Raw genomic sequence first — 72089 nt, 5'->3', positions numbered from 1 at the left:
TAAACAGTCGATATGTACGCAACTTGTTGCAACCACGACCAGAAGGACCTGTGACACTATTCAAAGATTCGAGCCAGTTTAAAACAAATTTTTCTTGCAATTTAGTTGTAACAATATTCACTATAGTATGTTTTGGAATGGAAATTCTTTTATCATGTTGTTTATTATACAATAATTGTAATATCTATTTTATTATAAAAAATACAGATTTTATGAATATTGTTTTCCTCCCTTTTTTGTGTGTTAGGTGCTTTTTTAATACCACGGATTTATATTACATAAATCCGTGTTTAATACTGAGTTTTTTACGTTTACTACTCTTTTTTATTAAAATTGTAAAATAAATTTTAAGAATTCAATTGTCATATTGACCGACGATTGTAAGTCAAAACTTAACTGGAAAAAGTCAGCAAATTTTGGTTAATATTTCAATATATAATATTGTTTATTTTTAAACCATGTACATGTATATTTGTACTTTTCTTTATCATTTTTAAAATATCAATCTATTGTAAAATTCATAAAATCTCATTTGTAACTTTGAAAAGTTCTTCGGAATCTTTACTAAACACGAATAACAAATTAAATAAAATGTTTCAAAGTTGAAAGTGTCATATTAATACCATAAAAATGTACCTTTTTGCTCAATTATTGTACATATTTATTGTTTTTAACTCATATAGAGTTACAAACTAAGTGACAAACATTTATTTTGGAAAAAAGCTTATTTATCTGTAAAAATATTTTCCTTTCTGAAACGATATCAAACATCTGGTGACGGCCTGGTGAATTTTCGTGTTCTTTGTTCTATAGTAAATCAGTCACATTTGAGGCTTAATTCTGTTCCACTGTTCTTGATTAATTATAAACTGTCTTCAACTTTAAACATCAACACTATTTAAGTCAAATGAGGCCCAAAATATAATAGGTTAGCCATCTACTTTTTTCAGAAATCTTCACTCTGTTGTAACACAGTTTAAATTCACCACTTTGAAAACTCCTGACTGCTGGTGGGTGGTACATCTTTAATCCTTCCGCCAACAAATGAGTTCCTGGAGAATACACAAAAAACAACTTTTAAACACATCATATAACACACAAAAACTACACACATGCAATAAATACACTTTAATTATGACCAATCTAACTGGAGATGACTTAAATTGGGCCACTTCAAAATTTTAAAGAACTGCTTTCTAGACTACAACGGGTTGGGTCTCATTCCGTACCGGGTCGAGACCTAAATGAATCCAAAATTTAAGTTAAGCCAAAATTTATACTCATTTTTTAGTAATTTAGTGTTATACAAGTACATTCATATAGGTTTGACATGTCTCTAACAAATTACATTAATGCAGTACAATTTCTTAAATATAAAAATTCATGCAAAAAATCAGCCTCGGCCAATAGAATTTTACGCAAAAATTTATATCACAAATTCTGTCATATCTTTTGATTTTGCCAATGGATTTTCTTCAAATAAAGTTTGATGTTACCGGCTAATGTCATTTAGTTATTTTTATGAAAGAATAAGCCCTTATTGCTTTAAAATTGTAATATTAACTCCATTTATTTTAATGAGAGCATGAAATTTTGGTTTAAAATACAAGGCATCACAATTAAATGTGCTTTTTTCATAACTTTTTCCTTCAACATTGCAATAAAACTTACTGATTATGATTTTTACCTATATACTATGGTAAATAAAGTAAAGTACCAAGATATATACCCTATATTGTTTGCTTAAGATATCAATAAAGACAAACAGAGGTAATCTTAAGTTTAGCAAAGAGGTTACTATATCGCCATGGGCTATGTCTTCTGACAAAGTAAGATTAGCCAACTCTCACACAAATAAGGCTAAAAAATGATGGCACATACTGTCTCCCACTTTAAATCATTGAGAAGTGTTAAAATAGTCAAAATTAGAGAAATTTTCTCCTGATATACATCAAAATATCTACCAAATATTGCCCGAGCATTGGGAGTCGTTGCCGTCAATAGCTGAAGTTTCAAACTAGACATAAGTTATTACCTTCTCAACTTGTCCTGACAAATCTGCTGCCAAACTGAGCTGAAAGAGTTCTTCCATAGATCTTAACCAGTATAAGGTAAGGTCCTGTACTCAAACCCCGGCTTTGGTAACTGCATGGTCTGAAAAAATATGCAACACTAGTACATGTCGAAGGAAATTATAAGAGGCATTTATGCTGTTATTCTAATATCCAAAAAAGAAAGAAAATAATTTCTTAATTAATCAATGGCTTGATTTGCTAATTCACACAGGAAGGCTTAAATATTGTGTGCTTAAAAATGCATGCCTGCGTGGAAATAACAGTTTAGACATTATAAACCTAACCTAGTTTAACTGATGTAGCAGCTACAACAACAACAACAACAATCACATCAACTGTGTTATTCTAAATGAGCCAATTATCCATAAACTCACTGTTAAATGACTAGAAAATCTTTTGTGTGTATATATATTAGTAAATACATTCTGCAGCACAGCAAAACATCAAGTTTCACTACAATAAAAATGCCTTTATTTCCAACATGTTAATCACATTTGTCCTGTTCAATTGTCAGTTCTGCTTCATTGAAATACAAGACAATAGTGAATATTTACAATCTGATTACTACAGCATCAATACTTTGCTGAAACATCAGTGCATATAATGCGTGGTCCATATGAGCAATAGGCTACTATGGTGCTTGTTCGAATCCCATGGCCGGTGCTTCTTGGGCCCCTAAGACCTCTGGAATGAGCTTGCCAATCACTTTTTTTTGCCAATGTAACCAGCCTGAAAACATGCACTCCCCAATTTCTTGCAATGCATGGTTTATCCATAATTTAAGATGCATTTCTCTAAAAATTATCATTTTCCATATAAATCTTATAAAAAATAAGCTATAGATCTAGTAAATTGCTAAATACAGGGTGCAAAAATAAAATTTATCAATTTATTAACTGCTTTAAACAAAATTTAAATTTCATTTTTTAATTTTAAATGTATATTTACAGTTTTAATTCAATAAAATGTGGTTAATCCTTCATGCAAAAGCTCTGTACCCTTCCTCTGCACCTACTGACACAGTAGCAGACATCTACATTTGAAGTGGAGATAACAATAACAACATCTGTCCCAATTTAAAATGTCAAAATCAAAAATTTGAAATAAAATTTAAAATTTTCAAACCTATCAGTTATCCTTTATTTTCCTGATTTCTATGCATAAACACAACACTGATGCAAAGATTCATCCATATCCATCAACCAGTTCCCATTTTTCAAATTTCTCCTCTTGGTGACGGCTTGGTGAATTTTCGTGTTCTTTGTTCTATAGTAAATCAGTCACATTTGAGGCTTAATTTTGGATTCCACTGTTCTTGATTAATTATATACTGTCTTCAACTTTAAAAATCAACACTATTTAAGTCAAATGAGGCCCAAAATACACTTTAATTATGACCAATCTAACTAGAGATGACTTAAATTGGGCCACTTCAAAATTTTAAAGAATTACTTTATAGACTACAACGGGTTGGGTCTCATTCCGTACCGGGTTGAGACCATCTACTCCAAAACCGGGAGAGACCGGACAATAAACGTGTGATTTTATTCGCCGGTCACTAGTAAATACCGGTCAAAATAGACCGGAAGAGACATTTATTTATCATTGGTCTTTAATATAATATGATTTTTCGGTCACTGTGGACAGCGCAGCTATATTCCAGCTGTCCACCAAGCGTATCGATGCGTAAGACTGGTCAATATATAAGGTGTATGTACACGGGTATTTGACCATTCGAGGTACTATAGGTTCACTACACACAGACGTAATTACACGATAGTAATGGAAGATAATGAGCAACGTGGCAATGAACACGTTGAATTTAGATCCAGAGAAAGTTTAACTCGGGACAGAGAACAGTATTCGCCTTCGAGAACTTCAAGAAGCAGACGAAGTATTTCACCAGAAGTTAGAAGAAACTCGCCAAGCAGGCAAAGTGAGTTTCCATCGAGAGATAGTCGAGAAGAACAGGAGCGTTCCAGAGATAGACGAGGTAAGTCCCCGGGGGGAAGGGAACGAAGTTTTTCAAGCCTTTGATTTATTTAGAAGTTATTTTGATTCTCGTTTGTCTGACTTGAAGAGTGATATAACTTCTCAAAGTTTGAAGTCTAAAGTTAAAAAGTAACTTTGAATAAAAAGTCGCATAGAATTCAACACGAATTTAACCTTGAAATTCTTGACGGTTTGGAGTCGATTTTGAAGGAGTTGTCTAAATCAGATTTGAAGGCTGATGTTAAAGGTTTGATAAGTAAGATTAAACACAGGAATAAATTGATACAAATAGCAGATAGTTCCCCGGGGGCTGGTCTACAGTCCGAGAATATGAGAAGCCTTCTCTCGCTAGCGATAGCGATGATGAACGGAAACTCAAGCAGGCCGAATCTAGAGCCCATTAAAAAAGGTTAAGACAACTTCTTCAAAACAAGCTCGTTTTCATCCTTATAAGAGTGATTCTCTTTCTTTCATGGGTTACAAATCAACCACACCAAGGGCAGATGATTCAAGATATTGGTTACCACCACGTCCCAACTTCAATCAGCTTTTTTCGTGGCCAAAGACGAGCAACACCAAATGACGTCTGCTAAGCATGTGGGTACAGAGGGCACTTCCGGCGTCAATTCAACCGTTTCTTGTCTGGAAAACAGGTACCGACGGAATCGACATACGTAAGACAACCGGAACCAGTACAAGTACAGCCACCAGTTAATGATAAGTATTTAGATATGTATCTATGTTCAAAAGAATTTTTTGAGATGCAGGAATTAGATTTTGAAAAAAGCAAGGTTTTAAATGGAAATGTAAAGGGTCGTCTCAAGAAAAATGTATCATTTTGGAAAAAATTGGAGCTAATGAATATATTTTAGATACATTGAGAAATGGATACAAATTAACTTTATTTTCTGTACCTCAAAGGTCAATTTCTAAAAAATAACAAGTCTGCTTTAGATAATATGGATTTTGTAGAAAAAGCTGTTTCAGAACTTTTAAAGAATCATTGTGTTGTTGAGGTTCCATTTACACCACATATTATCAATCCATTGACTGTTTCCATCAACAATTTAGGAAAAAAGAGATTGATTTTAGATTTGAGAAAAGTTAATGAACATATTTGGAAAGAAAAAATATCTTTTGAGGACTGGAAAGTTGGACTTGAGTATTTTACACATGATGGGTATATGTTTAAGTTATATTTAAGTAAGGGCTACCATCATTTAGACATTCTCCAAGCCATCAAACGTTTTTAGGTTTTTCAGTAAAGGGGAAAAACTACTGTTTTACTGTTTTACCTTTTGGCATCAGTAGCGCCCCTTACATTTTTACAAAAGTGTTGAGGGAAATGGTTTAAATACTGGAGATTGAACGGAATAAAAATTGTAATGTTTTTAGATGATGGTTGGGGTAGCAACAAAACTTTTGAACAGACTAAAGCCGATTCTTATTTTGTTAAGAACAGTCTTGAGATGGCAGGTTTTTTTATTAATCAAGAAAAATCAATATGGTTCCCAGTTCAAGAATTGGAGTGGATTGGTATTTTCTGGAACAGTGAAAAATTTTGCATATCCATTCCTCAAAGAAGAATTGATGATTTTAACATAACTCTCAAGTAATTGTTGGGTTCTCTCCCTTATGTCTCTGCTAGACATTTAGCGAAATTTACAGGAAAAGTCATTTTTATGATGCCCGTTATTGGGAATATAGCAAGACTGATGACTAGGTATTTGTATAAAGAGATAGAGACTAGTAAGTCGTGGGATTTTTGTTATAAATTGCCATTAAATCATCCTTGCCTTACTGAAGTAAATTTTTGGGTTGAAAATTTAGAGAAGTTAAATGTCAGAAAATTGTCGGCGTACAATCAGGTACAGACTTTGATATATTCTAATGCAAGTCATCTGTCATGTGGTTCTTATATCGTTGACTGCAAAAACAGTGTGTTCCATAGCGTTTGGAATAGTGAAGAACAGGTTAAGAGTTCAACTTTTAGAGAGTTAAGAGCAGTTTATCTTGCTTTACGAGCTTATGGAAGTTTGTTAGAAAATTCTAAAGTAAAGTGGTTTTCTGATTCTCAGTCATGTGTGAAAATTGTTCAGTCGGGTAGCACGAAATTAGATTTGCAACTTGAGTCGCTTAATATCTTTAAATTATGTTTAAAATGGAACATAGATTTAAGCATTCAGTGGGTACCACGTGAGCATAATCAGATAGCAGACGACATAAGTAAAATATATAGTTCAGATGAGTGGGAGGTTACTACGAATTTTTCAATTTTATTGATCAAATGTGGGGTCCTCATGAAGTAGATAGGTTTGCCAGCTTCAAAAATCGCAAATTAAATCGGTTCAACTCTTTGTTTTATGAATATAAGTCTGAGGCAATCGATGCTTTTACACAGTCTTGGTCAGACTGCAATAACTGGCGTGTGCCACCTATATACACTTAACAAATCTTATAAGTGTGCACCAGTTATGTCCTTATAACTTTTTCGTTTATTAATATATTTTTACAAAATTTTGTGTTCTGACTATTGGCTGCATTTCCACATTTTCCCTGTGCTCAAGCATGCCAATTTCAATTATAAGGTGGTTCAACCATGAACGAACAAGATTCACACAATGCACGAAATAATTGTGACAATTGGTGAAATAAAATTGCAAGTGATATTCTCGGATACGATAGAGATCCACATATCAGAAAAACACCACATGGGTAGAATATCCAACAACAGCGGGACCCAGCCCTAGGATTGGTCAACACAGGGGTACACAAAATAGAGGTTGGTAACAAAATTTATTTGTTCGAATGACTTTTTAATTCCTTTGCATTATAAAAGCCGAATATCATTCAAATTCAGTTTCTACCTAAGACTAACATAAATGCATGTTTATTTATTTACTCATTACATGTCTATATCATTTGTAGGTTGCGCTTCGCATGGGTGTTCACCGAAATATTATAAAAAGGCTAATCATTGAGTACAGAGCAACTGGCATCGTTGGTAACCTTCCTCACCGACACCCAAATTATCTACAACGTTTTGTAAGACACTGTCAGGCTGTAATACACAGTAAGTGTGGGTACAAACGGTATTATGACATCCTTTTGCAACATCGACTTTCGACACGCAATTACATTTTTGAGAAATACATCTTAAATTTGTATCTTGAATGAAAAATAAATAAATAAAAATGATACCGTGTCTCTGTTCTGTATTTATTGAAAATTTCAGCATGATTGGGCAAATATTGACACACCTATGAAACCATTTATACATGCACACTTATAAGATTTGTTAAGTGTATCTTGCTTCTAGAACTATATTTCACCTTTTAGCATGTAAAGGGAAAGGCACTCTGATAGTTCCTAAATGGCCCAGTTCGTCATTTTGGCCAATTTTGTTTAAAAACAATGGCGTCAAGCAAGATTTTATCAAAGATATTCTAGAGTTTAAAGCAGGTCAAAATATTTTCATGAACAAAAATTGCATTAACTGTATTTTTGATTCTAGAAGATTTAATAGTAAAGTTTTAGCTATTCGCTTAGAATAAGAAAACACGAAAGTTTGTTAGTTGTTGATCTATTTGCAAGTTAAACTGAATAAATCTATTTTGAACGAAGTTTTATTTTTGTAATAAGTATTTCAGATTAACAGCATTACATTTTTTCTCGTTTACTTATCATCATGTCCCCCTCCTTTAATACATGCATATATACTGGTGTACATTGGTGTACATAAATTCGATCTGTACATGTCTGTCTTGCGTCGTAGACAGACAACATCGTACTTGAATGATAGCAGCGGGGTTTTTATTCTTCTTACACGACTGTTTTTGTTTTAATTAATACGTAGACGAAATTGTATTGTGTAAGTTGTTTAGTATGAATTGATGTACACTATTCTGTACATATCTGTCTGGCATCCTATGTAGACGAAGTATCGATCCGATCGATAAGAATGAGGTTTATGTACATGAATTCTGTACATGTCCGTCTAGCATCCTATGCAGACGAAGTATCGATCCGATCGATAAGAATGATGTTGGTGTACACAAATTCTGTACATGTCCGTCTAGCATCCTATGCAGACGAAGTATCGAGAGGTTTATGTACATAAATTCTGTACATGTCCGTCTAGCATCCTATGCAGACGAAGTATCGATCCGATCGATAAGAATGATGTTAATGTACACAAATTCTGTACATGTCTGTATTTATATCTATTTATGTAGCAGAAGTCTCGGTCTGCATGATTTGTTGTTTGAGATTGCCGTAAAGTGGGCTGGGTTTTTATTATTGTTATGTTGCTTTAAATAGAAGTTTATTTTATACATTTCACAGACGTGTTAAAAGTTGGAGTATGGCGAAAGCTGGACCAGTTAAGATTACCACAACAATTACATGAAGAATATGTAAAGCTTAAAAAGTTCACATTAAAATCTAAAGCGGAAAATACGTTAAAGAAATATAAATGCTATTTTAAGTTGTTTTGTACATGGTGTAAGAAATACAATTTCAGCTCTTTACCTGCGCTTGATGTACATGTAGCTTTATATTTGTCATCAGTTTTCACCTATGGTTCGTCAGAGTCAAAAATAAACAGTATTTTGTATTCAATCTCTTGTGCTCATAAAATGGCCGGGTTAGAAGATCTGTGTTCTTCTGAATTTGTGAAAAATATTAAATGTGGCATTTTAAGGGAGTGTGGTAAGCCGTCTAAGCCTAAAGAGCCTCTTCTGGCCGAAGATTTAGCTAAATTAGTTTTTACATTTTAATTCAAATGTAAACTTAATGGATATGAGATTTATTACAATGTCTCTTCTTAGTTTTTCTGGATTCTTACGGTTTGCGGAAGTAATACATTAAAACGATCTGATTTAGAAATTTGATGATAGTCAGGTCAAAATAATGTTAGGATCTTCTAAAACAGATCAATTAAGGAAGGGAGCTACAGTAGTTATAGCAAGAACTAATAAGTTTACCTGTCCTGTTACTGCCTTGGAGAAGTATTTAAAAATGGGAAAAATTAATATAGATTCGGGGGAATACTTATTTAGGAAAGTCAGCTTTTGCAAGAAAAAAGGTAAATATGTTTTGAGAGGGGGTTCTCCTATTTCTTATACGCGTGCTAGAGAAATTCTCATAAAGAATTTAGCATCTATCGGGTTGAATACTAGAAATTTTGGTTTGCATTCATTTAGATCAGGAGGTGCTACTTCGGCTAGTAATCAAGGAGTTTGTGAAAGATTGTTGAAAAAACATGGAAGATGGCAGTCTGAGACATCTAAAAATTTATACATAGAGAAAGTGACGAAATTAAACGAAGTGTGTCTTTAAATCTGGGCATTTAGATCAATTATTCATCGACTTATGAAACGTATCCCGCTCTTTTTCTGTCGATAAAATTAAAGTGAACCTGTAGTAGCCACTCCTACATTGCCTTTCTTATTTATATTTTATCCTTGTAGGATATTAATTATGGAGTTAAATGATAAATTATTTATGTTTGGCTGAATGAAATGAAAGAAAACATAAATTTATTTATCATTGGTCTTTAATATAATATGATTTTTCGGTCACTGTGGACAGCGCAGCTGTATTTCAGCTGTCCACCAAGCGTATCGATGCGTAAGACTGGTCAATATATAAGGTGTATGCACACGGGTATTTGACCATTCGAGGTACTATAGGTTCACTACACACAGACGCCCACTCACCCCGCCCTCGTTTTGAGATTACACTTAAGATTGTATATGTCATGCTGGACTTTGTAATGTCACAATAATGTTAAAAAAAAAAATGTATACTTTAAGGTTAATCAACGGTATTGATTAATGTTTATTTAATATGGAAATTATCTTTGTTTTGTCTTTTTCAGAGTAGACAATTTTTTTGTTGTCTTTTGATAACGTTGCAAGGATGGATGCTAAGTTTGAGTGAGTTTTTGTGGTTCTGACTTTGAGGTAACACATTTGTGTGTATTAAGACATACTATTCCTTACAGTGCACTGGAATGACACGGAACCACAATTTTTGGAATGTTCGGATCGACGACATGGGACTTTTATATGAGCATATGTTATTATTGTTAAGTGCAGAGACACTCCTCACTAGTTTAAAGTGATTTTTTTTTCAAGTGTCGTCGATGTGTATGAATGTATATTTATTTATTCGATAAAATTAAAGTGAACCTGTAGTAGCCACTCCTACATTGCCTTTCTTATTTATATTTTATCCTTGTAGGATATTAATTATGGAGTTAAATGATAAATTATTTATGTTTGGCTGAATGAAATGAAAGAAAACATAACGGGAATTAACGATAGGAGTACATCCTTCTATAAATAGATTTTCGGAATGTTTAGGTAGACAGTAGACATTTAGGTCATCAACTTATCATTCTATGTACTACAAAATGATAAATAAAAAAAACTGAAGAGACGGAAAAGGTTATATGAAAATGTTTGCATTGCGAAATTCTCCAATTCACTATTCATTGTACATATCGCGACATTTCATTTTTAATTAATAATAATCAAGCACCCTCATACCGATCGGAATGATCGGCTTTTATTATTACCGACTAAAAGGCTCGAGAAGTTGCTGTCGCCCTTTCACAAAATCTGATTTCATTCCATAAAGGCGCGGACGCCAATAAATGTAAAATCATGGGAATCGTTTGTTAGTTTGTTTACGCCGATATTAACAGATTTTTTGGTTGAATCTTTGCTGTCCTTGACCGAATTTCCTGTATAACTTACCAATAACAATCATTTTCTTCGCGAATGACCGACTTCTTAGTCCACATTATTTCTAAATCAGCGATGAGAGACATATTTGTTAAAGATTTTAAAATGTCTGCGAAAAAACCATTTCAAAGGGAAAATTTTTTTGGGGCTCGGCCAATTCCCGGGGAGCAAAATGGAACCCCCAGGGATTATAATGAAATAACCTCCTTATTGAGCATTAAGCTTAAAGCTACAGTCCTCCAGATGGGTCACAATATCTCAATAAAATCAAACTTGAGAAAATGTACTAAGGTGTAAGAAAAAGTAAAAGGTTCGAGATATAAGTAATAGTTTACATATTATGTGCGATTAATGACCGATTTTTTCAATATTTACAACTATATTTCTACTGCGTTACTAACGCAGTAAAGGGTATTTATGCATATTTTGACCACTTTTTGGTAATTCACTCGGTTTGTAAGTGTCATTAATAATGTGTAAATCGCTTCCTTTTGGTTACTTCACAATATTACACATTTAAATACGTTTTCAAAATTTTCATGAAAATTAGCATAATTTTGGAGGCGTCCTGCTTTAATGTGCATTAATATGTCCCAACTAATTTGCAAAAAAATGGGTTTAAAAAATTTAAAGAAAACTTTTTGAAAAAAAAAGGGGGAAAAATTGTAATGGGACAGGGGAATTAACTTCCAAAACACAAAAAGCCATAAAAATATTTTTGTTTGATTTTTATAAACATATATCTCAATTCCCCCTAAAGAAATCAAAAGCACGGGAAGGCGCTTGAAATTTGTTTGGGTCTCAGAATGTCAGAAAGATGAAGGTTGTGAGATTAATAAACCAATTTGTTTTTGTATAGTGCCACCCCAATGCTTTTCCAGTGTTTTAACTATAAAATTGGCTATAAGAACTAAATTGCAACACTGATATTCAATTCAATGTTTATTTGACTTAAACAATTTAAAACAAATGAGCTGACTTTAATTGGATTTTGAACTCCAGACCTCTCGATTCCTATGCGAGCGTGCAAATCCCTCGGCCACGGTGAAGTTATATGTTAACGGCCTGAAGAAAACCATATTATTCTAAATTAGGGTTTATAACTCTTATTATTTCGACGCTTAACCTGTTGTGTAACACAGATGTAAATAATCATGGGGCTTACTATAAGCATGTATATATATAAAGAATAAAACAATATTAGAAATTTTCGACCATTCGGGAACTATTTTGCTTGAAAATTAACTCGCTTGTCATTTGACAATCTTTACTCAGTGATCTCCCCTGAATTTTTCGGCGTTAGTGTACGAATAAACAGAAGTCACCGCTTCAAAAAAGTGGACTACTTTCGGCATATGCAATTGACAGCATCAGGGTCTGAAATTTCGCTACCATTATTTGTTTGGTCTGACGACCCAAACAAATAAAAATGAAAGTGAAAGAAATATGTCGCAATGTTCAACGACTGTTCAAGTTTTAAGGTCATTATTTTGATATTCCATCATAAAGATTTATATGCCAGATGAATATTTGAAAACAAAATTGATCGTTCGATCAGTAGTCATTTTAAGTTTTCTTTATGAAATGTTTGTATAGTAAAACACCTAGTTAAAGAAATATAACAGAGTATACATGTATATTTTATGAAATGTGTGATGCATTCAATTAGAAGACATGTTCAATAATGACAAAATTAACAAATGAAAATATGTTTCTTTATGTACAAGTATATATTCCTTGTTAATGAACCTTTTATAGTCAGTGTTCTACTCCAATATCTTCAATTGAGAATTTATATAATGTAATATAAGAATTCCGATTTTCACTAGTCTTCTGCGGTGAGGGGGCACAGTATGAATTTCCGACATAAACGTAAATTACACACAGGAAAATAACATATATACAAAATAAATTCAGAGGAATGTTTTTGAATGGAGGTTTGTTGTTTTTAAATATTAACAATTTATTGCAAATGATTTTGCCATTAAAGTACATATAGATATATTCTACACTACATGTATTTTATATGCAGCGAAAAGTAAAACAAGTTCTTGTAGAAAGAAAAATGTTTCTTTTGCATGTATAACAATATCTGCACATTGAAGCTGATCATTCAATTTTGATCGAAAAACAAGATCTATATCTTTATGTTCTACGATTCCTTCTAAACCCTTTGAGCAAAAACATACGAAGTTATTAAGAATAATCAGTCATATTCAGAGTATCATTAATTCTCTTTAAAGTCTCTTTTAGTTAGATCTTTCAATAGCTGCAGCTAAACGTTTATGCCAACGATGTGTGCTAAATGCTAATTATTTTTTACTAAATATGATTCTGTTTTATGTTGCTATAAATTGCTTCGGGCTGTGTTTCCTTATTCAACATTTCGTAAAGCCCATCTTGGTTTATCGTGTTGTTTGACCTTGCAGTATCCGCATCAAGTGTTGTATAATCGCCGTCAGCATCTACTTTATGCTGCAACATTTCATAGAAACCGTCATCTGTTTGTGCTGCTATTTCATTATTTGCGCCTGTATCACCAGATTATACCATCATTAATATAATTGTGCGAATTGTCTTCAATTGTAGAAATTTTCTCAGTAGGTTCATGATATTCATGTAGCATTTCATGGCCATTATTTTGCTTCCTGAATAAGATGAAGAAAAATTTAGGAATAAAGACAATTCATTTTTGTTATGCATTAGGATTACCAAGAGAAATTACGAAATCTTATGCTAGGTAGTAGGCACATATACAAATAGAATTTCACATGAGCTATCATATCAAATAGAAAATATTTAACGAATTCAAAAACGAGTTATAAAGGGAGCTTCTTGCGAACTATATAACATTCAATAAAGAAAGGTATTTCACACCTTTTAAATTGTAACCAATGATATTCAAGCGTTTGCATCCCTTGATTTCCAAATATTATTTTATTATAGGATAGTTTTTCAACATTTTTTCTTCATCGACAATACAATTTATATATAAAAACTAATGTGAATATCTGACTAAACGTATATAAAAAAAACGTTTCGCGCTTAATGTGCGTTATTAATTAGGACAATGTTATATTACTACTACATGTATACATATATGGTTTTATTTCATTGAAACATGTTGTGCTGTGTAACCAAAAGGTTTAAAATCTCTAAACAAACTCTTTGTTACTTCTTTTCCTGAATTTGATTTTATTTAGCCGTAGTTTATTGCAAAATTACAAAAACATCGCAATAAAATAACTAATATAATGATAGTCTATATGTAAATTGAAGCAAAAAGTCTTACCGAACTTTAACAACAATCACCGTAATAACTGTAGCTATAACTGCCATCAAGATCACTAACACTGGTACAATAATGATGGTTGACCCGCTGGACTTACCTTAAAAAAGTGTTGTACGGTGCAACATAAATAAAATAGGATAATTCAAAGTCTTGTCTAAAGTATCAACTCTTAAGACGAATATTTATTGTTACTTCGACATATATTTTGATATGATAAAATAAGAAATATTCATCACACACCGATTTTGTGACTCCGTAAACATGGTATTGCACGGTCGTGCAAATATTTTGACGTGATGTCATTTGCGTTATACAAACAGCGTTAAGACCCGCTAAATGTTAGCGTTACACTACTGGCATGCGAGCAGTTCCCGTACAAAAATCACAGTTACTTAATCATTATTTTTATTACGCTCACTCACCAATATTTGAATGTTACACATCAATATTCGGCTCGTCACACAAATCATGGAAATTCCATCATGTTCTAAACATAGAATAACCCTTACTTATGAGGCCTCATATGGGGTACCGAAATTATCCATTATTTTGTATGAAGAGAAGTAGTTCCCGTACGTAAAATCTAACCCATTATAATTATACAATTTTATTATATCGGACCTATTTTTCATTTACAATTGTTGAACAGACCATTATCTAAGAGATAAATAGATGTAATTCAGGAAATAGAGCGTAGACTAAACGCGGGTATCTATTACCCGGTACCGTTACCCCAACGCATTCATATGCAGTAACATGCTTGTATGCATGATATTTTACGCATCAAAGCCATCAAATTATTATTTATAGTAATATTGGTCAACATTCTGATAATTAAACAATTTTTCATCTCATTGCCTACTTATTTGTAAACAGGTGGTATTAGTGGAAAACCCTTTAACAAGCCTCACGTGTAAGTATTTTTGCGCATGCGCGCAAGGGCGGAATCCCCCAGAGAAAACAAGGTCACGTTTTGACGACGCACAGGTGAAAGTGAGTTAAAATGAGACTTTATATACGTACTGCCGAACTGACAATTAGATTTTGTCTCGTTTATGTATCTGCTTGATTTGATATGAATTTTTGAAGAAGGCAAGTAAAAATCAAGAGTTTAAATGAAAAATACGGGTACTGCTTCTGTACGGGAACTGCTCGCATGCCAGTATAGGCACGTTGAGTAAATAAAGTAATATTATGTTTGCCAGGGGCTCGCATAATGTATTTTTTTTATTCAACTCGTTCAATAAATTCAGTATTGAAGTTTCATTCAATTTCATCTATTTAATACCTATAGCGGTAGATCTTAATCTAAGAAATTATTGTGAAAAACCCAAATACATTCAAATGGTCAGTCTAACTAAAGTTTATGGTTATGATAATATATTTAGCCGTGCTTGATAAAGAAGAGCGAATTTGCGCTCTCACAGTCATGATCACGCATATGGTATTGTTTGGCAGTATTAACCTGAGACTGTTTTGTTTTGGGGGCGGCTTTTCGGTAGTTTCTTTCTTTTACGATTTATGCATGTTTTCTTTATTCAATTTATAGTAGTTTTCTCGATACTTAAATCCATAATCATGACCGGCTGTCCTTATTGTAAGTACAGCGTTGTTAAAAGATCGAGTCCAGAACAAACCATATTTTAAATTGCTTCCAATTTAGCACTTTAGATGTATGACAGGGAAAAAATATTTCTTTTAATTTTCATAATTTTATTAATATGTATTTTTCATTAATTACGATATGTAAAATCGTTCAATGAATGATCGACAAACATTCAGTGAGATCAAATAAGTACTGTTCAAATCCCCACAGGGACTTTTGATTCTTTCATGTGATGAAGCGATCCAGCTAGCTTACAACACGCCGGTGGTTCTACTCAGGTGCCGGTTCGTGCCTGAAATAATACACGGAAGGCCACCTGAGGTCTTCCTTCACGAGTAAAGAACGTTGCCATATGACCTATGCTATGTTAATGTGACGAAAACCCAATCAATCAACCAAACAAACAAATAGGCAAACAAAGTATCTGATTAACATATGGGGCAGTCAAACAGATAAATATGTCATTATATCCTAACTATATCACATAATGTAAACATTTTTTAAATAGTTATACAAAGTAACATACAACATTTCCTGTTTGAAGAATCAAATCATAATTAAATAACATCAATGGAGGACAATTTCTTAGATTTAAATGTAAATTTGTGATACCAACTTATACAAATGTTTTATCTCACAAAAGCAAGTTATTGTACCTAAAATCTTATTAAATATAAGTTTGTGAAAAATGATTAAAGTTTTTGGTATATAAAAATTGTCTTATTAATATTTAAGCAGATGTCCATACCCTTTTTTATAACGTAGTCTGGCGAAACAGATGAACAGCTTATTTAATTTCAATAAATTATTTACCTTCTGTTTTTTAATGTGTGTTTGGCGTTGTTTTAAATGGACTGTTAGTTATAATTGTACTACTTGTAGGTGCATATGTAGAGCTGTTTGATGATGATGTTACCTCCCTTTGATATGTTGAAGTTATTGTTATTGTCTTCGTAGTTTTCGCTTCCCAGTTTGTTGTTGTTGACGTGAATTTTGTCGTACTTGTGTTTATCTGGTCAACTGGTGAACAAAAAAATTAATTCCAAGAGTTTTATCATGGTAACAGAAATGTTTTATTTTCATTTGTTAGTTATTTGTTATCCTTAAAACGACTACTACTTTTGCAATGAACTAAATGTGTATTCAAGTATAGTCATAAATTCGAATTTCTTAATTCTAAAAGGCACTAAGCAGATGCAATTTATTAGGAAGAATTTAGTGTTCAAGGTTGCTCCTGTATGCACAGTTTAGGGAAACGCAACTGCTGAGCAACATATATTCACGGTAGAACTCAAAATAAATTTAAAATGGATATAGCGATAGCCCTAGCACCGGCTTGAGTGGTACTCAAACTTAACAAAACGACTACCGAGTCATGAAAACTTATAACGCCCGCACGTATTTCATCAAAGTAAGTTTGTTTGTATGCTATTTTGAATATTTCGAATATGCCCATTCATTAAAGTAATGTTTTTGACAGAGTCGGTTTTAGGTTTCAGCTTCTTCAAAAAATGACGAAGTATCTAGAATACTTTACCATGTAAGTTTAAGAATTTTGAAAATATATGATGAATTAAAGCCAACAGTCATCTGGCCATTAAGTAGAACACCTTCCTATTTTAATAGGCGTTTCCACGCTATTCGAATATCTGAAGGAGAACAAGGAATTCGCTTCACGGAAATCACAGGCAACACAATCACAAAGTATATCTTTATAAATGGTTATATAGTATCCCAGTAAACTTGCCAGATAACAGGACGTAAGTAAAAAATTATTTCACTCTAAAAGTAAAATGTATTGTTTACATGTCAAAATGAAGGAATTCTATCGCACATAAGTGACAAACATACATACAGACAGACAAACATACAAAAATAGTTTCTGTCAGAAGGGTCAATGTATGTTAAATATACAAAACATTATTAAAGCCACAAAAATTGATTCAAATACATAAAAAATGGTTATTCTCTGATAGTTTAGACTATCATTTGAAAAAGACATTTCGTAATTTAACTATAAGTTAAACTTTTGTGGCACCAAATATCGTACGGAGAAATTCTCTAGACAAACATGTCCAGTTAAGTCGTGAAAACAATTAGTTACAGAAAAAAATAAAGAAATGTTGTGTAAACAGTGTTAGATGTAGATAAAATTATGCAAACATTAAATTACACAGTTATCAATTAGATTAGCTTTTATGCACAATAAACAATTAAAAATCCTGTATGTTGTAGTTAAGGATGTAACCACACTTAAGTGAACTTTAATATATGTACTCGTATATAATTACTCTTGTAAAAAAGTTTTCAAACATCCAGGAATATTTTAGATATGTACTGCAAACGTTTATGCGCATTTTAAATTATCATTGAAATATATGTGAAAAAGTTGGCTAAGACTTTATCGAAAATATATTTCTAATTACCTCCCTTTATTTGCATGAAAATGTGAAATCGGTAAAATCTTTACAAATAATGTTTATTGGAACTTACACCATTGATAAAAGTTCTTATCATATTTATGATATTAGAACATTATTACTTTGAGTAACAGGATCTTTAACGGTGGAACAAGCGTGGATATGCCGGGCGTTACATTATGCTACGTAAATATATTTGTAAGCGTACCTGTTATATAATACACTGATATTACCCAATGTCCTCCACAAGTTTCATTTGTGTTGCCTTCACAAGGGTAGACACAACCATCAGCTTGCCTTGCAAAGCTCATAAAATGTCCACAATGACACTCATCTCCACTCTGTAAGTAACACAAAGCTTGTACTTTTAATTATTTTCCCTTGCAAAAATGATTGTTATAGAAAACCTTAAAGGATTATTTGTAAGCATTTTATCTATCTGGATTATTGTTCAGATCAATTGAAATGCAATGAATTTACAATCAACTGTTTTTCCAAAGTTGCAAAAAACAGCTCAGAAACGGACGAATCCAGGAAAGATACAATAGTCAAAGTGTTACATGAAGATATGCTGGTACTGAATGCAAAATAAATCTTTTACCAGTGTTGAACGAATAGGAAAACCAAACACCTAAAAATCACACGTCCAATACTTGTTTGTAAATTTGTGAATTTCGCAGTTGAGCCAAAATTATTTATACCTACATTGTAAATGTACCAATTTTGTAAATATTTTACGATTATGTACCAAAATTATGTACCTTTAGTACAAATCGTATGGAATATATGTACTGTAATATTCTATATAATATAATTTGTTCTTGTCATTATTTATAATTTATACAATGCATAATTATAAATGAAATGTTATTTTAATGTTAATTCATTGACCATTCAGCATCAAATATTGATAACAATGAAATAAGATGAACGTTTTAGGAAATGACACAAATGTATAATTAGGATCCTTTTTTAATATAAGTATATTAAACATTTCCTTCTATTTTTATCACCTCAGTTCCTGCATATCTGTATCCGCCGATTTTACAATATTGAATGCATTCTTCCCCACTGTTTGTCTTTGAAGTGCGGCTTTTCCCTTTCAGAATTCTTTCTGGCCCATCCAAAAAGCAGCCAATATAATTTACCTCTGTGACAGCTGTAGTGTGACAAGATATTGTTATAAGACAAGTTGTTACAAATGTTATAATATTAACCTGTTTCGGCAAATACTCTTTAGGCTGCATTTGATATTGTCATAGTTTCTGAATATTCAATGTCCAAAGTTGTCTCGTTTTATTCATTTTACGATGTATTTTGAGTTTAAAAAAAATACCAAAATAAAATGGAGAATTACAACATGTCAATAACAGTTACAAAGTATTTTAATTTGTTTATTTATTAATATTTTGATTTGACAGAAAAGATGACTACTATAATTGTACCGATGGACCTTATACATGTATAAATATATAAGTGGGTGAGTCTATCAGGAAACAAATCATGTTCGGGAAGTGATCAAAATAAAAATGATTAAGAAAACAATTTATCAAAATCAATTAATTGGATAATAAAATGAAGCAGTTGGCACTTGCAAAATAACAGTCATATTAAAAAGATGACGGGGACGAAATTTAAAACAAAAGTTTCGTAAAATATTTTTTGAAGAAGACAACTATTTCCCAATGTAGAATTATAATAATATTTCCGTAGGAGAGTCTAATTATCAGCTATAGAAAAAAGGTTTTCCGATGATTTGCATGCATTGTTATGTTCATCATTCATATTTAGGATTACTTTCAATGAAGAATCTTTCGTTTAGTTATATACATGTTTATGTAGTTTTACCATTTAGATTAACATATCTACAACATTGAATGTGTTCACACTTTTCACATGAAACTTGGCATTGTGTCCGATTTTGTAGTCAATCTTGGTGTTTCTTAAACATTATAATTATAATACTCTCTTCATACGGAATCTCATAAAAGCCAGATAAAAACAAAAAGCTACGATCACTTAATGATTCAAATACTGTCAGAACTATATTTCTATCCACTTAATGATTCAAATACTGTCAGAACTATATTTCTATCCACTTAATGATTTAAATACTGTCAGAACTATATTTCTATCCACTTAATGATTCAAATACTGTCAGAACTATATTTCTATCCACTTAATGATTTAAATACTGTCAGAACTATATTTCTATCCACTTAATGATTCAAATACTGTCAGAACTATATTTCTATCCACTTAATGATTCAAATACTGTCAGAACTATATTTCTTTCCACTTAATGATTTAAATACTGTCAGAACTATATTTCTATCCACTTAATGATTCAAATACTGTCAGAACTATATTTCTATCCACGTAATGATTTAAATACTGTCAGAACTATATTTCTTTCCACTTAATGATTTAAATACTGTCAGAACTATATTTCTATCCACGTAATGATTCAAATACTGTCAGAACTATATTTCTATCCACGTAATGATTCAAATACTGTCAGAACTATATTTCTTTCCACTTAATGATTTAAATACTGTCAGAACTATATTTCTATCCACTTAATGATTCAAATACTGTCAGAACTATATTTCTTTCCACTTAATGATTTAAATACTGTCAGAACTATATTTCTATCCACTCCACTTCATGGCAACAAGGGTTGTTTGAAAAATAGTAGTTTAACAGTGTACGGTATTGCCAAACACAGTGTTAAACAAAATTTAAAACTGTTTTTGAACTCCGACTTAACTTAAGCACATATAACCTGGCCATATTGTGAGTCTTATCCCCGCAATCTGTTTAATCGAACTTATTACATGTACTTAAAAAACTCGTGTGTTCATAATTATATTCATGTCTTTTTGTTACTATACAGAATGAGTAAATTGAGTTAAAAGATTTATGTTTCATTAGAAACACTACATGTCCTAAATAATTTATTAATAATATTGCAATGAAATTAGTACAGGTTTTTTGTCATTATTTCATAAGAAGTAAATTCTTTACTTATACGAGACATTGTTCTTAAAAGAGAAATATAAATATCTGAACTGTTTAAAATGTAACTTACCTAGCAATATGGATGTGTAAAGGATAATTAAGAAACACGTTATCAAAAACATGGTAGCAAATCAACTTTATAAGATTTGTAAAGAAAATCACAAAACAGTCAATGCGAGACAGAACAAAAAAGGTGATTAAATCTTGATTACAAAATATCTCACACTTGTTAATTATTGATGCGGATGTAAAAACGGATGTCATCATATTGTTTCAATAGCTACACAGCTATTTCAATGATTCACATCGGTTTGAAAGTCAACAATAAACATTATCATCATAACGAGTGTCTGACTATTTAAGTGTATTCTTTTAAATTCATAAAATAATTTGCAGTTCGGCAGATATCTGTCTTTTGCTATTATAAACATAAATATACATATGACAAACACACAATGATGTAAAATCACAAAAGAATATTATATCATACTGTATTGAAATAATATTAGAAATAGCAAAACATATATTGTGTTTGGTTTAAACAGTATTTATTTCATATAATGCAAACAATTACAATTATGGTACAAGAACATAATATAAGACAGGATTGAATAGGAAGTCAAAGACTTATGTAGATATCTTTTCCTGGAAATTGTAAAAGTATATTAAATTATAATGTTACAGCACGTACAAGTACAGTAGTTACTAACATGAAATAATTACATAATTACACATAGAAATAGTGAAATAAGTAATGAAAATACAACAAACGAAAAAAGTGAAAATATAAACTAATGTTCGATCATATTTAATTGTTTAATTAAAGGGTACGGGAGAGAGAAAAATGCTCGGTTTTAAGTCTAAACAACTATTTTCTACTTAATGAAGTTGAATCTATAAACAATCAAGGATTGTAGTAAAATAGAAAAGAAGAAGTATAGATAGAAGGATAGTTCTAGAACTCAGAGAGCGAGGTGTGGCCATTGTCATTAAGAGAGTGATAGGTCAGTTATAAAAAATGGAATTTTTGCTTACGTGTCAACATATGTTTTTGTTGTTGTTTTTATCAGGAGAATTTTAAATACATCCTGGATATAAGACCAAGTGTCTTATTATCATTACATAAGAGGCAAAGTATAAATCATGATGATATTGTAAAAAATTTTTAAAGGAATGCTGAATTATAAAAGTACGTGATAACTTACGTAAAAACACTAGTAATGTTTTTGTTAAGCATATAAAGAGTTAGGAAAGACGAAACCGCTGTGTGCTAGTGATATAGTAATGTACAAGGTTAAATATGTTGGCATTTGTTTCATCGCTGAGACCTCTGTGGCCAAAGAGTTTAGTTGACAATGTAACTGTTGTTATTTGTTGGAGCTGTTTTTTGAGAATGGTCCTCTGGCGGTAAAATTGATTATAATTTTTTCTAAAAAGTGACATGAATCTTCAATCTCACCGCACTGACAGAAGGGATCATCAATTATGTTTTCAGAAAAAAGATCTTCATTTAGAATGCTGCAATGAGTTCTAAGACGTGTGTGTAAGATTTGGGACTCACGGTTACCTGTACATGTACTCGTATAGACTCTGATTCCTTAAAGGTATATAGAATACAAAACATATTCCTTTTGTGATTTATAATTGATCATTTCTTCTATCAAATGCATTTCTCAAAAATTGTGCTTACATTACTTAGATTGTTGATTATTTGGATTATTTCTTCGTATTTATCATTTCTCGTGAAAATCTATGGAGGTTTGGAAAAGAATATGTCAATTAGAAATAGATTAAATTTTGATGAAAAAAAATATAATGATCTTCAAATACATTTTCTATTTTAACTAAAAAGCAATTGTAAAGTTATTAACACATAAAGATTAAATTATACTTGTACTATCAAAATCTGACGAGCACGTACAGGCTAATATAAAAACCACATGAAAATAATTTTCAGTGAATACATATACATAATTACTGTGTTAGCTAGTTTTCATGACAATAGGAAGTTAAATAAAATTTGTTCTCAATATGTTTAAAAAAATATTTGATTAGAAATATATCAAATATGATTAATTATGAAACAAATGAATAATTGTTTATGGTTATCTTTTTAAATTGTGTGGGTCCCTGTTACAGAAACGCTGTAAGTTGAGTTTCTTGAAATACTACCAAATAATCATACGTGTCTTTTAAAATATAATGTATACACAAATCGGATAGTAACTGTATAGATGATGTACATATTAATTTCTGTATAAGATGACAAATGAAGCTTCCTCTCATTGGTCTATATAAAGTTGTATAATGATGTTAATAGCCTAGCCAGTGGTGACAGGGGACACTAAACCCTAGAAAAATGGTATTTCAAAATCATATCAACTTGCTACAATGTCAATGCACCATATGTCTATATATATACAATTCTTAAAACATAAACTAATTATTTTGATTTTGTTAAATGTTGATATACAAGTCCTCGGGTTGGTTTTCCTTATTTAACATTTCGTAAAGCCCATCTTGATAAATTATGTAATTTTTGCGTGAACTTTGTCTTTCAAGAGTTGTATACTCGCTGCCAGAATCAACTTTATGTTGCAACATTTCATTAAACCCGTCAGTAGATTGTGCTGCTGCTGCTGCTGCTGCTACTTCATTATTTACATATATGTGATCTGATTGTTGTAATATTTCGTAATGAACAACGTGCGAATTGTTTACTTTTTCAGAGTCATCAGTTGAAGCCTGTTGTTTTCCGGGAGCCTTTTCAGTAGGTTCATGATATGCCTGATTGATATTATTACCATTTCTTTTCTTCCTGAATAAGACAAAACGATTATTCAAGAATAATTAATAACTATCCATTTTTGAAACTTATGAATATTTTCAAAACAAATAAGTTATGTCAATATATTTAAATTACATTCGACAATATTTGATAGGTTTTTGATTCAAGCGTTTAATATCTACTCTAAATAAATTCTACGTTTCACGTAGATCTATTCATAAATAACATATGAACATGTAAAAATAGTTTTGCTTTAAAAGTACATGCTATTTCATTACTTTTCCACAATTTTTACTTAATTCATATTCCTGTATGCAATATTACACAACTCAGTAATTGTAAAATGCATAATGAGATTATTGTCATATTGTTATAAAAGTGTGAACCGAGTTAAATGATCACGATTTTGATATTTTACACAAAACAAATGAAAAAAAAAACAGAAATGTTGTGATTTAGACAAGGTAAAATAAAATATTTAAAATGTCGACTCCTTTGTAAACGTTTTACGAACGGATTTCACATTGACTCTAGAAATGTTCTTTAATTTGAAAAAGAGGAAATGTCGCTGATAGAAATGTATCAATTCAGAGGAAGCCAAAGTATGTTTCTGAAACCAAACAACATATATGTTCAATGAATTAACCAAAATTCAATATAAGATAAAAAAAATCCATTGTTATATTCCGACCGGTCAAGAAAAAGAAAACGACAGAAAAAGCTGCTCGTTAACCCAACTAAACCGCATTTTTTGTTCGGTAGATGGTCAGAACAAAGTAACATTATATGATATGGAATGTAATATTAATACCGCTTCTTCATAAAGATAACAGCCAAGACTATGACAAAAATTGCAACCAAGGTCAGTATTACTGGTACAATAATGATGATTGATCCGCTTGACTTATCTGGAAAAGAAATATGTTTAAAAAAGCAATATAACAAAATATGCTATAATATTTTGCTTAAAGTACACAATCTTTTTTCCAGATATTTCATTATAATTGAAATAAAAGGATTGTGATAAATATTTGTCCGAAATATGCTCACCAAATTATAGGTTATTACATACAGAACTGAAAAACAGTAACTACCAAATATATATATATATATATATATATATATATATATATATATATATATATATATATATATATATATATATATATATATATATATATATATATATATATATATATATATATATATAATATATATATATATATATATGTAGATATATATATATATATATGCAAACAGCCCGGCAATGCTATTCCTTTAATGTCTATTATTTCGGGTGTCATAGACATTTCCAGCTTGAATTATATTATTGTCTAATCATTGTACACTGTAGTAAATATGACAAATTGTTTGATTCAGAAAAGGTGTTTACCTTCCGTTCTTGTTTGTGACTGGCCACGGTGCGTTGTTTTTATAGTCTGTGTTAAGCCATTACTAAATGAAGTGCCGGTAGGTACAAAGGTAGAGTTGTTTGATGCTGAAGTTACATGGTTTTGACTTGTTGAAATCATTGTTATTTTTGTCTTTGTTATAGTTTCCCTTTTGACTGTTGATGGCTTGAACATAGTCGTTGTTGCGTTTTCCTTGACGACTATTGAAAATATAAAATCTATCTTAAAGGGTATAAAGCTACCGATATATCTTATGATTTTTATTGAATTTATAAGTAGTACATTTATGTTGTTTTGATAATCTTGTGATTGATTTGACAAAAATGTCTCTCTTATTTGACAAACATAGTCATGATATGAAACGAAACAAAATAAAATGTTCCGAACAAAATTATATCCTTCTATTCAAGTGCAGCAATAAATTTTTGAATGCACGATTCGTTTATAAGCAAATGCACAAAATATTATACAGATCAATAAAATGTTTATTTAAATGACTATTAAAACATATATAACATATCTTTAGTATATATATTCTCAAAATGTTAGCAGCAATAATGTTACCAAATAGGGTATTTTGTACTTGACATTTTTTAAGAATTGTAAGTATAGCACGTTAACATACCTATAACTTTATATACGGATATTGCCCAACCTCCCCCACAAATTTCATTTTTGTTTCCTTTACAAGCATGTGTGCAATTGGAGGAATTTGTTTTCACCCTCTGTTTGTTTCCACAATAACACTCGCTTCCATACTGTAAGAAAAAATTGTACCTGAACTGATTATTAAAATGTCCACGTCGCCAAAAATGTTTGTTATAAAGGTAGACCACCCCTAACTGGCACTGTAAGTAACTGTATTATTGGCATTATAGGACAGTTATATGCCTTAAATGTCACCTGTATGCAAAGTTCCATGTGGTTTATGAGTTTTGAACATTTTTTCTGAAATAAAAATTTGCCATTAGAAGGGCTCTTTTTCAGAAATGAAGAAGCTCCATTATATTATCATGATGAAAAATGTTTTCCTACTGATCATTGTTTAGAAACAAGTAAAAACATTCAGGTTACAAATTACACGAGCAAAATTATTCTTTCTTAATAAAATAGTTTAAATATGTATAAAAATGTTACCCTACCCCGCCCACTTTAAACACTTTTTTGACCATTTCCCTATGTAAAAAACCTTACTCAAACTATCCCTAAAATTACTACAATGAGAGACTGTTTTCAAAGTTTCCAATTTTCTTAAAAGTAAATTGGTTGATCTTGCAAAATATTAGTCTTTATTTTCTTAAACTTTGAAAATAAATGGTACCATATTTGCTATTACATTTAGCAATAAATGTTTTCATATTTACATTAAAAAACCTTACTCAAACTATCCCTAAAATTACTACAATGAGAGACTGTTTTCAAAGTTTCCAATTTTCTTAAAAGTAAATTGGTTGATCTTGCAAAATATTAGTCTTTATTTTCTTAAATTTTGAAAATATATGGTACCATATTTGCTATTACATTTAGCATTATTAAGCAAATAAATGCCTACAATAATTATATAATTAAAATCAAACATTTTTTCTTTCATAAGGGATCTGAGAGATACTTAAAAATTGTTAAAAATAAACAGCCCCTTCTGGAGTTTGAACCAACGCCCCTCAGTTTCAATGCAGTTGACAGTGATCTAGCCTTTCAAAGTGGAGGAAATGCATAAGGGGTGTAGTGTATTCCTAAATAATTGACAATATTTTAGAAATTGTGTCGCCGTTTGATTGGTAGTATAAATAAATAATCAAGTTTGTAAGGATGTTATCATGTTTTGGTTACCTCAGTTCCTGCATATCGGTATCCATTTGTTTTACAGTACTGAATGCATTCTTCTCCACTGTTTGTCAATGAAAGGCGATATTTCTCTGTTAGAGTTCTATTCGACCAATCCTTAAAGCATCCGATGTACCCTTCCGGTGTAAAGGCTGCAGTTGAAAAAAAAAACATGTCATACTCGTCTCGTTATGTACTGAGTACCTAATTATAATGTCATTGTTTTATTTTCAGTAAATAATCAATTATCAACAGTTATTCAGTTCAGTATCATAATTGAATTACAGTGTTAAAGACGTTTGTTACAGTTTTCGTATAGTCATGTTGTACATATATAATATGCGGAATGATATTATTTTATTGGTTCTTTTCACATTTCATACTTATTCAGATCAGACTCAATAAAACTAAGAATGCGACATCAACTATCAAATTTTTTCCATTGCATCAGATGAATCTCATTTTTTCAGAAATTCAAAATAGAATCATTTAATCAAAAATGAGCGTCAGACCAAAACAACTTAACAAGAAATATTATTTACAACATATCGGCCTGGTTTTGTGGCATTGTACTCATCTGAGTATAAATGGCGAATGTACCGGTTAAAGTAAAAAATTACTTTAGGTAAACCACCCCTAATAGGCACTATAAAAAACTTTACAATTGACAAAATAGGACAGTTATATGCGTTAAAGGTCACCATTTACTGTTTGGTTTATGAATTATTGACAATATTCTGAGCTAAAACTTTGCTATCAGAAGGGCTCTTTTTCAGAAATGAGGACACTGTAAATAATCTATGCTATCATCATTATGAAATATGTTTTCATAAAACAAATAATAAAATTCAAGTTACAAATTACACGAGCAAAATGACTGATTCTAAAACTTATTTGACCATTTCCATATGTAAAAAGCTTTAATCAAAATATCCCCAAAATTTACTACAATGAGGGTCTGTTTTTCAAAGTTTGAATCTAAATAAGTTTGAAAGTATATTAGTCAATCTTGCAAAATATAAAATACTTTTATCGTGGAAATAATGGAAACTTTCAATAAATAAAAGTAAAACTAAAATAATTGTATTTGGATCGAATAAACCCGGTAATTTCCGTTTCTTTCTTAACAACGAACCACTTGAAATAATAAAGGAATATAAGTACTAAGGAGTGCTTTCCTCATCTTCAGGAAGTTTTAATAAATCAATGCATATACTTTATTAAACAATATTTAATCTTGATATCCCAAGTGATTTACAGTTGAAATTATGTGACCAAACTATTGTTCCTATACTTACTTTTAACTGCGAAGTTTTGGGATTCGAAAATCTAGATTTAATTGAAACGGTACACAATAACTTCCTTAAAACTATTACTAAAAGCAAAAAAGTACTCCATTATATAATGCTATACGGAGAGCTTGTGCGCTATCCAATGGACATAGTCATTAAATCGAGGATGGTAAATTATTGGTGTAAATGAGTTATGGGTGACAGAAATAAAATTTCTAAAGTATGTTTTGATATGATGGTCAATTCTTACACAAGTTATAAATGGTTACAGTGTATAAAACAATTTTTAAATAATACCAGTTACACATACATATGGGAAAACCAAATAAATATCAATCTTAAAAAGTTCAGTATGACAATAAAGCGTACATTAATTGACCAATTCTTGCAAAACTGGAATAGTTCATTTACAGGTTCCTCAAAAGGGTCTGATAATAATTTAATACTAAATCCGACAATAATTTCGAATAGTACAACAAAACATTACCTAATTATCTTAGATTGACCTTTTTCACTTATGAACAGGTAACCACAGGCTCCCTAAAGAAACAGACAGGTGGAGGCAGTCTTTTGTCCCTCATGCTGAACGAAAATGCCAACACTGTCAAGTAAACGATTTGGGAGATGAGTTTCATTATATTCTTTCCTAGCCTCTAGGAAACGTTACATAAAATCGTACTATTTCAATAGGCCAATTTCCTTAAATTTTCACAACTTATGTCTTCTAAGTCTACCAAGGAACTTAAAAATATCGCCCTTTTCTCAAAAGAGAAATAATGACAAGATTTAAAAGATAGTCCAAATAAACATAATGCAAGTGGTCCAATAAGTTAACCTTTCCCTTTCTTTTCGAAAAAAGTCGGCTGTAAATAGGAGAAACATTCTCCGCATAATACACGGGGGAGAATCACTAACATATACAAAAATATTTAATTTGGGAAAAGTTTAACTTTTGACTACGCTTTACAAACCACAAAAACTGGGATAGCTGCTCTATTTCGATTATGATATGCAAGAAAACATATCAATCGTAATTACGCTCTCCAATCGGATTAAGATATTTCTATCCGGACATATATTTTTATGCAAACACTAAATAATATTCAGTTTCTTTATTTGGTTCTAAACATCCTCTTATGTCTGGAAAGACCTGAGCAAGTAACATTTCTTTTCTATCTAAAATTAAGTGGTATGGAGAAAGTCCATTAAGCAGAAAAATGCGCCGTTCGTTATCATTTATATTTGTGCGCCATACGTTATCATTTCCAGAAAATGCCCCGATAGTAATATTTATAGCGGTTATTCTAGTCAGAATTAGCATGAATGCTTAGATGACGACATATTACAACTTTTTAAAGTCAGTAGTTTCAGTTAATATACATATATATTGACGGAACAGTGAATTTTAGAGAAAAAGCCGTACGTAACAACGATCAAACCGGCGGAAAATTCTCTCGCTTCGAATCTGGTGACCAGCATTTCAGAAGAAGTACGGGACAAAACATCATAAAATAAAATGCTGTGTGCCCAGAAAATTGTGGAGAAGGTTGTTATATACCTTTAGACTAGAACATTACGAATTTCAGAGAAAAAAGGGAAAAACATACTTTTTGGCTGCATCCGCCATCTTGTTTGTTTGGGTAACGAACGGCGTAATTCTCCCCCGTGTTAACTGCTGAAGTTTTATTGAAATAACTGATCACCATTGTAAGATGACGTGCAGAGCGCAACAATTTAAGGAACATGTTTAAAAGTTTACATTCATTTCGTGCCCGCTCCATAACTTTTAAACCGCTGTTGTTTTTAAAAAAATTGATCACCGTTATAAGAACATGTGTATACAATTCGTGCCCGCTCCATAACTTTTAAACTGCTGAAAAAATTGAAATAACTTGGCGCGAGTAAATACCATAATGAGACGATGTGCAGAGCGCAATAATTGAATTGCTACACCCAAGGTCAAGGGCACACTTGCAGGTCAAATGTTAGAAAGGCTTTATTTTGTGTCTATCCATAACATTTAAACCGCTGCAATGTTTTAAAGATAACTTTGCAGATATGATAACAATTATGATACCATTGGCAGAGCACAATAATCAAGTCACAATCCTGAAGGTGAGGGTGACCTTCAAAGGTCAAATGTAAAAAAAAAACATCTATTTTTTCATGTCCTCTCTGTAACTTATTGACAATTCAAAGGTTTTTTATTTACTTGGCACAAATGATTACCACCATGATACAATCTGCAGTTCAACATTCAGGTTGCTATCCCCAAGGTCAAGGTTGTATTTTCTCAATAACTCTTTACTTAATGGAAGATTTTAAATATCACGGCACAAGTAATGACCATCATGAGACTATGCGCTTATGATATGCATGGCATAACATCAAGGTCGAGGCTGGTAAAGGGTCAAGAAGTACACATTTATGTTCACTGCGGAAGAGAATTTAGCTGTCCTTCAGACTGCCTTGTTTATTATTATATACTATTATTTTAGTGTCTAGTTGGAAAGGACTGTTGATTAAGGATCAGTTATTATTCTATGAATACCATTCAACCTCGCAACATGAGAATAACGAGGGACATTGACTTTAAACCAAGCCGACCACTAGTAAAATCTTCGCCCTGCTGGGGAAACGCAGATAATAACATTCCTGCATTATTCCCCCTAACAGCGCAAACGTCAAAACGCGATTCTTTTTTAACCCGCACTTCCCCAGGGGCAAAGGCGGTGGTTACAAATGACTGGTGTATTACAATAATGCGCAAAGATCAAAATAGGTCCTCATAATCCCACTGGTTTAGGAAAAATTGCTTAATGCTTTGAAGGACTTTTATAAAACTTGGATCAATTGCTTACCAAATTCAGATAATATGTATGCCAGGTGTGACAGCTCAAGGTCGGGGTCACACCTACAGGTCAAAGGTTTTGAGACTTGGATTTTGTGTCCACTCCTTATCTCCTTAACCCCATGAAGGATTTTCATGCACCTTGTCTCAAATGTCAACCTCATCAAGATCATATGCAGAACTTTTCTTGGGGTTACCGCGGACAATATATATATACTAAATAATGGTGTTATTTTTTGAAACCTCCTAAAATTAAAAAGTTTGTATCTGCAAATGGCGGTTTGCAAAAGGGTACTTTAATTTACAAATGGTGAAGAGTTTGGAAATGGGGTTTTACAAATGGCGTAACTATCCAAACCTCTGCTTTACAAATGGCGTCATGTTTACAAATGGTGTATCCAAACACCTATTTTCAATTATCGGCTGTTATTAGATGTAACGGCTGTTTTGATTGTCTACGAAATATGTACGAAAAACAAAAGTATAATATGTACGAAGAAGTAATGCAACCTAAAAGAAATGTTTGCAAAACTAAAACAAATACGTACGAAAAACTAAAATAAAATATGTATGCAAACTAAAATAAAATATGTATGAAAAACTAAAAGAAAATGTGTACTAAAAACAAAATATACTCGTATATATAAAAAAAATACGCCTGCAAAAAAAAAACAAATATAAGTATGAAAAATTTAAAAAAAAAGAATTAAAAAATTAACTTTTGCATATGTCACTTTTATGCCAACGTATCTAAATGAAAAGTGTACAGTTATCTTAATTTCAGTTTGTTTATCGTCACTGGACGCTAAAATGTTGATAAATTTTATATTCAGCATGGCATAAATCAATTTCACCTTAAGACAAAGCAATAATTACTTCCATTAATCTTTGTGAGGAGCAAGTAATTGTTTTTCACATTATAAAAATAATTTTATAATAAAATGTGTGTCTTTTTGAAGACTGCTTTAAAAGAAAACATGTATTCATTCCTAGGGCATAGGCTTCCTTTTGTCGAAAAGTAACACTAGCGGAGTCACATTTAAATATCGCATGTCACTGAATATTATTTAAGATTATGGGGAATAGCACGAATGTTGACAATTGTAGCTTGATAAGGAAATTCGGGAGGTTGCAGAAAGAAGTTACAAAGTGGGAAATTATAAAAATCAAATTAACCTACGGGACAATTGAAGTCAAACTGTTCTTAAGTTACAACATGGTAACCGTTTTCTGTTTAATAGTCACCATTTTCTTACTCATAGCATAATTAAAAAATGAAAAGTAAAAATGTAACATGCCCGGCATTAGGTAGTATCCTTGAAGTCTTCAAATTTATATACAGCTATTCATTAGTTATCACATGATCACTAGTTTCCCTGTGGTATTAATTAATGCTTTCTAAACAAGCGCATAATACAATATATGATTTCTTCTTTGAAAGGTAATATGGAAAGCTAAATTAAAAGAATTATGTTTCAGGACTGCATAACCTTCATAGTGCCCAAGCATTAGTGAAAATATGTGTCTTGGACGCAAATTTTTTGATAATAACATTTTGATTAAAACTAGCATGCCTATTTCTAATACGAATAGCTAAAATATAACTTACCTTGCGATATTGATGTATGACTGATAATTAAGATACATATTAACAACAACATTATAATCTTGTGATTTGTATAACAAATAAAACACGAAGCATTCGTATAAAGAAAACTATAATTATAAAACTGAAATTTAATAATTAAAATCCTCCTGCACTTGTTGATTGTTGGTGCAGATGCAAAACGGATGTAAGCATATCTGTTTCAAGAGCTTTACAGCTATCTGAGTGATTCATACCAGTTTCAAGGTCAACAATGTTATACATCATTGAGTGACTTCCATTGGATAAGTTCAAAGCTGCTTAACTTTTGTTTGGACGATGTTTTGACCGTGGTTCTGCAATTGTGTACGAGTCCAATAGAACAAATTGTATCCATCAATGTATAATGACCAACTTTCACGCCACAATTTTTTAACACTGCATAAACTTGTTCCTTATTTGAAATGGCACTATTGGACTCTGAAAACGAGACTAGATAGGGTGCAATAATGTTTTATATATTATAGCATAAAATCGGCTATTTTTCCCTCTGTTTGCCTCTGTTGTTATAATGGAACCTAAACCATGTGTTAGCATAGTAACGCGCTCTTGTTATAGCCCGGTTTTACCTATGCGCTATACACACAGGGCCAAATAAACAAACAAAAAATGAAGATTTGGCATGTTTGCCAAAGAGTCATGCGCTCTTGTTATATTGAAATTTTTGATTGGAGGGCCACAATCGCTTAACGGCGAGCAGCATTCAAGTAACTATGCCGGATATACGGCGTATATACATCGCCGAAAATCTTGGTTGTCGCCCTTTCTAAGGAACGGACAGTTGTCTCTGTCATTCAGTTTAACTTACAAAACAAGATAACAAAAAATGAATGTGAGAAAATGTTGTTTTATTAATGTTTATATTGATAATTGCTCTTTATTTTTCTTTGAGAGAATAATGTTTAGTGCCTGATATAAACATGTGTGCTTGAAAAAAAACGTCTGACTGATGTCACTGATCTTTTTTCTACCGTCAATCTGAAATCATTCTAGGATTTCTGAGGGTCATGTTTTGTTTCGGGTACAGTAGAGTAGTTTAATGTTTTTTCTTGAGTTAATAAATCTTCAAATTTAAGCGTTGTTAAATAAAATAAAATAGGAAATTTTGTTCGGTTGAACCGTTCTGAAAATTTGTATTTCCCAAGTTGTTGGCCCCGGAAAAATAAAACGCATACGTAAAACATGTAGAATTGGATAAATACCGTCCAAGCAAAAGGATTTAATGTATGTGTTTTATATTAAATATACATCATGAATCTGTATTAAATTTTATGCTTTAATAGCGTCAAAGCACGTTTTTTTTTTCGTGTTATAAAGTCTGCAGAGTCCCTCGGAACTGTTGGAGCCCTCACACTACCGGGCTCGGACACAAACCGTTCCTTGGGACTCTGCAGACGTTATACCACGGAAATATGTGTGTTAACCCTATAGAGTTTTTACCTCGAAAAGCGAAAAGGAGGCCAAATTACTAAAATTGGATCCAGTAATAATTTACATTCACGTGGTACAAACGCTGATAATTCATTGGTTACATTTTATGAGGTGTGGAAAAAAGGACGCTATTATTGTCGAGTACCGTACTGATCGAGTTCTATTTGACGAGCACAAAGCTATCAACCAATTAAGCCTTGTGTATGTTTTGCAGCAATTTACGTACGAATTCAATACAATCAGTCGTGTATCTGCAATGTACATGTATAATGGCATTTTAATTTCACACCTTAAAATGTTGACAGACATTTGTTACTTTCAGTACAGTTAGGATATGTTATGGATTTCCTTGACTCTGAAAATGAAAACGAGGCTAAACATTAAAGCTCAATAGTGATTCCGAGGGATCACTCATTTTCCTAATTAATATGGATTTTTCTGGGAAAATGAAGATGAGTAGAATGTTGATTTGATATGATGTTTGGCAAAAAATGAGAACTATCGTAAATTGGAAGAGTTAAATTATGTAATGGTTGATGCAAAGCTGGAAATTTATCGGTGTGAAACAAAAATTATCATTAATAACAACATTCTATCATTAATCATTACATAAATGTAACGGTTATCTACCGTGTTTTAAATTTTTGTTGTAAACGAAGATTCAGATTTTCTTTAAATTTGATATTAAAGTGCTGTCAGTGTACACGATTTTCCATTAACGCCGATTCTTAAAACACAAATAGCCATTCAATTTTTCTTCCGACCCTCACAGTATTACCATTTGACTGTCCGTAGAGGCCGAACTTTTATCAAATTTTGATGAGTCAAACGGCAAAGTCCCTGCTCATTCCTGGCAGGAGGATTGGATTGCAAAGTAATGTTGAACATTGAATAGCTTCTTAACCTTTTAAAATGTCTAAAACTAGTTATGTATATAAGTATTTGCCTTTTAGTAGCTTAAATGCGCTACTCATCTACCATATTTGTCCCATTAGAGAAGAAGGGAAAAGGAAATCTTTCGACTGACGTTTTGCCGGGTCATTTCGGTGATGGCTGTTTATTATGCCTTATCCGTGTTAAGGCAATATTACCACCTGACGGCAAAAGTCGATGATTCGATTATGTTTTTATTGCCTATTGCCGGTGATACGCACCTAAAATGTGTATTTACGGATTTACACCTCATGGACTTGTGTGTCAATACACTTTAAACATTTTTAATATCTTCAATTGTCACGTTTATACTGTATAAAGTATATATACTACAGTTGACTCTCAATAAGTCAAAATCGCTTTACTCAAAATTCCGCGTTAGTCGAAGAATTTCTAAAGTCCCGTCAAATTTCCTTCTTTAACTTTGTATTTTAACTCCGCTTAGGTCAAATTTTGACTTACCGAGACTCCTGTTTAGTCGAAAAGAAAAAATTTGGTCCCGTCAATTAAAGTCCAACATATTTTCATCTCAATTAGTCGAAGTGTGAAAACAGCCGACTGATCAAAGGTCGGCGACATCAAGTTGAGATGTTGTCACTCGTGATCCACACGTTTCTTAGTAATTTTAATTGCCGGTCATCATGTATTATTAGCACGTTGTGAAAGTGGTTTTAATCGGTTTCAGGACTTAATTGGTTTTAACAGTTAGATAAGTAAATTAAGATTTAATTAATTTAATTGTGCCAGCCTAGGTATTGATGTGTGTTTTCAACGTAAATGACATTTTTATAATTAATTTTCCGTCATATTGCATACATTAATATGTACTTCCGGTTCACGATAGTTGCTACTTTCGTTTTCGTCCGATGATCAATTTACTTCAAACATTAGATAAATTGTTGTTGAAATAAATGTGTTATTGTGCTTTTATTGTAATGAATTATCATGAGTGCGTATTAAAAGCATGTGCATTACTGACGAATACTAACAAACTTGCATTTATGTCATTGCTACGAATGCTTGTGTTTATATTCCATTATTAATATACATGTATTAAATTTTGAATAATATATTTTTGTTCATTTATAATTTGTATTTGTAAGTGAATTACAGTCATTTCGACGGTTAAATATTGCAGCTATCAACAATAACAAACCTACTTCTTTGCACATACAATCAGGTACGTGTATATATATGTACGAATGTCAACGTAATGACGACATATCCACATTACTCGAATTCCGTTTCTCTCGAAGTAAAATGCCCAGTCCCATGGACTTCGAGTTATCGAGTGTCAACTGTATATACATTTAATAGCACCCTTTTTAATAAATGTTCATGTAAAAATCCATATAAAACAGGCGTGCGTTTTCAAAGTCCGATACTATACATAGTTAATTCATCTCAACTTCACAGTGAAAAAATAAACATAATGCTACTTTAATTAAATTATCAGTGCAAAATTGATTATTTATTCAGATTTATCTATACATTTTTGACAACATGAGAGGCACTAAGACGAAAAAATATATATTTACTGTCATTTTTTAAAATGTGATACATGCAAGTTAAAGCAAATTATCAATCATAAGGGGATGAGTTAGATTTGTCGTTTTAAAGCATTTTTTACATGAGTTGGTTTATTGATGAATTGCGATGATAGAACCTAAAGCAAAACTTTAAAGCGCATGCATAGTATCTATGGTGCATTTATCAAAAGATCCGTCAATGTCACTCTTTTTCTCTTTGTTGATGTATCTTTTTTAGCATTCACAAATAACTATTGTTTTGTCTGTAATGTATTGTATACATTTTAGTTCCCTGTAAGCTAGTCAAATTCCGTTCAATGGTTTAAATGAAACTTGTATAGTTATCTTAACTGCGATTTCTTCATCGTCCCAGGATTAATGGGACTGGAAAATTAAAGGTTGATAAATATTATATTCAGCATGGCATAAATAAATTTTACCTTAAGACAAAGCAGTAATTACTTCCACTCCTCTTTGTGAGTAAGTCGTTACTTTTTACATAATAAAACAAAATTTAAAAAAAGGTTGAAGCTTTTAGGACTGCTTTTAAAGAATATGCCTAGAGCATAGTGTACATTTTATTTTACGAGTTATTTGCTTCGCAAAGTAACACTGGCGGAGTCACATTCAAAGATCACATGTTACTGAATATTATTTAAGGTTATGGGGAAATTTGAAATTTGGTTAGGACAATTTGTAGTAATTTTTATATCTTTATAAATCGATGTTTATTTGTGTTTCAAACACTTAAATCAATTACAAATGTATGTACTTACAATATTTAAAGTAAATATACCAATTCAGTAAAATACTTAAAATTATTTGCTCCCTTGATAAATATTAAACAAATAATTGTTCAAATCAATAGAAAACACAAATCAATAGAGATTCGTTACCACACAAAAACTATATATTAACTATCAAAATGCCGGGACAATTTAAAATGTGATGGCATTTATTCAATAGCAATGTCTTGATTGATAAAACAAACTGACCTTGAGGGCGACAAAATGGGAAATTGGAAATATAACCTAGGTCTGCACATGGATTGTTAAGGTTGTGAAAGTGGTTTGTGTAAGAGCGATTTAAGTCACCCGTATAAAATAAGAATTATAACATTAATCTTTAATCAAAGCACGAATGCAGACAATTGTAGCTTGATAAGGAAATTTAGGAGGTTGCAAGTGAGAAAATTAAAAAAAAACAAATTAACGTACATGATTTAAGTATGACAATTAAGATCAAACTGTTCTTTAATAACAACATGGTAACCGTTTTCTGTTCAATAGTCACGATTTTCTTACACATGGCATTAAAAATGAAAAGGATTAATGTAACATACTCGGGATGAGATAGTTTCCTTGAAGTCTTCAAATTTATATACAGCTATTCAATAGTTATCACATGATCACTAGTTTCTCTATGGTATTAGTTAATGCTTACTAAACAACCGCATAATATACAACTATACGTATGATATTATACGTACGAGTCATTGTCGACAAAAAACTATATCAAACATCAGCGCAACATTAAAGAAAGATAAATGTATTTCAATAAAAAGTGTTATTATAATGACTGTAGTGATATTATATATTTATTATAATGTTTACAAAATGCTGCATGGTTTTGAAAAAAAAATAATCAATTTTCTTTTTCAGGTGAATGTCAAACATCAGTATTTGGCAACAATAAAAACAAAATAAACATAGCTTTCTTTTAACACAATTGAACCTTACATTAACACCTTGAAATGAAACACTGTTTTACATATTTTGAATTGTATGCATTAAAATCTGTTAACATGGTATGTACTCTCAATATATACATTCATATAGAATACACTACTTCTTTTGGTCTTGTTTTACTTTACTGTACAAGACCTCGGGTTGATTTTTCTTTCTTAACGCTTCGTAAAGTCCATTTGGATATGTCTTGTTGTTTGCACCTGTTTTATGTACATCAATTGTTGTATATTCGCCAGAAGGATCTACGTTATGCTGCAACAATTCATACGCATCATCAGTCGATTGTGCGGCTACTTCATAATCTGCATCAGGTTGTTGTCTCTTGTTCTTTACAATGTGTGGTTTGACAGGCTCTTTGATAAACGCATGGTTTGTCGTCTGTGAAGCTAACTCACTAGGTTCGTGATATTCATGGTATATATCATCGCTTTTTCTTTGCCGTCTGTATTGAACAAAATGATAATAGCAAAATTGAATTACACATAGAAAGAGTTGAATGAAATTCAGCTATTGTTTGAGGAGGGTTACCCCTCTTTAATGCAATGGTCAAATGGAAACTTGAAAGATTGTCCAACACAGCAAATTAAAACTCTTAAAGTCAGTGTTGTTACTTTGTATTATTTTCAAAAAATCTTTAGCCAAACGATAAAGGCATATCATATTTTAAATGAAAGTGTAAAATATATGGAAAACGTTGCCTCTCTAAAACAATGACAGCAAGAGAAAAAGGAAAACATTACAGACTGGTTCTAGTCTGTTGATGAGTAATAATGAAATGGATAACATCTCCACAACCCTAGCACTTAAGCTGTATTCAATTATGCAAAGTTTGCCTTGATATCTTCCGAAAATGATTAAGATGATCAAAGATTAGATGTACCGACAAACTGATTCTTATTTTCTTAAGTATTGCTAAAGCATTAGTATTTATGTTTATATCTTAATTAAGATTCAAACTTCTAAAAATTACAATGTACGAAATAAAATGTATTTATCTTTCATAGGAAAGGTTTTCAACCTATTCGACTAGGAGGTTAAAGAACGACCAGTATATTTACACTGTAGTAATTTTCTCTCAAATCTCAAATGGAAATAAACACGCTTGTTTACCTCTTCTTGATAACAACCAAAGTGATAACTATGCCAACAATTGCTGACAGCGTTATTAATACTGGTACAGCAATGATGGTTGATCCGCTTGACTTATCTGAAGAAGAAGAAGTGTTAAACATAAACATGAACAAACCATGGTGACATTTATAATCTATGCTAAAAGAATTTTTTTTCCATTATTTCTTAATTCACTTATAACTATCTTTTTCTCAAATGTTTTAATGAAATTTTATTTCTTTCGACTAAGGTGGCACAACTATGGTCAATAATATTGAATGTTCATATGGCAAATATTTAGCGATTATGCCTTGATATAGGTTGGACAAGTTTTTATGTCAATAAGTTCCGGAACTTTGTCATATGTTATATGAATTAATATAATATCAAATCATAATTTACATGTCGAATATAATGATGACTGTAAGCTGAAAACTTTTAAGATTTACGTCCATATAAGAATGAAGAAATACACGATTCAATATCATGTTGGATTTTAGTTCCGGGAAGTTTTAGTAAAAGTGTTATGGGATAATTTGCCAAAATCTATTTACTTTTAAGTAAAGTTGCTGCAACTGAGTGATGTTATAACTAGAATTGGGGCAACAGTTATGACCATAGATATACTGACTTTAAATCAATATAGGCAGATTGAACAATAATTCAAACAATAATCCAAAGTCCTTTATGCCAATGAGTTAATTACCCTTTCAAATGTGGTAAAAACTGTAGAAAGAAATATTGCTTTTGAAATTAACCTTTTGTTATGTGGTTCTTTTTATTACCTTCTGTCACTTCATTTACGTTTACTGTTGAATGTCCGGCATCATCTGTTGCAGCTTCTCCACTTGTTTCTGTCTCGATTTTCTGAGTAACATGTACTTGTGTTGTAAATTTTAGTGTAGATAGAAGTGTTGTTTCTGTTATTTCTGTGAAACGTAAGTAACAATACTATGGGTTTCGTGATGTTTTGTTGATGAAAGTAAATAATTAATCCGATCATGATAGCAATGACAGTGTACTCAGTGTGCAAGTATCAACTACAATTGAAGTTTTCAGTGGCGTCCATAACCATAAAAATTCATAAATATATTTGTTACTATCTATTATGTAATGTTGTTGATAAAGCCATTTTGTATAGGAATTAAAGTTTGAAACAAAGTTTTTCTATTTATTATTTATTAAAAGATGTGCTTTTTTCTTACGTACCATATAAACCCTTGTATCATAGTTTGGGGACCTTTCTGTTGAAAAAGTGTCAGAGTTAAATCGTATACATATACATGCACAGTGCGGTAACTTGAGTGCAGGTATCAGTTACCCGCACTCCAGACCATGCCCGTTGATTGGCTCATTTTTGCTGGGGTTTACATATTGTGGCGGCAGAGAAAGGGAAAGCGGCAGAAATATCATATTCAGATGCTCGATCATTGGTTACTTTTTCCTGGGGTTTAAAATTGTTACAAGAGGGAACGTGTTTTTATGTTTGACTATGATACAAAAGAGAAAGAACACCAAAACACTCGGCAATCTGATTTATACTCGGGGGCTACGCCCCCTCGTACAAATCAGATAGCCTCGTGTTTCGGTGCTCTTTCTATTGCATGTTATTGATAATCAGGCTTACAGATTTCAGTTAATATACTTACCTGTAAAATCATATCAAAAATGGTAATTACCTTTGTGGCAGTCACTCTGTGTACAAATACAACTATATGTGTGTGCATCAAGATCGTCGCATACATGCCCGGGGTCGCATGGGTTCGTAGCGCATTCTTGTAAAAAATGTAATCATCAGTATATGAAATGAATATTAGTATATAAGTATATATTAAACTAAGCAGTTGCATTTTTATAGAAATTGTGTCAAGTATTACAATGATACCTATTAGTATATTGATCATGATGCTATTTTAAATTCCTTTTGTGTTGTTTTTGTTTTGTTGCTGCTGTTATTGTTGTTGTTGTTGTTGATGTTGTATTTTCATATATGGTTTATTGTGACACACCATATACATATAGGTGTGGTAGAACTACGGTAAATAAAGCTAATTTTCTTCCAGTGAAGTGGAGTAATGGAAATATCGAAATAAATTTTAATTTCAGAACGTAGCAAAGTCCAAACAAAGTTATCTGATATAATACTAGTAGTATGCTTACGCCAGGTGTCATAAACTGATATTTCTGAAATTCCACCACAGAACTCATCAAGTCGACCTGGGCAACGTTCATAACAACCAACAGCCAACTGTTTCTTTCTTATTGTATCGCCACAATAACAATCAAAGCCCGCCTATAATAATAATAAATTGTATAAAAAGAGATATTTTTTATTATGAGGAATGGCGAATGTAGTCCCGACAATATCCAGTCGCATAAGTCACGTTAAGGCAACTAGTAAGTCACAGAACTTGGGATATTGGAAAGACCTCAAAAGAATGAGAATAGATAGAAAAATTCCAAGAACAACTAAACAAAACAAGGCAATCTCATAAAAAATTTTAGGACATTAATTATGATTTTATTAATGAAAAATGTAGGTATTTTTAGAGTATTATTCAATAACCACGAATTATTTCATACATTGTTTAAATGGTTTAGTATTACGGCGTTTGTAATCTTACATTCTTTATACTAGTATCAGATAACTTTTAAGTCTAGAGTAACAAGAAAAACTTAAGACGTTGTACATGAAAGCATGTCCAATTCATTGTTCATAACTTTGTGTTTTCATGAGAAATCGATTCTAATGAATGAAATTCAATATCTAGTTACAGAACACAAACCTTCGTTCCAGCATATCTGAATCCCGCTGACAGGCAATATTCCTTACATGCTTTACCACTGTTTCTTATTAATTTCTGAAAGGTTCCTCTTAGTATCCTGATGTCGAATCCATCTTGAAAACATCCAAGATAGCCCGGTGATGTGTATGCTGAAACATTAAGATGCTTGTTATCTCAAAGATTATTTGTATTATTTCATGTTATATACAATAACAATTTTTAAACTATCAATTATGTATTTTTCGGTTCAACAAATGCTTCTGACGTAGATTTTCATCCCAACTTGCACGTGTTCTTTAGCATCACGTCTAGGCAATGGAACGAAAAGTAAGATATAAATTGCATGGTTTTCTTTAAATATAGGAATCTTGTTGCATGCAAAGCTTGATAGATGCCAACTTGTTGATGCAAAAAAAAACGAACGGTTGATTAAAATTGTAAACGATGTTTTGAGAAGTTAACTTATTGCAGGAAATGTACTTTAAAGTTGAAGCTGGCATTAATTGTGATGGTGTGTTGAAAAAATTTAACATTTGTGTTTCAGTGAATTACGAGTATTTCATTGTCAAAATGTGAAATGATGAAATTTTATAACAAGCCATTCTACGTAGTTGTTCAACGGTATTTTTGTATATGTATTTATGTTGAATGCACAGTTATACTTAGTTTGCAATATTTTTTTGGGGGTGGGGATCAAAACACATATATATAAAATTTCATATATTGCATATATTTATTGCAAATATACCTACAAATAAAAGAAAACTAGAACTGTGTCCAAAGGACACGGATGCCCCCACTGACAACATTTATATGGTATATAGTGAAAAAATCAACAAAGGGCCATAATTCTGTTAAATTTGGTCGCAGCAAAAATGCCTTCCTTCACTACCAACTACACATTAAGGTTGTTCATCCCTGGAAGTTTAAGCAAAATCTGCCATCTGGTTTAAGAGGAGTTGCGTTCACAAAATTTCTACATAGTATATAGTGAAAAAATCAACAAAGGGCCATAATTCTGTTAAATTTGGTCGCAGCGAAAATTCATTCCTTTGCTGCCATCTACACATTAAGGTTGTTCATCCCTGGAAGTTTAAGCAAAATCTGCCATCCGGTTTAAGAGGAGTTGCGTTCACAAACTTTGTATATAGTATATAGTGAAAAAATCAACAAAGGGCCATAATTCTGTTAAATTTGGTCGCAGCAAAAATTCCTTCCTTCACTACCATCTACACATTAAGGTTGTTCATCCCTGAAAGTTTAAGCAAAATCTGCCATCCGGTTTAAGAGGAGGTGCGTTCACAAAATTTTTATATGGTATATAGTGAAAAAATCAACAAAGGGCCATAATTCTGTTGAATTTAGTCGCAGCAAAAATTCCTTCCTTTATTGCCATCTACACATTAAGGTTGTTCATCCCTGGAAGTTTAAGCAAAATCTGCCATCCGGTTTTAGACGAGTTGCGTTCACAAAATTTCTACATAGTATATAGTGAAACAATCAACAAAGGGCCATAATTCTGTTAAATTTGGTCGCAGCGAAAATTCCTTCCTTTACTACCATCTACACATTAAGGTTGTTCATCCCTGAAAGTTTACGCAAAATCTGCCATCCGGTTTGAGAGGAGTTGCGTTCACAAGATTTCGGGACGTACGGACAGACGGACGGACGGACGGACGTACATACGGACGGACGGACAAGTGCAACGCTATATGCTCCCACTCTGTGGGGGCATAAAAACTGCAGTTATAACTTGTATGTTTATTATTTTGAAGGAAATTAGTTAGCAATTAATCTATTTATTTCCAGTTCTCGATACTGTTATATGATATGACAGGAAACAATGTTTCACGAGGATTCAAATCCCACAAAGGATTACCCCATTAATTTACACGAAGCAATGCGAACTTGAATTGAGAAACTTTTAGCGAAAGCCACGGTTTGGTAGTTCTGAAGAAGCAGGTCATGCTTGACATTTGCAGATGTCATTATCATTCGTAAAAATACTGTTACACAGCTCTGTTTCTTGTATATCAAACATTCATTATCATTGAATTATGAATCTTGGTCCAATTTTCAGAAATTCTGAGGAAAATATACCATGACTCATGAAGACATTGTTCATACGAATGACTGTTATAAATTTCAAACATAGTTTTTATCTAAAATATTTGGCATCATAATGAATCTTACTAAAATTCAAAGGAAAAATATTGAATACGAGTAAAATAATAAATCAAACAAAAATATGAATAAAAATCAACTACCTTGCAAGCCTGCTAAACATAATAGCGCATAAAAGTAACTAAAGTACATAGACATGTTGAAGTCACTATTGTATTTATGATTTATACTCTGAACATTGAAAGGTTCACTAAGCGATCATCTTTAAAAGCGGAAATGACCGAGGTTATCTTGTTTAACTTTAATAATTGGAGACCTAGCACGGAGGAGTATAGATTATGATGGTGTACATAATTGGACACATTTGTACATTTCAGGAAAGACAATTGATGCTTATCAAAATTTGATACAAGTTCAGATCATTTGTCCAACACCACCCTCTATACCCCTGTCCTGCAGCCTTGTCGTACATATGCCAAACAACATACATCTTAAAGTAAAAAAACGACGAAGACTAAAGACTCGTTCGAGTGTATATTACTTTAGATCTTTGCGTCTAACCCTATCATTCAATCCAATAAAAGAAATATTAGTAAAGTAATGTTTCAAGAAAAGCGCACAACTTGTCAGATTAACAGTTCATATATTATTCATAACTGAAATTGGATCAAACATTCTGATATAAATAGTTATACAATGTATCTCGTCAAACATGTTTGTTTCTATCTTGGGCTGGCAATCGTCTGCAATCAAGTCCTAAAGATTTCTAAGACGAATTCAAAAAGTTAACTCTTATATCACCAAATAAAGAGAAGAAAAGTGTAAAACAAATATCATCAGAATAGGCATTTAATACATTAAAATCTTAACTAAAATGTTACTGTTCTTACTTAAATGTTTTATTTAAATTAAGATCAGTTTTTAGATATTTGAGCCGCGTCATGACAAAACCAACATAATGGGTTTGAGACCAGCATGGATCCAGACCAGCCTGCGCATCCGCGCAGTCTGATCAGGATCCATGCTGTCCGCTATCAGTTTCTCTACTTGCTAAAGGGTTTGTAAGCAAACAGCATGGATCCTGATCAGACTGCGCGGCTGCGCAGGCTGGTCTGGATCCATGCTGGTCACAAACCCATTATGTTGGTTTTGTCGTGACGCGGCTCATTTGTTTTACGACGTGTGCTATCCATTTGCAACAGTAGTAAATATATTGCGGAACCCCATTTTGTTCATTAATTTGTTTCAACAATGATTTAATTCCTGTCATCGTGCAAAGTTTAAGAAAAGTCTATGCACAGTGAAATTTGTGTAGGCTTTGTGAATTTTAATTAAGCGGGCTGCTAGTCTTTGAAACATAATCAAATGAAGAAGATACGAGCTTTGTAAACAAATTACAAAATAAACTGACTAAGATCATATATTATTATCATCCTTATTTAATCTATCTATTGTGCCCACAAAAAGATAAAAAGATGAAGATGAGATCAATTAGAAAAGTGACTCGGTATATACATGTTAAACTGTTACATATGAACTAATTCGAATTGTCAATTTGGCGGGACGAATAGTCAATAATATAGGACGAATCCTCAATTAAGTGGGACGAATCATCACAAGAGTGGCGAATCGTTAATTGCCAAATTATGATATTTACGGGCATACTGCCCTTAAGAGAAGACCATATTTCCCATCTTCCCAAGAACCTCCTCCCGAAAGTAAAATAATGTAAAAAGGGAATCCGCCCAATGTTAAAAAACATTTCTATAAAGTGTTTGTCCTTGAAAATTAGATGTCAGCTCTTTGAGGAAAATGTCAAAAACAAATGACACAAAACTGCGGAAGGCAATACATCATAGGAGGAGCGAGAGCGCGAAATGGGCCCGGGGCTTTGACGTGCCCGGCTATAGATTGCATCTAAATATTTGAGAAGAAATCAAATAAGAAAAAAAATATATATATATATATATATATAGATTTCTATACCTATCAGTAAAATTTTTTAGTGTAATGTCTAGTTGGGCGCAGCCATTTCCAGTGTAACTCAATGATAATAGGCGGAGTACTCCGATAACTGAACAATAGCAACTTTTCGGGTTGATAATAATCGTCGAGCTGTTCCAAGTGGAAACGGAAGCGGTGTATGAAATACCAAATGTCACCTATAAAACAGAATATGTAAAGTAAAAAATGAACGACTTCCCCGTTTATAGGCTTTAGTTTGGGGGTCCTCTTGGACCCTTTGCCACTTGTTCTTGTTGCTGGGTCATGTGGGGTCAGCGTTCATTGAACGCCACCTTTCCCTGTTGATCTTGTTTATCGCATTTTATTTGCCTAATTTCATATCATCATAGATGGTTTTTTTTTAAATCATCACTTATATGATTTAGTAGACAAGAACATAAATGTTTACATTTGGCTACTTTAATTACAAATAACGTCAATTTAGCTCTACTTTTTTCAGGTAAAAAGCATCTTACATGCTCCCTGCGTCAAATAAACTGACTAAAATTCTTGAAAACAAAGAGAAAAAATATTCTTATCAGGTCAAAGCATCACGACTTGGAAGATAAATCTGCTATGTTTTCAATTATGTTATTAATTATCGCGATAAAGCAATGGAAAATACAAGACTTACTGCTACAAAGTTTAAAGTTGAGCATGTATTGTGATTGTTTGCTCTGACATACATTTTTTGTGTTTATTATAAACATTTTTTCAGGTTGTTCACCATATCGAATCAAAAACTACTGTTACAAATTTGTTACAATAAACTCATAGGTGGCAATTTTCCATTCTTGAACCTTTGGATGGTAAAAAGTGCACAAAGAGATTATATGTTATAAAAGTCCATGAACACATACAATTACCATTGTGGTAAAAGACAAGAGTACTTGAGTATTCATCGGATATAAACATTTCATACATCCTGTTCGTTTATGCATATTAATTGCTCACTATTTGATCAATATTTAATCACCAAGCAACGAAATTATATCCAGACTTTATATTCTGACCTCGTAATTGTTACAAATCTGTTATCAGGAATAAAGGTTCAAAACCATTATCATGATACGTAATACTTTAACATCTCTATGTATAGTAGATAATGTTCTAGAAAACATTTATCATTTATCAAATACATGTTCAAACTAATTACTAAGACTATTCTAAACATTTGTTTTTCAAACAATACTTCATAAGAATATCCAAATGATAGATTTCTATTGTTTGATCAGTAGTTGAAAATCTTTTGGAAAATGTATCCATTTTAGACCAATTCAAACATTTTCTTTTGTTAAAGATATAAGAATGACATGTCATCTTCTATAAGTTCACAAATAGTGTTCGAATACAACATCATTTGTTTTATTTGTTATACGTGTTTATATATATCCATATGGGGTTAAATGTCTTAATGATAAGTTTGATAAGTTTATTTCAATATTCCATTGGACCAAATGGTCCAGGAGGATAAACAGCCACATGATAAATGACAAGACAGTGTACACTAGTTGTAAAAAACGTGTGTAACTGAAAAAGGTATACACAAAGTTGTATATCATCATTGAAAAATAAATATCAGAACAAAAGGACATTCAACTTTAAACATAATGCTAAATAAATTACCACTGTCTCCATACTTTTTATTGAGTTAGTTTGACAAGATACATGTATATATGTATAAATATAATGCATCATATAAATTAATATTCATACTTGCTCGAGTATGTGTATGTTTTTCTTGTCGAGCCAGACGGGTAATATACACACTAAATTTCCCCGTTGGGTACCCAACGTACGTTGTACACAACATGCGCTGAGGTGATGCGCGTACGGTTCGATTTTACGCGGTGTAAATTCCGATTTAAAAAGCACTTTTTAACTGTCAAATGATAAATATTTACCAAAGTAGAGTAATGATACATATTACCATCAGTATCGAAAACAAATATGACCTTGTGAAAGCTTGATATTAATTACAAAAAAGTGCGTTCAATAGACTACTCCTTTCTCTTGTTTACATTCGTTAGGTACGGGAAAAATACGTCATGTATTTAAGTGACGTCATGTTGTGACGAAGAGGTACCCAAAAGGGAATCTTATTTCGACGTTTCATTTGAAACAGCAATGATTTTTTAGAAAATCGTCTAAACTTGGCAGGGGAAGGGTAATAAAATTATTATTTTGGTTTTGGAGTGATATATGTGGATATATTACCTGTCAAGATAAAATATCACCCTCGCCTAACGGCTCGGGTGATATAAAATCTTAACAGGTAATATATCCACATATATCACTCCAAAACCAAAATAACATATAATATATATGTATGTCATTAACATGTATAGCTGATGAACTAAACCGTTCACATATTCAAAATTTGTAAGCATAATCATTCAACTATATACATTTACATAAATATTATTGAACATATATATTCATTGAACTTAAGTGTTCACTTATTCAAAACAATGTTATAGGTTGAGACTATTCATGTTACAAAGCAAATCGATGAAAAAGTCTTATGGAACTTATCAATTATTTTTAACTAATAATATTGATGTAAGACCTTAATTTAAAAGCGCTGTTGTCATACAATATTCATACAGTGTAACTTCTGAAAACCGAACACCCATGGGACTTGTTAAAAAGTTCGGATTTCAGAAGTTTCCGGAATTCAGAGGTTAAGGATAATGTGGACACGACTAAGTCACTAAATGTGAAGGAAAATGTGGCCGTTACTGTAATATCATAAATAATAATCTTTTAATCAAGATAAAGATGTGAAGGAAAAGAAAACATTCGTATTTAACACTTTATTTAATACTTTATCATAATGATACTTATATTAAAACATACATATACAACAATTTTTTTGTAAATTAACAATGTTTATGCATGTTTGTTACATACTTGCATCTATTTCATAGGTAGCACATACATTTATAATGAATGTTTTACTGTAAATAAAAGGTAGCACATATAATGAATGTTTCATTATAAAATATACATTTATATAGGTATTTATTCATTTTAAATGTTGCTTTCAACGCTTGTCCAGTAATGATATTTTGAGCTTCTCTGATGTGAAAACAATTCCTAAATATATAAATTTGCTGACTATATCAAAACAACTTTCCTTGTAATAAAAATTAATTTCAGGTTGTATAATTAATTGTATGTGAATTTCTATTCTTGCTTTTCCATCTATCTCTTCCGACATATAGATTGTAAGCGTCCATCTTGGTTTAATACAAGTACAATACCGGTACCTTTTTAACATATTTCAAACACAGATTTAACAGACCAATGTACTGTAAGCAATATTAGTAGTTGCATAGTCAGTGCATAGTTTTTGCAATCTGAAAAATATTGAAATACATTCAACAGATGTGATATGAAAATGCATCTTCAACATTATAATGCAAATATAATAACTTAAATCTTCCAAAACCTGGTCCCGTATTCACTAAGAAAAGATCATAATCAGGATCAAACGGTCCTCATTTTATTTTAACTTTTTACAATCTAAAATTGATTGTATTTTGCGAGAATTGAATGGTACAAAACCACGATGTTAAATATTGCTGATTCGCAAAGAAGAAATTATTTTTGGGGATAAAATTTACGAACATTGGAACAAATCCAAAAATAATCGGATCAAAAAATCAATTTTAGGATCAAGATCAATATTTGGTTCAACTATACAATGCTCGTATCTTTTAAAACAACAGTTAACTTGTTCTAAATATATATATATAATATATAATTATAAACATGCAAATTCAAGTCCAATTTTATCAAGTTAATAAACATGATGAATACTTGAGTTTTTAAATTTGATCCTTATCGTGATCCTGAGTCGTAAATCTTAGTAAACCCGGGGCCTGACATTATACCGTTTTAAACATCTATCCAAAAGGTCACAAACATGTGATGTCATTTTTGGTTTGAATTCATAAGCTTTTACCAAGTGCATGTATATGTTATATAACATTACATTACACACACACGCGCGCGCACACACACACGCACGCACGCACGCACGCACACACACACACACACACACATACACACATACATACATACATACATACATACATACATACATACATACATACATAGGTAATTAAGCTAGCATTAGTTTTTAATATTTGTAAAAATTTGAGTTAAATAAATTGAGGAAAAACAAATACTTCATGTATAAATAGATAGACATATTATTTAAGCATAATTTCGAAATGCATAGCTTTGACAATGAGTCATGATATTTTTTCTCTCATAACCTTTATAACTGCATGTTTAGAGCCGTGGTAAGCAATCCGATTCCAACGGCTAGTATTAATTGTGAAAGGTGATTTAAAATATAAAGTATTCTAATTTTAAAAATATACTGTATTTCCCCTTTGGAAGGTTTTTGAAATATTTCTTTTATCCAAATGACTTTTAAATGGTGCATAAATTTTCCCACTGTTTAAGAACTGCATTAATTAGCTACTCAAATGCTGCTTATATTGATCTTGTAATTTTTCTTAACCATTATATTGGTACTCTTATTTACAATCTGGTTTCCCCGTATTTCATTGATATATTCAAATATCAGGCCTACCTAGAATATCTAGAATTTCTTTCATTTGAAACACCCATTTCCCGACCGGTTTGTAATTGCATACTAGTATTTTAAAGGAAAACAGTTTTCCATATAATCTTAATATAAGAGTAGTTCAGAAAGAAATATTTTTACATCGCTATTTGTAAGCAAAGGGTATATTATTTATGTAACATATACATTGGGGTACTTTAAGCTGCGATGAAATACGTATAAAGGACATGTATATAGATTTTCATATCTGAAGATTTTGACCCGCGTGTCAATATTGGTCCAACAGTTTGTTCGAATAACTTGAAGTGGTAAATCAGCATTATTAGAGTTTGTAAAGAGAAGACGAAAATAAATACACGTGTTGCCTGCTGTTAGAGTTTGTAAAGAGAAGACAAAAACAAAGACATGTGTTGCCTGCTGTTAGAATTTGTAAAAGAAAGAAACAAAACAAAGACATGTGTTGCCTGCTGTTAGAATTTGTAAAGAGAAGACGAAAATAAAGAAATGTGTTGCCTGTTGTTAGAGTTTGTAAAGGAAGACGAAAATAAAGACATGTGTTGCCTGCTGTTAGAGTTTGTAAAGAGAAGACGAAAATAATACATGTGTTGCTTGCTGTTAGAGTTTGTAAAGAGAAGACGAAAATAAAGACATGTGTTGCTTCCTTTTATAGTTTGTAAAGAGAAGACGAAAATAATACATGTGTTGCTTGCTGTTAGAGTTTGTAAAGAGAAGACGAAAATAAAGACATGTGTTGCTTGCTTTTATAGTTTGTAAAGAGAAGACGAAAATAATACATGTGTTGCTTGCTGTTAGAGTTTGTAAAGAGAAGACAAAAATAAAGAAATGTGTTGCCTGTTGTTAGAGTTTGTAAAGAGAAGACGAAAATAAAGACATGTGTTGCCTGCTGTTAGAGTTTGTAAAGAGAAGACGAAAATAAAGACATGTGTTGCTTGCTGTTAGAGTTTGTAAAGAGAACACGAAAATAAAGACATGTGTTGCCTGTTGTTAGAGTTTGTAAAGAGAAGACGAAAATAAAGACATGTGTTGCCTGCTGTTAGAGTTTGTAAAGAGAACACGAAAATAAAGACATGTGTTGCCTGTTGTTAGAGTTTGTAAAGAGAAGACGAAAATAAAGACATGTGTTGCTTGCTGTTAGAGTTTGTAAAGAGAAGACGAAAATAAAGACATGTGTGCTTGCTTTTATAGTTTTTATAAGTTTGTAAGAAAGACGAAAATAATACATGTGTTGCTTGCTTTAGAGTTTGTAAAGAGAAGACAAAATAAAGAAATGTGTTGCCTGTTGTTAGAGTTTGTAAAGAGAAGACGAAAATAAAGACATGTGTGTTGCTTGCTGTTAGAGTTTGTAAAGAGAAGACGAAAATAAAGACATGAGTTGCTTGCTTTTATAGTTTGTAAAGAGAAGACGAAAATAATACATGTGTTGCTTGCTGTTAGAGTTTGTAAAGAGAAGACAAAAATAAAGAAATGTGTTGCCTGTTGTTAGAGTTTGTAAAGAGAAGACGAAAATAAAGAATGTGTTGCCTGCTGTTAATAAAGACATGTGTTGCCTGCTGTTATTGAGTTTGTAAAGAGAAGACGAAAATAAAGACATGTGTTGCTTGCTGTTAGAGTTTGTAAAGAGAAGACGAAAATAATACATGTGTTGCTTGCTGTTAGAGTTTGTAAAGAGAAGACAAAAATAAAGAAATGTGTTGCCTGTTGTTAGAGTTTGTAAAGGAAGACGAAAATAAAGACATGTGTTGCTTGCTGTTAGAGTTTGTAAAGAGAAGACGAAAATAAAGACATGTGTTGCCTGCTGTTAGAGTTTGTAAAGATAACACGAAAATAAAGACATGTGTTGCCTGTTGTTAGAGTTTGTAAAGAGAAGACGAAAATAAAGACATGTGTTGCCTGCTGTTAGAGTTTGTAAAGAGAACACGAAAATAAAGACATGTGTTTGCCTGTTGTTAGAGTTTGTAAAGAGAAGACGAAAATAAACATGTTCTGCTGTAGACATGTGTTGCCTGCTGTTAGAGTTTGTAAAGAGAAGACGAAAATAAAGACATGTGTTGCCTGCTGTTAGAGTTTGTAAAGGAAGACGAAAATAAAGACATGTGTTGCCTGCTTGTTAGAGTTTGTAAAGAGAAGACGAAAATAAAGACATGTGTTGCCTGCTGTTAGAGTTTGTAAAGGAAGACGAAAATAAAGACATGTGTTGCCTGCTGTTAGAGTTTGTAAAGAGAAGACGAAAATAAAGACATGTGTTGCCTGCTGTTAGAGTTTGTAAAGGAAGACGAAAATAAAGACATGTGTTGCCTGTTGTTAGAGTTTGTAAAGAGAAGACGAAAATAAAGACATGTGTTGCCTGCTGTTTAGAGTTTGTAAAGAAGACGAAAATAAAGACATGTGTTGCCTGCTGTTAGAGTTTGTAAAGAGAAGACGAAAATAAAGACATGTGTTGCCTGTTGTTAGAGTTTTGTAAAGGAAGACGAAAATAAAGACATGTGTTGCCTGTTGTTAGAGTTTGTAAAGAGAAGACGAAAATAAAGACATGTGTTGCCTGCTGTTAGAGTTTGTAAAGAAACACGAAAATAAAGACATGTGTTGCCTGTTGTTAGAGTTTGTAAAGAGAAGACGAAAATAAAGACATGTGTTGCCTGCTGTTAGTGTTTGTAAAGGAAGACGAAAATAAAGACATGTGTTGCCTGCTGTTAGAGTTTGTAAAGAGAAGACGAAAATAAAGACATGTGTTGCCTGCTGTTAGAGTTTGTAAAGAGAAGACGAAAATAAAGACATGTGTTGCTTGCTGTTAGAGTTTGTAAAGAGAAGACGAAAATAAATACATGTGTTGCTTGCTGTTAGAGTTTGTAAAGAGAAGACGAAAATAAAGACATGTGTTGCCTGCTGTTAGAGTTTGTAAAGGAAGACAAAATAAAGACATGTGTTGCCTGCTGTTAGAGTTTGTAAAGAGAAGACGAAAATAAAGACATGTGTTGCTTGCTGTTAGAGTTTGTAAAGAGAAGACGAAAATAAAGACATGTGTTGCTTGCTGTTAGAGTTTGTAAAGAGAAGACGAAAATAAAGACATGTGTTGCCTGCTGTTAGAGTTTGTAAAGAGAAGACGAAAATAAAGACATGTGTTGCCTGCTGTTAGAGTTTGTAAAGGAAGACGAAAATAAAGACATGTGTTGCCTGCTGTTAGAGTTTGTAAAGAGAAGACGAAAATAAAGACATGTGTTGCTTGCTGTTAGAGTTTGTAAAGAGAAGACGAAAATAAAGACATGTGTTGCTTGCTGTTAGAGTTTGTAAAGAGAACACGAAAATAAAGACATGTGTTGCCTGCTGTTAGAGTTTGTAAAGAGAAGACGAAAATAAAGACATGTGTTGCTTGCTGTTAGAGTTTGTAAAGAGAACACGAAAATAAAGACATGTGTTGCCTGTTGTTAGAGTTTGTAAAGAGAAGACGAAAATAAAGACATGTGTTGCCTGCTGTTAGAGTTTGTAAAGAGAATACGAAAATAAAGACATGTGTTGCCTGCTGTTAGAGTTTGTAAAGAGAACACGAAAATAAAGACATGTGTTGCCTGTTGTTAGAGTTTGTAAAGGAAGACGAAAATAAAGACATGTGTTGCCTGCTGTTAGAGTTTGTAAAGAGAAGACGAAAATAAAGACAGGTGTTGCCTGCTGTTAGAGTTTGTAAAGAGAAGACAAAAATAAAGAAATGTGTTGCCTGTTGTTAGAGTTTGTAAAGAGAAGACGAAAATAAAGACATGTGTTGCCTGCTGTTGGAGTTTGTAAAGAGAAGACGAAAATAATACATGTGTTGCTTGCTGTTAGAGTTTGTAAAGAGAAGACGAAAATAAAGACATGTGTTGCCTGCTGTTAGAGTTTGTAAAGAGAAGACGAAAATAAAGACATGTGTTGCTTGCTGTTAGAGTTTGTAAAGAGAAGACGAAAATAAAGACATGTGTTGCCTGCTGTTAGAGTTTGTAAAGAGAAGACGAAAATAAAGACATGTGTTGCCTGCTGTTAGAGTTTGTAAAGAGAACACGAAAATAAAGACATGTGTTGCCTGTTGTTAGAGTTTGTAAAGGAAGACGAAAATAAAGACATGTGTTGCTTGCTTTTATAGTTTGTAAAGAGAAGACGAAAATAAAGACATGTGTTGCTTGCTGTTAGAGTTTGTAAAGAGAAGACGAAAATAAAGACATGTGTTGCCTGCTGTTAGAGTTTGTAAAGAGAAGACGAAAATAAATACATGTGTTGCTTGCTGTTAGAGTTTGTAAAGAGAACACGAAAATAAAGACATGTGTTGCCTGTTGTTAGAGTTTGTAAAGAGAAGACGAAAATAAAGACATGTGTTGCTTGCTGTTAGAGTTTGTAAAGAGAAGACTAAAATAAATACATGTGTTGCTTGCTGTTAGAGTTTGTAAAGGAAGACGAAAATAAAGACATGTGTTGCTTGCTGTTAGAGTTTGTAAAGAGAAGACGAAAATAAAGACATGTGTTGCCTGCTGTTAGAGTTTGTAAAGAGAAGACGAAAATAAAGACATGTGTTGCCTGCTGTTAGAGTTTGTAAAGGAAGACGAAAATAAAGACATGTGTTGCTTGCTGTTAGAGTTTGTAAAGAGAAGACGAAAATAAAGACATGTGTTGCTTGCTGTTAGAGTTTGTAAAGAGAAGACGAAAATAAATACATGTGTTGCTTGCTGTTAGAGTTTGTAAAGAGAAGACGAAAATAAAGACATGTGTTGCCTGCTGTTAGAGTTTGTAAAGAGAAGACGAAAATAAAGAAATGTGTTGCCTGTTGTTAGAGTTTGTAAAGGAAGACGAAAATAAAGACATGTGTTGCTTGCTGTTAGAGTTTGTAAAGAGAACACGAAAATAAAGACATGTGTTGCTTGCTGTTAGAGTTTGTAAAGGAAGACGAAAATAAAGACATGTGTTGCTTGCTTTTATAGTTTGTAAAGAGAAGACGAAAATAAAGACATGTGTTGCTTGCTGTTAGAGTTTGTAAAGAGAACACGAAAATAAAGACATGTGTTGCCTGTTGTTAGAGTTTGTAAAGGAAGACGAAAATAAAGACATGTGTTGCTTGCTTTTATAGTTTGTAAAGAGAACACGAAAATAAAGACATGTGTTGCTTGCTGTTAGAGTTTGTAAAGAGAAGACGAAAATAAAGACATGTGTTGCCTGCTGTTAGAGTTTGTAAAGAGAAGACGAAAAAAAGACATGTGTTGCTTGCTGTTAGAGTTTGTAAAGAGAAGACGAATATAAAGACATGTGTTGCTTGCTTTTATAGTTTGTAAAGAGAAGACGAAAATAATACATGTGTTGCTTGCTGTTAGAGTTTGTAAAGAGAAGACAAAAACAAAGACATGTGTTGCCTGTTGTTAGAGTTTGTAAAGAGAAGACGAAAATAAAGACATGTGTTGCCTGCTGTTAGAGTTTGTAAAGGAAGACGAAAACAAAGACATGTGTTGCTTGCTGTTAGAGTTTGTAAAGAGAAGACGAAAATAAAGAAATGTGTTGCTTGCTGTTAGAGTTTGTAAAGAGAAGACGAAAATAAAGACATGTGTTGCTTGCTGGCTAATGTGTTTGAGCTTTAAGAAAGAAACTGAGCGAGGAGAATGTTAAACCAAACATTTATAGTTTTAGATGACTTTTGAAACAATGTCAATTATAAAAAAATAAGTAGACTTTACCTCGAATTTGTGCGCATGCTTCACCGACGTCAGCTTGTTTCTCTGTGGTTTGAGTTACCATATCTGTACTCATTGATGAATTTTCTGTAGAAAATATAATTGTTTCTAATGAATTAATTAATGATGAATAATTAAATGTTTCCATGCCATTAAATGTATTTTTTTGTCTTTACAATTATTCTTTCATTATTCATAGCCACTTTATCTAGTAATGACCAATTACTATGCTGAAGATATGAGCCGCGCCACGACAAAACCAACATAATGGGTTTGCGACCAGCATGGATCCAGACCAGCCTGCTCATCCACTGATCAGGATCTATGCTGTTCCAGACCCTATAACAAGTAAATAAACCGATAGCGAACAGCATGGATCCTGATCAGACTGCGCGGATACGCAGGCTGGTCTGGATCCATGCTGGTCGCAAACCCATTATGTTGGATTTGTCGTGACGCGGCTCATTTGTTTCAAGACTGTTTCTTCTTTGAAGTTATCAAAATACTTATCTCCACAGCAATTTCAAAGGAAGTATTACCTAAAGTGCTATAGATAGAAATTCGCCACTGTGCACCACAAAGCTCATCCAAATTTCCTGTACATGTGACATTGCATTCACTGTCTGGCCTCTTCTCGTATTCTTTCAATTTGTCACCACAGAAACATTCCTTACCAAACTGAAAATAACAGTATTTGAGTCGCGTTATGACAAAACCAACATAATGCGTTTGCGACCAGCATGGATCCAGACCAGCCTGCGCATCCGCGCAGTCTGATCAGGATCCATGCTGTTCGCTATCAGTTTTGCTACTTGTAATAGGGTTGGTAAGCGAACAGCATGGATCCTGATCAGACCGCGCCGGTGCGCAGGCTGGTCTGGATCCATGCTGGTCGCAAACCCATTATGTTGGTTTTGTCATGACGCGGCTCATTTCGTTCTTTTTTAAAAGTAAAATTCATCTTCTTAACATGCAAAATAAAAGCGCTTGACTTGAAATGGTTTCTTCATTTATTGAGTAAACATTATAAACTTAAACTAAATTAATTCTGTCAAAGAAAAGAAATATGCCAGATTTTTAGTTTAGCAATGATATTTGAGCACGTGTCATCTTGCTAATTTGTATTGAGTATTCAACATTAACATGAATTACAATTTGTACGTGTTCAAGGTAAATTCAAATTCTAGTTTTTTTGTTTTTTTGTTTTTTTGTTTGTTTTTTTTTTTTGTTTGTTTTTTTTTTTTTGTTTTGTTTTTTAGAGCAATGGAAACGTATATTACAGCAGCATTTTACTTTATTTCGTCACACTTTCTTTTGATAGCTTAATTTTGTCTATCAATACTTTTGATAACGTAAATAAAATTTCTGACATTGGTTAGCTGTCAGGCATGTTCAATACTTACTGTGATATTATTGAAATGCGTTCCAGGATAAGAGCAAATATGATTTATTTTATCATAAATGCAAAGATATAAAATACTTGTTTAAATGAGATTAAGAGAGTGTTTTTGTATTAATATTTATATATAACGTTTTAGACAAAACCAACACATATACATGTATTGTTAATATGCAATAGCTGGGTCATTGCCTGCAGTTACCAATACTTATTTCATGTATCATTATTGTCATCAGCTATCTGACTTCTTTATAAAACTGTTGTTACTTTCTTATTCGATATTAGTGAAAACACTATCAATTTTAGTTTTACTTTTGTACATATCAATCAATTTACCTCGGTTCCAGAGTATTTGTATCTAAACACTCTGCACAATTCTTTACAACGGTAACTATTGTTTTCCTCCGAGTCTGGAAACTTAACTTCGAGGATTCTGTCTGGCTTATCAAGAAAGCAGCCAATGTATCCATCATTGTACATCTCTTAAAAACAAATACATGTATCTTAACAAGTTATAAATGAGCCGCGTCACGACAAAACCAACATAGTGCGTTTGCGACCAGCATGGATTCAGACCAGCCTGCGCATCCGCGCAGTCTGATCAGGATCCATGCTGTTCGCTTACCAACCCTATTACAAGTAGAGAAACTGATAGCGAACAGCATGGAACCTGGTCTGAATCCATGCTGGTCGCAAACGCATTATGTTGGTTTTGTCGTGACGCGGCTCATTTTAATATGAATAAGTTTAAGTGAGGCATGTAACAACATATGAAAAAAGTAACAAATCAGCTCATCTATAATTGAAAATATATGTTTACACAAATTTAATTATAATGAAAAATAACAAACATACCAGTAAACCCTGTCATTAACAAGAAGATTAATACACATTTAATAAAACTAAAATTAGACATAAAATCTAAATCAATGATATTAAACAAAATTGTTTAAAATATCTTCTTTTTTATTTTGACTCAACACAACAGTTAATGTATAATTATTGATGATACGCGCGAATGTTTAGGCTTAAAGAGAATATATTATTTGTGTGTTTTAGCTGGACTTTCTATTCATGTCTACTTCTCTTATTTACTAAATCAATCAAGAAAATAATAAGTATTAATATGTATACATAATCTAGCCAAACCAGCTTGCAATCTTTACTTTCATTTCAAGAAGAGACGTAGCAAAATCGTTTATTTCAATGTGTGAAAAGTTGAAAACTACATGTACTAGTATATTAAACTTTGTTTAGCCTTAACATAACGGGAAAAGTGGAGCCGGAAACATAGTTATCAAATATTTATAATTGTTGTATCCTCGAAATAAATGTCTGATAAATACATCGACTTCATTTAAGGAAATATGAGTGCTTTGATTGTTTATATTTTTGTCTTGTATTGTATTGTAATTTAAAATGATGAAACATTTTCGTTTTACCTCTGAATACACCAAGGCAATTGTCCGGGTTATATCGCGACAAAGTAACGCACCACCTACGTTTTCTGCCTGATTTAGAAGGGAATTGACTTTTTCTATTTCTTCTACCACTGTATAAACAAGAGGGCCATGATGGCCCTGAAGTCGCTCACCTGTATATAGGCCGGAGCGGGGCAAGTTTAAACCCCAGGGCTTTTATTTGAATCAACTTGGTAGACACCCATTAGAAGATGTTTCATGCTAAACATCTAAGGTCTAGCTTGTTGGGTTTTTTAAAAAAGATTTTTTAAGTTTTTTCTTTACACATATACTAGTATTTAAAAACAATGACACTCCTGGGGCAGGGCCAGTTTTGACCCCAGGGCTTTTATTTGAACAATCTTTGTAGACACTTACTAGAAGATGTTTCATGCTTAATATCTAAACTCTAGCTATTCGGGTTATTTCCAAGAAGATTTTTAAGTTTTGCTATACACATATAAGGAAAATCAATGTCCCCAGGGGTGGGGCCAATTTTGACCCCAGGGCTCTTAGTTGAACAAACTTGGTAGACATCCATTAGAACATGTTTCATGCTAAATATCTTAGCTCTAGCTCTTTGGGTTCTTTAAAAGAAGATTTTTAAAGTTTTTACTATATACATATAGGGAAAATCAATGACCCCCTAGGGCGGGGCCAATTTTGACCCCAGGGCTTTTATTTGAACAAACTTGGTAGACACTTACTAGAAGATGTTTCATGCCAAATATCTAAGCTGACAGGTGAGCTAAAAAGGTAGCACATGGAGTCCACCATTTTACTGAAACTGAAAGTACCCGGGAAATTCAATAAGTTCGTAGAACTGGATATTTTTCAATACAATACAATTCATTTTTTTTTTACTTTATTTATTTATTTATTTATTTATTTATGGATTGATTTATTTTTAAGCATCGTAAAACTTTGTTATGCCTACGTCACATTACAAGAGGGGACCAGCCGATATATATAGAGCGATCGATGGAACACCGTTGATAATTTCAGATCGGAGAGAAACATTTCAATCATGTCCTGGAAAAAGTGAGCGGTCATTCTCCCTCTGTGGTCCATTAGGTATTCGGACGGTTTCCGAAGGGTACTCGCCCGGTCACCCTTGGCATCTTCTTTCTGGACACCGGTCGCTATTCTAAAGGTAACCGGCAGACTACCGTACGATAAATGTCCAATTGCCTTCCGTTATCTGGCCTGTTTGCAACAATCGTGCGATGACGGTAAGGTATACGTGCGATATCTGGTCGACTATCAGATGGTATTCGTATGGCATGCTATCCCATTTTCCGGCCGTTATTTTCTCCCCCCCCTTCTTTGCTTTCTGTTTTGGATGGTATATTTCTGAAATCAAAGTTTTCCATAAAAGATTGTAAATGAAACTTGAAAACTTTAAAAACCTCTGACATGTGTGAAAACTGAGAGAATATGTGTGTGTAATTGAGTTTCTTAATACTCGCCATCGGTTGCCCGTATAGGCGTGTCCTCCAGAAGAGTATTAGTCGTTTTAGATTTTGGGATACAGCGCAAGATACAGTTAGCAAGATGCCACAATTTCAGATAATTATGATAAATATATCAATAAGGAAGGCGGCGTTCAATGAACGCAACCACGGCACTATCCAGCAACACAGGATGACCACCGTCAAGGCGCCAAGCAGTACACCAAACAATCTTCTTCTTCTTTACCTATCCAAGTGTTTAAGCACTCATACACGGGACTTTGCTTTAAAGTCTCGTCCGAAAGATTCCTAGTAATTTCAGTTGGTCATCCCGGGAATCGAACCCACAATGTCCAGATTACAAGTCTAGCGATTTAACCGATTCAGCTCTGCACGCTGGCTAATGAGAGAATGATGGTGGTATTTATGATTTACCCTGATGACTATGGCAGTAAGCCAACTTGAATATACATACCAGAGCACAGTTCAGCCACTGCATCGTTCCTGGACAGTCTGTCAAGCAGTTAAACAGTAATAATTTCTTTCACTTTCGCAAGGTACTGATAACTTACGTACAACGAAAGTGACCTTTACCGTTGTCCAAGAACTGAACACGGGTCGCCTAATTCACAGTCCAAGGCTTTACCTGCCGTAAGGTCTGTTTAATAACCCTAACGCTATCCTTACGGACACCTTAGGACCATACTGCGTACTGCGTCCATCCAAGCCCTGGTCAGTAACCTGTCGAGACGCCTTCGGAAACTGGAGGAATATTTGGCGCCCAGCAGGTAAAAATTTTAACCGGTATGTTACCGATAACAAAAGGTGTCCGGCCGAGTATCGGGGGGTATTTTACCGTGTCTGCTACGGTAAGCTCGCGATTGACCTGATGCCGGAAGAAAATAACTCTGCACTAAAATTCTCCGATTACCTGTATGGTGCCCCACCGGTCACATGACACCGGAGGGTCACCGGCCGGAGACCTTTAAAAACTTGCAATTTCAGCCCATTCAGACATCGGTACCCTATCGTATATCTAATCGGAGTGTAATGTGACGCAGGATTTAGTTGAATAATAGCAGCCGTTCAGTCAACATGTACATTTATTTGCTCTTACTTTTGTTTGAAAACCTACCACCAAAGGCAAAAATGGAAACGGTCAGAATGTTTAGTTCAGAGCAGTCATAAAGTTCCTTGCTCAGGCGGACTAAACGCCAAACCATCGTCGCATGGATGATGTGTATGGTGATAGCAGCCCAAAGTATTCCACAGTGGCAAAGTGGTCGGCATAATTTGTGGGCGAGACTCCTCAGGTCAGTTCGCCCTGCTGATGTCACCAGCCAAGAGATGATCGACCGTGATGAGAGACTTGTGATGAATGAATAATCAAGCTAAATTCATTACTTTGATCTTCAGAGTAAAGACGTTAATTGGTGACTGAATGACATAATTAAGTTGGTCTACTTAATGGTTTTGTCCAAAGCATCGTTGTGTACATGTACAACTATGAAGGCCATTCATTTATAAATAAAAAATTATAGGCAGTTATAGCAAAAATCGAGAAAAAAATCAAACATTTGAAGGTCATTTATGAGTCAGGGTCAAGTTCAATTTAGTCTACTTGACTGTCTTGTTCAAAGAGTTGTTGTCTCCAAGTATGAAGGCAGTCTATTCAGAAATAATTAAAAAATATAATGGCGAACGTTAAAATTTCTGGACAGCAACGGTAACCGGAACGACAGCCATACTGTAACAATAGCTCGAAAACTTTCTTCGGAAGAGTCGAGCTAAACTCGGCGACTGTTATATATTTAGGAAACATTTTCACTTATTTTCGAGCGCATTTAACTCACTTCTTCTTCTGGTCAGATGTTAGCAAATGTGGTAGCACTTATCCGCCTAACTTTCAACAGGGTCTTTCAAATAGAAAGACCCTGCTTTCAAGTGATTCTTCAGAATCCTTTGAGTTTGAGTTGACTCATTTGATATCCCTGCGATATGGGCTATCTGGGTATGTAAAGTCATCTCTGCCATTGATAGGCTTGACTTTATGAATGTTTTTATCAGTACCAGACTTACAGGCATCTTTAAATGACTCGTACCCATTTATTGCATTATCCCTGAAAGAGCTGCATATATAATAAGATGCTTCATTGTTGTCATAAATATTACAAATATCTTTCCAATATTTATACAGATCTTCCTAGTTGTGCTCGAGCACAGTAAGCCCGTATTTCAACACTTTTGAAGCAGCATGCCTTCAGATTCATATGTTAATTGTTATGATAATTTTGAAAATGTATTTAAAAGTATAATTTTATGAAGTGAACAAAGAAAATTATTTACAATTGCAAACGACACATGCAATTCACGTAAACTACCAGAAACGCGTCAAAATTTAATATGCAAAAAATAGCATTATTGCGTTAGTCACGCAGTAGAAATATGGGGATAAATACATGTACTGCATTAATTACATGTATCAGTCAGTAATTGCGAATATTTGAGTCTTTTTGCTTTTCTTGAAATATTGGTCCTTTTATCAAATTTGATTTTCCAGTCCAGCATTTTTGCTCATTTCGCATGCAACCTTAATTGAGCGTTTACCAGCCATATTTTACACTAGGCAGTACATATATGTAGGCCGGTCTACGATATAGAGAATAATAGGTTGGTGCCGTGGATGGAGAAAGTTTATCTGGCGAGGCGGAGGAATTTATTGGGTGAGCCGAAGGCGAACCCAATAAAATCCGGAGCAGAGCCAGATAAACTTTCTCCATCCACGGCACCAATCTATTATTCTTTTTATCCTGTCACCGTTTTTTTTAAAGAAATTTATTTGGCAAACTACCTTTAATCACACTATCTTAAATGTTTCTATATAAACAAAGAAGGCCCTAATTATTCTACAACAATGCACTCGCCGTTCTTATTATCTCCCTGTGTATTTTCACATTGAGAGCGCCATTTTGTTTGAAAAATGTGATAAATAAAAACAATTTTTTGTCGAATTTTGTTGTGAAAACTATCTAGAATGAAAGAAAATGGTCTAACTAAGAAAATGAATTCGAACACCAATATCTTTTATTCAGTCGTTAACGCTGTACAGACGTTTAAAGTATTGTTTACGTGACGTCACAATGTAGCGCCAAACAGCACGTGCAAAACAATCAAATCAAGTACGCTATTTTAATATCGCAAACGAGTTAAGTTTTACATTTATTTCACTTTTAATAATTTTTATTTCGCTTGAAAAATTATAGAGTGAAATAAAATAAACAAACAAAGTTTTATCAACGTTTCCAAAATTCGTTATTCTACACACAGAAGATTTAACGACAGTTTTTATATTTTTTCTTGAAAAGTAGTCCGGCAAACATGCATACCACGTGATCAAGTGCCGTAGATCAGTAAAAATATACGGCACCTTGTTATCGGGCCGAAATTGATACAAGTGACAGGATAAAAACAGGTTCGAGAGGAAAGTAGGACTTTTTTCTGCTTCTATTTTAGATATGGCAGTTTTTGTTTGAGCATTGTATCGATTGTTCAATATAAAATGTTAGTAAAACAATACCTTCAAAGTTATTCCGATGGTTAATATATGTTCGTAACAATGTATTTCAGTAACTTACTTTGAAAGATTTTAGTATACAAACGAAGCGAATGGTGTGGGTAAAATAGAGAAAATAAGAATCCCTAAAGAAAGCCAAACACGGCAAAATTGAAACTGTTGCAGGCTCGGTTTGATTGATCCCGTTCATGAACGTTACGGTACTTTAAAGTGCAAACTACCGACCACTCCCCCCCCTCCCCGGCACCGGCTTAAGCAGAATACAACATTTAACATGAACTGGTACAATTTGGAATTTTGAAACATCCGTAGATGTGTTCATATGACGTTATCATGAAACCCTCAATGTAATATGTAAGTGTCATTCCATGAAAAGCGGCATATGGTCCCTAAGTAAAAAGAAAGCGTGTAAACAATGGGCGGAACTAATTACAAAAGGGGATCAGAGGTTATGAAGCCTGCATATCACAGATAATACGTCAAAATACAAATTTAAAAAGCATGCAACATATCCTAAGGGTGATTCAACATTATTCAAGTAGTAATATTGGAACCACCCTACTAGGAAATGCCGAAAAGTTAAAACTAAAAATACCACAAGCACAACAATAGTGTCGTGCTGAACGATCTTTAAGATACTGCACGGACAGCAGGGATACTGTGAATAATATTTCAAAAGAAGTCTTTCTTGAACATTTTGTTAAATTAAATGAATCTGATCTAGATATTGACAATTTAGATGATTTAGATCTTGAGAATATAAGTTGTAATAATAGCTTCTTAAATGCAGAAATAACTATTGAGGAAATTAAAAAAGTTGTAAAAAATTAAAAAATAATAAAAGTCCTTCTGTGTTTGATAATATATTAAATGAATACCTAAAAAATGTAAATAATGAATCTGTTTTAAATGTTATTTGTTTATTGTTTAATGTTATTTTGGATTCAGGTATTTTTCCTGATATTTGGAGTCAGGGTATTATTAATCCTATATATAAAAATAAGGGTGACAAATCTGACCCCAACAATTATAGAGGGATTACCATTTTAAGTTGTTTTGGCAAATTATTTACCATTATACTAAATAAGAGACTGAGTGAGTATTTGGAATGCCACAATTTGCTTAACGAAGAACAAGATGGGTTCAGGTCACAATATGGTACAACTGATCATATGTTTTCCATAAAGATGTTAATTGATTATTATTTAAGTTGTAATATAAAGCTTTACTGTGCATTTGTTGACTATAGGAAGGCATTTGATTCTGTTAATCGACTTCATTTATGGCACAAACTTTTGTCACATAATATTGATGGTAAGTGTCTTGGTATAATCCACAATATGTACAGTAAGGCTAAATCTTGTGTTAAAGTAAACTGTGAGTTGACTAGTTTCTTTAGAAGTTCTACCGGTGTACATCAAGGTGAAAATCTTTCACCAATTTTGTTTTCTATCTTTTTGAACGATTTGTCAGAATTTGTATCTAATAAATATACAGGACTTGTAAATATCTCTAACGCAACTCGGGAATGTCTTAGTGACGATGTCATTGATGTTTATGTTAAATTGTTTCTTTTGTTATATGCTGATGATACAGTGCTTTTAGCAGAAAGCAAAACTGATTTGCAAGATGCCTTAAATGCTATGAGTGAGTACTGTAATATATGGAATCTTGTTGTAAATGAAGCTAAGACTAAAGTAGTGGTTTTTAGTAAGTCAAACCTAAGGATGACTTTGATTTCATGTACAATGGTAAAAAGCTTGATTTGGTAGATAACTTTACTTACCTTGGAGTACTTTTTAATTATAATGGTAAATTTTTGAAATCAAAGAAAATTCTTGTTGATAATGCTAAAAGAGCAATGTTTTCTGTGATCCAAAAGTCCCGTAAATTATATCTACTAATTTCTTTGCAACTACATTAATTTAATTCTAAGGTTGAACGTATCCTTCTTCATGGAAGTGAAGTTTGGAGATTCGAACAAGTTCAAATTTTAGAGAAATTCAATTGTATTTTTGTAAGTTTATTTTGAATTTAAAACCTTCTACACCTATAATTGTATGGTTTATGGTGAATTAGGCATATTTTCATTAGTCTTACAAGTGAAAGCAAGAGTTTTGTGTTTCTGGAGTAAAATAATTAATGCTAAGGAAAATAAGATATGTAAACTTCTTTATAAATCAATGTTGTCTTTGTCCTCTAGGAATATTGTTAATTCTAAATGGATAAATTTTGTGAGAGAAACACTTAATAATCTTGGCATGTCAGAATATTTTCATTTACAGAAGGTAGATAATATTAATCACTTTAAAAATGTTGTGAAGCTTAGACTACAAGATCAATTTTTACAAGATTGGCATAGTACTATTGATACATCCTATATAAGTGTTTAGTGTATCGTACATATAAAAATACTCATTGTTTTGAAAAATATCTAGATGTACTTCTTTTTGATGCAAATATTTATGTAAATTTAGAACAATGAATCACCTATTACCAATCGAAAAAGGCAGACATTTGGCAATTGATCATAATAATAGGGTCTGTTCCTTATGTCCGTATCAAGCTATTGGTGATGAATTTCACTACTTATTTGAATGTTCGTACTTTAATGACATAAGACGTAAATCTCTTCTTCCCAGGTTTTACACTCATCCCAATATTTTTAAACTTGACACATTAATGAATAGTTGTGATAAAAATATTCTTCTAAAATTATCTTTATTTTGTAAAAACATTATGTTAAAATTTAGATAAGTAATACTTCTCATTCTCCGTTCTCATTTGTTACAATATAAAATACATGTTGTATTGAATTCAGAACTTGAAATGAACAATATGATCTCCTTTTGCCGGCTCGCCACGGCGAGCCGGTATTACGTTAGGATTTTACTGAGAAACAACCTAAAACTCCGAATCCATCCAAAAATTTAATCGAAGCTTAGCTTCCAGCTTTCTACAAAATTTATCTATCAGGGCTAGGATCCAAAATTATTTAGCCAATCAAATTTGATCTTATATAGCGTCAAAAAACCTTCAATTTTCACGCCATTTTTAAAAAGCAGCAAGTATTGTTTTGAGCGCAAAGATATAATGATGATTAAAATGTTTGTTTTCATGGATTCTTTTCAGTAAATCATATTTACACTGACTTTTGATTTAGCGATTCCACCAGTCCTGTTTACTCTGTAGTAAGTTTTCGTTTGGTTAATTATCATAAACGACGTTCTGTGCATTTTTTTCTTTTCCTTTTTTCCGGTCATTTCATCCTTTCCGGTATTAAGTGCATGTATTTACTGGCCGGGATCCGGGACGCCCGGGATCCGGGATCGTATAAGATAATAGAGGACAAAACCACGGATTTATATTACAATATATGTAATATAAATCCGTGACAAAACTAATAAACTATATTTGTGTTGATTATTGTCGTAATGAAAGGCCATTAAACGTTAAGTTTTTTTATTGTATGTAATGAAAGTTAAATTGATTTAACTTAGGATACAGATATATTTAGAGCTATTTATTAACAAAATCTCAAAACTTATAATTATATGCCTGATTAATTGGAAAAATCAAAGACTATATTCTTGAATTGTTCAAATCCCGGGATCCCTATATGTTTTAATACGATCCCAGCTTTTCTGAAAACAATATTTTTGAACTGTCCAATTCCTGGGATCTCTTTATTTTTAATATGATCCCGGCTTTTCTAAAAACTATATTTTTGAACTGGTCAATTTCCGGAATCCTATTTTTTTAATAGGATCCCGGCTTTTCTGGCTGAATTGATTGACAACTTGTGTTTACTTTAGGACTTGTATCTGTCACTTATTCCAATACTAAATAACATATTACAACTTAACTTCGTATAAAGAGACATTTTTATGAATTCTATTTATCTATTTTTTTTTCTGGTCAAGGTCAACAGGCCATATAGTAAATGTGCATAGACATAGGGACTTCACTCTATCTGTTTACATGCATCTTCATATATACTCATATTCCTCTTTGTTAAAGTGAGAGAACTGGCTTCCTTAACTTTATATGTAACTTTTATTTTGATGTTCGCTGAAGTTTTTTCAGCTAACAGAACTGTCATTTTTACATTTAAACACGTCCCTGGAAAGAAAGTACGAAGCGAGTCGCTACTAGCTTTTTTAAAAGCTAACCTTGTTGTTTATTAAGCTAGTCATAATTGTATTTTATATTGTGATATTAGTGATTTTTGACTGTTATTTTTCTGTTTGTTTGTTGTTATAACCAGTTGCATATTATATGCCTTGGTTTAATAAAAAACTGAAAACTGAAACTGAAGAATCGGAAAACTACCCCACATGTTTTCAAAAGTATTAGACATTTAAAGCAAACCATAGAAAACGTTGTTTATTAAACCGAGATTTTTTTTATTTATTTTTTTTTGTGAACCAAAAATACTTCATTTATAGAAGAATGGCTCACATATGTACATGTAAGCCTACGGTAAACAGGTTAAAGAGGAAAGTAGGGCTTGGAGGAATCGCCTAGATGCGGATTTTATAAATTTACAGGATTTCTTATGAACAAGAAATGTGTAATGTAAACAAAGGGCGATAACTTACATCAGGTACTTTCAAATAGAAACTTACATCAGGTACTTTCAAATAGAATTTGAAAGATCCTGCTGTGCATACATCATTACACGTTTCGTACATATCTAACCATTTCGCATTACCCACCATGACGCGGATAAAGAAATTTCGTTCTTTAACAATGTTCAACAAAACTAGTGACGTAGTTCACATGCATTGTACAAATTGCACACTGTTGTGACAATTTCTCGAATATTTGCTTTAAAATAGACAGCCAGTATGGCAGATGATGACCATGATATGGACAAGTATTATTTTTATATTGATCTTTAATTTTACTTCTCTTTTCATCATCTTTAAGTCAATAAACGGTTTTTCATATATTTTAGCTTATTCGTACTTAAATCGGTAATGTAACGATTCGCCACACTAACGATTCGCCACATAACGATTCGACACAGAGTAATAACGATTCGCCACAGTTAAATAACGATTCGTCACGTGTTCAAATACAAATTTTTTTCACATCTGTTTTCAAACTGTTGATGGAAAACTTTTTTCCATTTTATATTTCATTTGTTAATTACATAAATTAATTACACTAAATACACATTTTATTGAATAAAAACACACGAAAACCAAATATTTTATTAACAAAATTACATAACACATTTTATAACTTCGTTATTTATATAAACTGGAAAAATATACGTGTACGTATATTTAGTTTGTCTTGTAATTTGTCTTTGAATTTCTGAATATATTTAAATGCCATTATGTTTGTAATGTTTTGTACACGGACAATCTTTAAATATGACATTTTTTAAATGGATAAGTCATGCCTTCTACTACCTTTAAGGTCTTTTCTAGTAGATGTTTTCATTGCCTAGTTAAGTTATAGCCATACCTACAATTAGAAGAACTTCTTACGAATACAAACAGAACGTGTAAAGCGCATTACAACATAAATATTACTATTGCGAACTTTTGGAAGGAATTTGAATTTGACCACCTTTTGAATTTCATGAAAAAAAATCTTGAAAGATTTTCCAGCATTCTAAAGGATTTGAAAGTTAACTAATCCCGTTTGCGTCTACAGCTTTCTTTTTCTAGACATTAAATCAATTTGAAGGTATTAAATTGTAATGGCTTAAGTTATAAAAATAGATAAAAAAAATGTCTACAAATTTATGTGGGTATTTTATCTTTATTTATTTATATTATTGTTTTAATGTCATTTAATAAACAGTACTGGAAATAAAATTTCAAATGTCATAGATGCATATGGTCTACGAAATAAATGTGGTCTCAAAGACTACTAAACAATGGATAATTAGCCGAGAACATTTTTGGCAGCCTTTCTGTTTTATGTGACATAAATCAATTCAACTTAAAAGACATAATGTTTTAAGTCACATTGAACACTTTGATTTTAACAAATTTTGAAAAAAGTTACAAGGACTGTTCTATCTCCAAATGTTTTCTTAGGTTTTTAAGCAAGGAAATATTAAAATCCACAAATCTTTAACGATATTGAGTTGTTCTCCGACACCACGTATAGTAGTTTTTAAATTTTCAAAATCCGACAATTAAAATAAAAAGTTATGCAATACTAAATCTTTATATGCTTTTTCTCAAAAACAAAAAAAATGGCACTGAGAACAAAACGTTTTTCAAGCGACGCTGTGTTTCCACATTTTATACATGATGCCATCTTTGACACTAAGTCTTGTCACATATGTTACAGCACGTGGGTTATTGTAGATACATCTTAAACAGAATGAACAAGGAGGAGCTGGCATGATTCTGATTTCGTTATTTTTCGTTTGTATACTATTTTATGTATGTGTTTAACCTATTTAAATAAACCCTCTTAATCGGCATATATCGGCTCGCTCAAATTAATTTGTAATCAAACATAAGCTTAATTGCCGCATTGTTTTGAAATCTGAATACATTGTCAGATAATTAAAGGATTATTTCGGCGTCAATTAAATATTTCTACAACAATCCTAAGGTGACTGGCTTGTTTAAATTAAAGGTGTGACAAATGTTTTACATATGCGTTCTTTAATCAATTATCGCAATTCAATTTTCGTATGAACACATGTTTTTGCAATACTTTAATTGTTTAAATATTTGACATATATTATAAAATATGAACTATATATTTATATATAAATATTAATTGACATATAATTATGTTTATGAGTAATTCAATAATTATTTCAACATATAATTACTTTCTTGTTAATGTACTCCTGTAATAATGTTACTTTGATAAATTGAAAATAATCCGCGATGGGGGCCTTAACTTCATATTACTTGTGTTAAGAAACATTATTAAATTATTGTCATTGTCAAATTATTAAAACAAAAGGAAAAAGTTTGTTGATAACTAAAAAATCATTGTTATAATCATACTGTGGCGAATCGTTATTTAACTGTGGCGAATCGTTATTACTCTGTGGCGAATCGTTATGTGGCGAATCGTTAGTGTGGCGAATCGTTACTAATTCCTTAAATCTACTCGTACCAGTAAAGTGCGATTTCAGTAAACATTAAGTGCGATTTCATTAAACATTCATTTATTATACTAAGGTGTTGCTAGATATTGATGGCTTTGAAAACTTTCGTCGGAAGTGAGAAATTGACACATCGCAACTTTTCGAATTACAAGATAACGATAAAAGC

At 32.3% G+C, this 72089-nt stretch overlaps 3 protein-coding genes and 1 long non-coding RNA gene across 7 annotated transcripts; all 4 read right to left on the bottom strand.

The window, feature by feature from the left end:
- Positions 1 to 849: 849 nt before the first annotated feature.
- On the bottom strand, positions 850 to 3374 carry LOC132753268 (uncharacterized). The gene is made up of 3 exons (XR_009628933.1): positions 3201 to 3374; positions 2036 to 2154; positions 850 to 1052 (listed from the first exon to the last, which is right to left on the bottom strand). It is a non-coding gene; the product is annotated as an uncharacterized LOC132753268 (long non-coding RNA).
- Positions 3375 to 12379: 9005 nt separating this feature from the next.
- On the bottom strand, positions 12380 to 33134 carry LOC132753330 (uncharacterized). Of its 2 annotated transcripts, XM_060743773.1 has the most exons (11): positions 32935 to 33134; positions 27189 to 27334; positions 25984 to 26116; positions 25340 to 25558; positions 24758 to 24854; positions 21229 to 23976; positions 19151 to 19296; positions 18346 to 18478; positions 16531 to 16737; positions 14112 to 14208; positions 12380 to 13467 (listed from the first exon to the last, which is right to left on the bottom strand). In XM_060743773.1, exons 1-6 carry the CDS (start codon positions 32984 to 32986, stop codon positions 23616 to 23618), a joined length of 1008 nt encoding a protein of 335 aa, XP_060599756.1. In that variant the 5' UTR covers positions 32987 to 33134; the 3' UTR covers positions 12380 to 13467; positions 14112 to 14208; positions 16531 to 16737; positions 18346 to 18478; positions 19151 to 19296; positions 21229 to 23615. The 2 variants fall into 2 exon arrangements, with proteins under 2 accessions (XP_060599756.1, XP_060599763.1); XM_060743780.1 differs by lacking the exon at positions 14112 to 14208.
- A 3691-nt stretch (positions 33135 to 36825) lies between these two features.
- LOC132753301 (uncharacterized) lies at positions 36826 to 44893 on the bottom strand. 3 transcript variants are annotated; one of them, XM_060743757.1, is made up of 7 exons: positions 44772 to 44855; positions 42508 to 42656; positions 41882 to 42014; positions 41401 to 41496; positions 40480 to 40650; positions 39722 to 39818; positions 36826 to 39053 (listed from the first exon to the last, which is right to left on the bottom strand). In XM_060743757.1, exons 1-7 carry the CDS (start codon positions 44827 to 44829, stop codon positions 38708 to 38710), a joined length of 1050 nt encoding a protein of 349 aa, XP_060599740.1. In that variant the 5' UTR covers positions 44830 to 44855; the 3' UTR covers positions 36826 to 38707. The 3 variants fall into 3 exon arrangements, with proteins under 3 accessions (XP_060599740.1, XP_060599745.1, XP_060599742.1); XM_060743762.1 differs by having other exon boundaries at positions 36828 to 39053; positions 40507 to 40650; positions 44772 to 44853; XM_060743759.1 differs by having other exon boundaries at positions 36830 to 39053; positions 44775 to 44893.
- Positions 44894 to 49436: 4543 nt separating this feature from the next.
- LOC132753290 (xylosyltransferase oxt-like) lies at positions 49437 to 59369 on the bottom strand. The gene is made up of 5 exons (XM_060743748.1): positions 59195 to 59369; positions 58676 to 58821; positions 57480 to 57618; positions 56944 to 57027; positions 49437 to 49997 (listed from the first exon to the last, which is right to left on the bottom strand). The coding sequence occupies exons 1-5, from the start codon at positions 59253 to 59255 to the stop codon at positions 49912 to 49914; spliced, it is 516 nt and encodes a 171-aa protein (XP_060599731.1). The 5' UTR covers positions 59256 to 59369; the 3' UTR covers positions 49437 to 49911.
- Positions 59370 to 72089: the final 12720 nt, after the last annotated feature.

The sequence above is a fragment of the Ruditapes philippinarum genome, unplaced genomic scaffold (assembly GCF_026571515.1).
Source record: "Ruditapes philippinarum isolate M1 unplaced genomic scaffold, ASM2657151v2 ctg1925_1_1_1_1, whole genome shotgun sequence".
Lineage (NCBI taxonomy): Eukaryota > Metazoa > Mollusca > Bivalvia > Venerida > Veneridae > Ruditapes > Ruditapes philippinarum.
This window is presented reverse-complemented; position numbering and strand designations above follow the sequence as displayed.

Bases quoted from the DNA above. Each gene is read 5' to 3' on its own strand.
- LOC132753330 (XM_060743773.1), bottom strand. From the start codon at position 32,986: ATGTTGTTGTTAATATGTATCTTAATTATCAGTCATACATCAATATCG. The intron at 27,335-32,934 runs GTAAGTTATATT...TTTCAACTGCAG, and splicing joins TCATACATCAATATCGCAAG to CCTTTACACCGGAAGGGTAC. The intron at 23,977-24,757 runs GTATTAATATTA...TGTCTTATTCAG, and splicing joins GTTATCTTTATGAAGAAGCG to GAAGAAAAGAAATGGTAATA.
- LOC132753301 (XM_060743757.1), bottom strand. From the start codon at position 44,829: ATGTCTATGTACTTTAGTTACTTTTATGCGCTATTATGTTTAGCAGGC. The intron at 42,657-44,771 runs GTTGATTTTTAT...TTAATGTTTCAG, and splicing joins TTTAGCAGGCTTGCAAGGTA to CATACACATCACCGGGCTAT. The intron at 41,497-41,881 runs GTAAGCATACTA...ATTTTTTACAAG, and splicing joins ATCAGTTTATGACACCTGGC to AATGCGCTACGAACCCATGC.
- LOC132753290 (XM_060743748.1), bottom strand. From the start codon at position 59,255: ATGTCTAATTTTAGTTTTATTAAATGTGTATTAATCTTCTTGTTAATG. The intron at 57,619-58,675 runs GTAAATTGATTG...TGTTATTTTCAG, and splicing joins ACAAATACTCTGGAACCGAG to TTTGGTAAGGAATGTTTCTG. The intron at 57,028-57,479 runs GTAATACTTCCT...TATTTTCTACAG, and splicing joins TTCTATCTATAGCACTTTAG to AAAATTCATCAATGAGTACA.